The 71457-nt window shown below is 44.0% G+C and overlaps 5 protein-coding genes and 1 long non-coding RNA gene across 9 annotated transcripts; 2 read left to right on the top strand and 4 right to left on the bottom strand.

The window, feature by feature from the left end:
• Positions 1-3983: 3983 nt before the first annotated feature.
• Positions 3984-8878, top strand: LOC125538178 (transcription factor E2FA-like). Its single transcript, XM_048701460.1, has 14 exons — positions 3984-4433; positions 5705-5894; positions 6024-6077; positions 6298-6383; positions 6468-6556; positions 6630-6681; positions 6806-6858; positions 6954-7004; positions 7099-7147; positions 7298-7363; positions 7467-7543; positions 7622-7841; positions 8185-8254; positions 8341-8878. The coding sequence occupies exons 1-14, from the start codon at positions 4227-4229 to the stop codon at positions 8451-8453; spliced, it is 1377 nt and encodes a 458-aa protein (XP_048557417.1). The 5' UTR covers positions 3984-4226; the 3' UTR covers positions 8454-8878.
• A 58-nt stretch (positions 8879-8936) lies between these two features.
• Positions 8937-10064, bottom strand: LOC125538179. The gene is made up of 3 exons (XM_048701461.1): positions 9730-10064; positions 9418-9621; positions 8937-9331 (listed from the first exon to the last, which is right to left on the bottom strand). The coding sequence occupies exons 1-3, from the start codon at positions 9967-9969 to the stop codon at positions 9173-9175; spliced, it is 603 nt and encodes a 200-aa protein (XP_048557418.1). The 5' UTR covers positions 9970-10064; the 3' UTR covers positions 8937-9172.
• A 112-nt stretch (positions 10065-10176) lies between these two features.
• LOC125538180 (probable non-specific lipid-transfer protein 2) lies at positions 10177-11201 on the bottom strand. The gene is made up of 2 exons (XM_048701462.1): positions 10812-11201; positions 10177-10689 (listed from the first exon to the last, which is right to left on the bottom strand). The coding sequence occupies exons 1-2, from the start codon at positions 11152-11154 to the stop codon at positions 10655-10657; spliced, it is 378 nt and encodes a 125-aa protein (XP_048557419.1). The 5' UTR covers positions 11155-11201; the 3' UTR covers positions 10177-10654.
• A 30902-nt stretch (positions 11202-42103) lies between these two features.
• Positions 42104-42872, bottom strand: LOC125538181 (non-specific lipid-transfer protein 4-like). Its single transcript, XM_048701463.1, has 2 exons — positions 42434-42872; positions 42104-42349 (listed from the first exon to the last, which is right to left on the bottom strand). Exons 1-2 carry the CDS (start codon positions 42774-42776, stop codon positions 42333-42335), a joined length of 360 nt encoding a protein of 119 aa, XP_048557420.1. The 5' UTR covers positions 42777-42872; the 3' UTR covers positions 42104-42332.
• A 1791-nt stretch (positions 42873-44663) lies between these two features.
• LOC125538177 lies at positions 44664-51572 on the top strand. Of its 4 annotated transcripts, none has more exons than XR_007296268.1 (5): positions 44664-45106; positions 45234-45360; positions 46448-46491; positions 46619-48529; positions 48623-51572. It is a non-coding gene; the product is annotated as an uncharacterized LOC125538177 (long non-coding RNA). The 4 variants fall into 4 exon arrangements; XR_007296269.1 differs by having other exon boundaries at positions 44667-45106; positions 46619-48094; positions 48361-51572; XR_007296270.1 differs by having other exon boundaries at positions 44685-45106; positions 46619-46762; positions 46839-51572.
• Positions 51573-57256: 5684 nt separating this feature from the next.
• On the bottom strand, positions 57257-58409 carry LOC125541720 (copper transporter 6-like). The gene has a single exon (XM_048705065.1). The coding sequence runs from the start codon at positions 57982-57984 to the stop codon at positions 57454-57456; it is 531 nt and encodes a 176-aa protein (XP_048561022.1). The 5' UTR covers positions 57985-58409; the 3' UTR covers positions 57257-57453.
• Between the last annotated feature and the right edge of the window lie 13048 nt (positions 58410-71457).

The raw sequence follows: 71457 nt of genomic DNA, 5'->3' as shown, positions 1-71457 counted from the left end.
CAGTTCCTTGTAATATGAGGTTGCGTGTTCTAGTAGGTTTTTCGTGCCCTCAATGTTCACCTCCCCCGCGGAGAACGAGTGAATAGTATTTTTTTTCTCTTTCTACCATTAGCAATCTTGTGATAGAAAGCTGTGTTACTATCTCCTTTGAGCAGCCAACGCTCATTGGAATGTTGCAACCAAAACAGTTCTTCCATAACAAGGAGGTCATTTAGTTCTGCATACAAGGAGGTCCTCTCTTCATAGATTTCTGGATCGAGGGGGCCATTTTCTTCCAACCTCTCAATCTTCTCTAATTCTTCTTTGATGCATTTTTTTCTTTTTCTGGCATGCCCAAAAGAGTGAGCCCCCATCCTTTGAAGTATTTCTTGATCCGTTTGAGTTTGATATTCAAGATATCAATGGGATCCTCGGAATTCACAGGTTGCTCCCAAATACTCTTAGCCTTGGCATAAAACTCTTCCTTCTTAAGCCAGCTTAGCTCAAATCTAAATTCCCGATTATGGGAAGGGCTAGTTTTCATAGGTTCTGTGACCAAAAGTAGTGGATTGTGATCCGAGGTATCTCTCACCAACTTACGAACAGATACCAAAGGGAATAGATCCTCCCATTTAGAGTTCATAAGAATTCTGTCTAGTTTCTCCAAGGTAGGGTGTTTCTGCTTATTGGACCAAGTGTACTTTCCCCCTCCCATATAAATCTCTCTTAAATTTAAGGATTGAATAACAGAATTAAATTTGTCTGTGTAATGGGAATGGGTCATTTTTTTGTTTTTCTCCTCACTGTATCGTAAGATATTGAAATCACCGCCCACTATATAGGGGACATGGATCTGGGAACAAGTAGTATCTAGCTCATTTAAGAATTCATTTTTCCTATCATCCTGAGCTTCCCCATAGACTACTACGAGAGCCCAGACGCACTTTTTTTAATATCATATATGTTAGCTTGAATAAGGAAGCTTCCAAGTACCCAGGATATAATGTCAATATTTTCTTTCTTGATACCACATAGGAGACCACCTGATTTGCCAATAGAAGGGGTCCAGTTCCAGATGTATCTATCCAAGGGGTCTACCTTTCTTAGGAATTTAGGAGAGAATTTTTTCTTCATAGTTTCTTGCAGACCTATAAAGTCCAGGGAATGATCTCTTATTAAATCAGAGAAGCAGGTAGTCATTCCTTTTTTTCCTGCTCCTCTGCAATTCCAAAACATTCCATTCATTTAATCACATTGTTTTTCCCCCTTCTGGTAATCCTACTAGGAGGCAGAGTAGGATCACCCTCTTTTTTCATTAAGGAAACACCATTTTTCTGACTCCTGGTCACAGGTTTGGATATCACCACATTAACTTTTCTATCCCTCTTCTTCCTGGATTTAACCATAATAAAATTCTCTTCCTCTACATCAGTTTCGTCACCCCACCTCAAATTCAAGCGGGTTTTGTGCCCTTTTGCATTAGTTAAGATCATAGGGATCTCCTCATTGTTATTATCTTCTTTTTTCTCCTCCTGAGGTTCATTGTTCCGACATTTTTCAAGTTCTCTCAGAACATCAATGCAGGTAAAGTTAGTATCAGGAATGTCAACACCCATTTTAACCGCCCTAAGAATCAACTCAGGGTTAGAGAGCGTTAAAAAAGAGTTTGGACTGTTATGCGTACCTTCCATATTCCTCTTCTTCACCGCTGCCACGGCCTTTTCCTCCACCCTCTCCAGCTTGTTCTGCACATTACGCGAACTGAAGCGAAGGTTCTCTTTGGTGACTAGAGGGGTGGTAGGAATCACCTCATCTTCCACACCATCATCAGGCAATTCTACTCTGTAGTTGCTGCTTCCACCCAGCTTGTCTTGTTTGTATTCAGTCATCTCATTCACCTGTGTAGATGATCTCACGACATCAGAATAGGATTTTTGCCCATTGCTAGGCCAAAGAGCATCCATTTTTCTTTCATTGTTAAGGATACTTACATTCTCCTCTCTCAGTTTCTGTTCTTTAGCCATAGTGTCGATTAACAGAGAAGTGTGCAAGGAGTCATCGGATTCCACACTCTCCTGCGACTCCCGAATGACGTCCTGCTTCTCTCCCTTGGACCTGGAAAGGGCCTGCCCAGGCCCGGGAGAGAAACTGTTCATCATAGCTCCAGGAGCCGCCTGCTTATATCCCTCCTTTTCCACATTCTTATCAGGGCCCTGAGATATCTCAACTGTTTTTTCTCTCTGTTGGGATCTCTAGTCAGAACTTGCTCCACTTCATAGAAAAAATCATAAAAGTGCCCTCCTAAAACTGCCTCAGCCACAACAGGGATTTCATCAGTGTTTCTGCACCCCATTTTAACACGAACAGAGCTAGGACGGTGCAGAGTTGCACCATCAATCTCAAGAGGAACACCTACCAATGATGTAACATAAGCCATATTTCTTTCGCTTCTCTTATCCAGAGGGACATTACTGACTCTAACCCAGGCTACCTCCATGACTCCTTTGGCCCTCACAGCAGATGACCATTGTGTGGCATGAATCACAGCCCCACTTTTCTTAAGAGTGACTTTCCCCACATAACAGATTTGCGCTACTGCTCTGGGGTTAGGAAATCTCACAACAAAAACTCCAGGGCCAATAGCATGCGCCGAACAGCGCCAACCCGTAGCCAAGTAATCGCTAAGATCAAGCTCCATTTGACGAGTCGATGTTTCCCCTTCAATGATAGTAACTACAATATTATTGGCCCTCTCCTTCACCTGATTAGCAGTACAAGAATCATGTATGTAGTAGAAGCCCTGCCCTTTTGACTGGAAAGCACACATAGGGGCAATGCATTCCCACGGAAGGAATTCGACACAAACAGAAGCAAGGTGACCTAATTTGTTGCAGCGTTCACAGAAAGCTTGCGGGCATCGCGTAGGAGGATGCTCAGGGGACTTGCAAATGGGACAGAGATCAGGATTCTTGGTAGGGTGCACCTGGTTTTGCTTTCCATGAGGACGCTGCTGCGGAGGGGGGGGGGCGTGTTGATCTGCACTGACGCCGCCTGAGCCCGACGCCGCCTGCGCCTTCTGAACCCAGATCCCGCCGTCGTGGATCTCGCGGCGCCTCCCCGCAGCCTCCTCCCACCTGGATGTGTCATCCGACGCTGACGCGGCCTTGGACGAGTTGGAGTGGGAGTTGGTGTGCCTCCCGTCGTCATCGCGCCGCCACGAGAACTTGCTCCTGTCGCCCCCGCGGCCGTTGCCGCGCCCGGGGATCCGACCCATTCCACGACCAGCTCTTCCTCCTCCCGTCGCCTCGTGCCGGTCTCCATGATAGCCGCGCCCCCCCTCCGTCGCCATGGGAGGGGAGGCGGCCACCGCAGCGAAGGATCTCGAGTCTCCCCCAACCTTGCCTCTCCACCACCCAAATGACTCTGCTGTCCTGGATCTAGGGTTTCTCTCTGCCGCCCAGAAATGGGAGAATGAGATATCTAGGTCAAGCACGGGTCGGGGCGTGGGATTTATACCTCCATTGCGCGGCTGCGGGGGGGGGGGAGCGGAGGGTTGGATGTCTCCCCACGTGTCGCCCATCCGCCATTGACGGGCGGTTAGGAAAGCTCGGACCCGTCTCGGACCGAACCGCTCCCTTGGTCTGGTTTTTTTGGGCTGAACCGCGTCAGGTGCCGCGGTGGATCTCAACGGCCGGTTCGCCGCCGGCAGCCGGTCGCGTACCCTAGCGAAGTGGCACGGGAAGGCCACGATATCACATAAAGCTCCCAATTACCACATGATTTATGTGGTAAGCAACCTCAAACCAAACAAAAATAAAGCTCCCAATTTTGTGATGTTTAAAAGAAAATTACGGAATAGTGTTACACGGACGGCACAAAGGCACAAACTAAAACCAAGCGCCGCGGGGCTCTAGCCCCGCGCTAGATTTACATCCAGACCCTCGAAGAAATAAAATAACCGCGTCGCAGAACAACCCTCTCCGTCGGCTTCCCTCCACATAACCTATCCGAAGTCGCAACTCGCAAACGCTACCAATTTCCCTCCCTTCCCTCGTTTTCTTCTCTCCTCGCGCTTTTCCCCCTTAACCCCTCGCACCGCCCCGCTCCCCGCCGCCGACCTCGCCGGAACCCTACCCAAGGAGCCCGCATCGGGGCGATCGCCGGAGATCCGACCAGGACCAGCCTCTCCACGCGCCGGGCTGGTGATCGCCGGACTCGGTGGTGCTGCGGCCCTCCTGTCGGAGACCATGTCGGGAGGTGGCCGGCCGCAGGCCGGGCAGCAGATCGTGCAATCGGTGCAGAAGTGCGTTCCGCTGGCACCGGAGCGTCCGCCCTTCGCCGTCCCCGCCGAATACCACCGGTTCCCCTTGCCGCCGTCCTCCTCCGCCCCGGCAGCAGCGTCCCGGGGCAGCGCTGGCGGCGATGTCGAGGAGGGGATCGTCATCAGGATGCCCGTGAGTTGCCTCTTTGAGCCTACCCATGAACTTTACTGTACCATGTGCTTGTTTCTTGGAGGGATCTTCGTACGGATTTGGTGAGGTTTTGTGCACTTCGAGCTGTCATTTAGCGGAATATCGAACATGTTATACAGTTTATTGGCATGTTGATTTCGGTAGAATCGTCGGCAGCTTATTTCCATTCTCTGAATAATCTGGGGAAACATTGATGTTAAGCTTCCATCGCATTGGATAGTCTATCGATTTATCTGGTATCAATTGCAAATTGGAGCAATATTTTTCTAGAATACAAAGTGGAGTAATCTGTGTATGTAGTTCGCCGGTCCGCGGCGAGATTTGGGGTTTGGGGGCGATAGGTAATGTTTGGATGGCAAATGCCACATTCAGGTTGTTTTCCTTAATCCTTCCCAGCTGCTTGAGAGTTGCTTCTTGTCGGCTTGGGAGGGTACTAGAGTAGCATTTTTTTAGGAATACTAATAAAGTAGCATTTGATACTTTGTAGAATCGGTTTAGATGTAAATTCGCTGTCGCCTCACTTTGTTGCAACTATGATTGGCAGTTCTCAGTTCTGGTGCTTCTGTCATGTTTCTTTTTCTGTGAATAGTCATGTTATTGCTAATTTAGTTATTATTACTGCAGTTCTCATGCCTGACGTGTATGTATCTGCAACACAGAAATTGCTGCTCATGTAGTAATTTGCATTGCACTTTGTTAGAGATATCTGTTTTCTTTGGATCACTGTGCTTGTTCCAGGTTAACGAGACAATGTTGCAGAAAAAACATGTTTGCGTATTTATGATGGTTACTTCCCCATAGTATAAAAAGATTTCATGATCTTTGTTATCTTGGACAGTGTACACGACTTTTCACATTGAAGCTCCACAAATATAGTTGTGTTCTTTAGAGAGATTCTGAGTGTTTTGGTGAAGGAAATTGTCATTTGGGATTATTGGTAGCCATGATAGGATCACTGTTTGTGTAGTCATAGGTTCAATGCAGCTATAGCTTATACCTGACACTGGTGCTATCTGCTCTAGGTTTTCTTATATCTTTGTGTTGTGATCATGCGGATTGCTGTCCATTTTCATTGTTAGATTATACAGCATATAAACAAAATATTATCTGCCTACTAGACCCAGGAGGCATGTTGACTTACTCATGATACACTTACTGCATACATGAGAATTTGAGATCTGTTATTTGCATATGCCACTTAAGGCAATTTCTGATGTAAGATCACTGAATGATGCATTTTCTCCTTTTTGCAGCTAAAAAGAAAAGCTCCATGTGGAGAAAGTGATGCCATTGAGTCAACTGAATGGATGATAACCAGCCCTGGGTTTACTGAAGGAGTTAGCAGTCCACATATGACCCCTGTCTCTGGAAAAGCTGCTAGGACATACAAATCAAAGGCTAAAGGCAGCAAAGATGGACTGCAGACCCCTATATCAAATGCTGGCACGTAGAAACCTCTTGTTCTATACTACTGATTACATCAACATAGTTTTTTTTCACAACTTATACTTTTATATCTGGATGTGTTTTTTCGCACTAATATTTGAATGCATGCACCTTTGTGTTTTGCAGGTTCACCTGGTACTCCACTCACTCCTGGTTCTTCCCGCGCTGAACATTCATTAGGTTTGTCTTGTCTCATACGATCTCTAGTTTTTCTCACCTTACTGTTGGGATTCAGCTTATGGTGCATTTATATCTGGTTATATCGTCATGCTTGATATTAGCTTTTACTTTTTTTTTTCTGGGAATACCCAGCAGGAGTGCTGCCTATTCATTAAGTAGAAGAGAATTGCCTGGTTAGATATTAGGTTTTCTGACAGCTCTCTGTGTAATGTTTGTTCAGGGGAATTGACTAAAAAGTTCATCAGTTTGCTCAAGCAGGCTGAAGATGGCATTTTAGATTTGAATCATGTTGCAGAGATATTAGTGGTATAGATTTCTTCTCTTCTCATTAAAGCTAACATATATATTGGTCCCTATTGATACAAGATTACCAATGGTTTCTAACAACAGGTTAAAAAAAGACGCATATACGACATTACAAATGTCCTTGAAGGAATTGGGCTGTTAGAAAAGAAGCTTAAGAACAGAATCCGTTGGAGGTAATCATTGTCTTCCTTCTAACTATTTATGCCTGTATTTATGGTGCGAAATGCTAAGCTCGCAACGCTGCAGGGGTTTGGATGACTCAGGAGCTAACTTAGACAATGAATTTTCAGTTTTGGAGGTACGTATTGCTGTAATTTTCTAGTTCTCGCAACCTTGAAATTGTCACAGTTTTGATAATTTCTTCTGAAGATAGAAACAGAAAACATTTTAATCTAAGCAGCTTTTGTGTAACCTTGTCGCAGACAGAACTTGAAAATCTTAAACTCCAAGAAAAAGCATTGGATAATCGTATAAGGTTGGTAGCTACTGGAGGTTGCAAAATTATTGACTGTAATTTGTCTGGTACCTAAAGTAAATAGCTACATGATCTGAAAATAATTATACTTGCAGTGAAATGCATGAAAAGGTGAGGGAGTTAACTGAAGAAGAGAACAATCAGAGGTAAACTATATTCCTTCCATGTTTGGCTTTTGTACTTAATAGCATGCCACTTTCTAATCATGTACTAATTTTTTTCTGGTATTCCTGCCTTTAGGTGGCTATACCTTACCGAGGATGACATCAAGGGATTGCCCTGCTTTCAGGTCCGTCTGTTTTACTGAGAAATGCAATATTGTTCATTTCCAAAGGTCACTTTATTGCTAATTGTTCAGACTTAGCTTAACAGACCAGCTATAATAATCTGTATGGAGATAATTTTGTTGCGATCTCATATGGTCTTTGTCGTTCTGCAGAATGAAACACTAATCGCGATAAAAGCACCTCATGGCACTACACTGGAAGTACCAGATCCTGATGAGGTAATGAAACAGTCAAAGTGATGAGTTATCCATCTACTTCATCTATTGTTTAATAATTATTACTAACTATTTTGCGACCTCTGTGAATCTGTTCCTTAATCAGGCTGGTGATTATGTCCAAAGGAGATACACAATCGTAATAAGGAGTACAATGGGTTCCATCGATCTTTACCTGGTTAGGTAATGTGTCAGTCTTCTCTTTGAGGCTTATGCATTAAACGGTAGATTGTCTTATTAACATTCTCATTATATTTTTAGTAAATTTGAGGAAAACATGGAAGAGCTGGTTGGTGTCACAACGCCTCCAAGGCATGCAAATGTGGCCGAACCTGCCTCCACAGACGGATTCATAGCTACAGAAGCTGGACAAAGCAGCAGATCAAAGGACAAGTTGCCGAATATTCAGCATATCCACAAAACTCCAGATCTAAATGCTCAAAACTTTGGCGGGATGGCAAAGATAACTCCAGAATTTGATGTAAGTTCCTTCTAAAAAAATGTTGATGCAAGTCGATATGAACTTTACGTTCTGTATAAATAAACTATTATGGAAGGTAAAAAAAATAATCATATCATTGAACTGAAAAGTACACCGGACTCTTATTTTTTCCCTTCATAACTTCTTTGTCCATGACATCTGTGAACGTCAACTCACATTAGTTGCATATATATTCTTGGACTCTTGATCTTTGTACTATCCAGTCACCTTTCTGGTAGCAATAACAATCTATTTTTAGCTTTCTATTGTTTTTCATCTTGTATTGATATGATATCCAGACTCTCAAAGACCCAGTGGCTCATGCTTGTACACACTTTTGCAGGTTGATGCTGACTACTACCTTCTCACTGACGGTGATGCCAGCAGCATTACAGATATGTGGAGAACAGCACGTATCCTTTAAGAAATGAATTCACCGTGATGTTGTTTAAAAAGGCACAACCCGACCTCAACTTTGAAGTACTTGACTAATGAACAGCAGAAGTGCAGTGGGATCAGTTCTTAGCTGAAGAGGCAACCGCCCCTCGCACACCCCAGCAACAGCCAGCAGTTGTCAGCAAATCTACAGCTGTAGGCCCAACCTGTGGATAGAGAACAAGATGATGATTAGGACATTCTGGAACAAGAGAGTTCGTTTCTTGGGGATGGTAAATGTTCTTCCTGGGACTCTTTGGAAGCTGGTGATTTCTACCAAATTTTGCGTCCTTTCTGGCAGTGGCCTGGCGATGTGTGTTCAGTAACTTATTGCTTTGCCGTGCCTCAATGGTTTCACCTCCTCCTTCCAGTCAGCGTATGTACATTGAGTCGCTAGTATTTTGTGTCTTCAGTCTGCCGCTTGAGCTTATCAGGTGATTTTCTCCAACTGGATTCCCCTGATAAGGTCAGTCTGGGCGCCTGCTTCTTCCTCTGCAAAAACCTGTAAATATTCTGGCAGGCGTGTACAAAGTACAATGGATAACTTATACCATTATACTAGGGCATATGTCGAGCAAACTGTGCAAATTCCATGCAGAAGAGTTTATAGGTCATTTCCCAAGCATTGACGGTTTCTGGACTCACCATTCATTGTTATCATTACTAGCTAAAATTCGATATATTCCCAGTTACTAATACTAGTTTGTCTCTGATACATTGGGATTACTATCCTGTTTTACAAGAGCAGCAGCAAACATACAAAACAAGTAGGCAAAATCGTACTTTAGCCAGATTTCATTTACACTACTAGAACATCTAAGCTGGGCGTGATGCATAGACTACCAGCAAGCGCACATCGATCGAAGTGCCTATGCTTCACTGTTGCATCAGTGGAGTCAGTCGCCTCCCTTGGTGATCTTCCCTATCCAGTTGGCCACCACCGGCGTGAGCGCCACAGTCGGCGGGAACCTTATCGGCGACGCCGCCTTATGCGCGGCGTAGGCCAGCGCGAATGTCCCCACCTTCCCTCCGGTCTCGTCCGTGGCGATCCCAATCTGCAGCATTTATGTTAGAACAAAGCACAAACCCCGTCTGTGATTAAGAAGTTTGTGACCAGCTCGAGTCGAAAAGTAGCTCTGACCTTGCCGAGCAGCTGCTGGACGTCGACGCCGGCGTTGATGAGGAGGTAGCAGGCGGTGAAGGAGATGAGCGAGAGCGTGATCGAGGTGGCCAGGTACGCTCCGCCGTACTTGCCCAGGAGCTCCTTGGCCTGCTCCGTTCTCGACTTCCTCGGCTTCCCCTCCAACCCTTCCTCGCCTCCTTCCTCCTCCTTGGAGCTAAATATCTGAAGCAAGCAAACACGTCAGACGTCACACGATTCAGTTCACGTGTGCTTGCAAATTTCACTTCATGTATACGTATACTAGTAGGCTGCAGTGGCGTGCGTGCTTACCTTCCAGAGGCCGACCTCGAGGCCGTACTTCTCGGTGATCTCCTCGGCCGTCTTGGCGTCCTCCTCCTTGGTTTCCGGCACGGCGGAGAGCGGCCGGCGCGGCTGCCGGAGAGGCCGAGCGGCGAGGAAGCCGGGCGGGAGCTGCCTCTTGGGCTGCAGCAACTGGTGGTTGCGGTGGAGGTACCTGGCCGTGGCCGTGGGCGCGGCGTGGTTGGCAAGGGGGAGAGCTGGTGCGGCCATGGATGGAGCACGGACGATTGGATGGAGTGGAAACAGCAGAGGCTGCAGAGCGAAGACCGCCGAAGGAGCGGGTGGGGACGCGGGGGCAGGAAGAGATAGGAATCGGGGCCGCCAGGTGGTACAATGTTACTGGGTGTTGTGCACGATGGACGGCTGGGATCGATGCGGGCTTGGGCTGCTGTGCTGATGCAAACGTGAGGTGGAGGCAGGTGACAAGTAGCCATCGCTGTGCCATTGAGTACGTACGGACTGCGTGTAGCACAGTGTGTTGACACGTCGCCAAAGCGTTCAGGCGCAGGGCCAATATCTCATTGCTTTTACACTTTTGTTGCTAGTAGTATGTAGTATTTCTCTTTAGTGATCTATAAACGTTCTTATATTTTTTTTACAGATGTAGTATAATATATTTCCTTATTCAAATTTGTCGAATGATTTCATACACAGGAGTAAGCCTTGATCAGCGTGACAGTGTTTCAGCTTCTACCTTTGCTAGCGGATACCCGCACGTTACCATTGGGATTATAGGAATTTGTATACACACAGAATCATCAGCCTTATTTAATCCCACAAAAAGAAAAGAATATATGGTCTTTTTTGAACACTCCATACAATGTACTGGTGTCTGCATACGGAGACACGAACTTACTAGCTTTATTTAACCGCTTTGGTGCTGGTAAACCGTCGATCAGTCCTTCAGCTGCAGGCTGGGCATGGTGTAGTCTGCAAAACAAAGAAAAATGACACGTGATTACTCGCCCAACGCGTCGTCGACCGTTTCATAATCCAACGAATTCCTAGGCGAAGAACCACGCGAGCGATGAATCAAACAGCGCGTAACGTACCGCCGCACTTGTAGCCGATGGGGCGGTCGGCCAGGTCGCAGCGCTTGGGGATGGTGATGGCCACCTCCGGCTTGACCCCGACCCGGCGCACGATCTTGGAGAGCAGCACCGCGCAGAGGCACGCGGGGCTGCTCTCCCCGATCTCCTGCACCGCCGCGCAGCAGCGGTCCGAGGGCTGGGAGTCCGGGTCCTTCCCCGCCGCTATGCACGGCATCAGCTTCAGGGCCTCCTGCTCCGGGGGGGTGGCGCCGCACTCGTCCGTGCCCCCCGCGAGCCGCGGCGCGGCGGCGAGGACGGCGGCCAGGACCAGCGCGGCCGCGGACACCGAGACCAGGGATCTCATTCTTGTGCTCGTGGTGGTTTACGCTCCCTTTGCTCGGCTCTTGTGTGCGCGCGATGTCGTGGCTAAATGGCGGCATAGCTTCTGCTTATACATACAGTGTCCATGTTTTTTTTTTTTGCTATGTACAGTGTCCATGGATTGCCGACCATGTAAGGAGCACGAACCTCGTGATGGGCGCAGCAGTCCCACTGTCAGATTCACCATCCGTCAGGATTGTCCTCTACGTAAGAAGCACATGCATGGCACACCGGAGGGAACAAGATACGTGTGTGGCGCCGTCCTTTTTTTCTTCTCATGATAAATGTGTGCACAACTTCCTTCGTAGCGTGCGGCAATCTATCGTACATGGCAATCTATCGTACATGCACGACATTTTTGATGGCATGAAGGGTTGATACTACGGCTTGTGAACGCAGAACCATTAGTGATGGCAACCAATTAGAGTTCCCTTTTAGAAACGCCAACTACTCAAGTTGGTCCAGTTAAACGAGGGAAACCGCCCAAAAACCATACAAATACAACAGACGGTACAAAAAGAATAAATGATTGATAAGTGCCACACGTCACGTGCGTGACACTTCGGTCCTGAAGTTTTCGTAATAATTTCAATCATGCAAGGATGGCAAATTTCAGTGACACACAACAAGTTTCTATCAAAAATAAACTGAACCGCGAAAGTTGCCATGCTTCACAACTAAAGTTGTCATCCACGCGTTATTAGGGTCCCAAAAAAAATTCCACAAAAAGCACAAACAAAACCATTAATTATTAATTAACGCAAGCCGTCTCAGCCAGACCCAAAGCCCACAAGAAATAGAGGGGGCTATGCAACAATTCGACCATTGCTACAGTACTGTATATCTCAGGTTTATCCTAAAGAACTTATAGCTTCGCTTCTCTTCTTCCTGGTGATGGATATTGTCTCGATGGCTTTGCCCAAGTATAGCATAATAGTCAAATAAGATATCCTTCAAAGGGAATTTCATGTGCGAGCACCTTGCCTCTTTTAGGGAAGGCTATTTACCAAGTGAGGATATTACTCAGATTATTGAAGAGGATATTACTTAGAATACCAAGTGACAAGAAAACTATGAGCAGAGCTAAGAGGAGGCATAACAAAAAACAAATACCGACATGAAGACACTAATCTTGAATGTGCTCACTATCGTTTTGGCTGTACTTCTATTTTTTTGTTGTTACGAAAAAGGGAGGTGGAAAGTCGGTGCCAAATTCATTGCAATCCTTGCTCGAGCTTATTTACGATTTTGTGCTGAACCTGGTAAACAAACAAATAGGTGGTCTTTTCGGAAATGTCAAATATGAAATATGAAGCAAGTTTTTAATAAACTGCTCGAGTTTTAGCAGAAGTTGCCCTACGAGGTCGCATTGATTGGTTGAAAGGCTTCAAAGAAAACGTAGTTCGGGAGGTCGGGGGTTATACCTGTTGGTATTGGATTCCAAAATTTGTGAATGGTTCCCCACAAGACAAGAACCTTTATTTCGGAATAAAAGAAATCTATTCACGTCGGAAGTGAGAGATTTATAAATGAAGGAAATATACAAAGTACCTTTCTCCTCTGCAAAGACCATAAGATCAAATGGAGTTGGATTGATTTCTCACATTTACTAGATCAGAGATCAGAGTCAGGGGAGCTCTCACAAGTGAGCCTAAGCAAGTAGTGTGGTTCGAGGGGATACAAACTTGACCTTTACCGACTCAATTAAGGTATTACTGTTTGTTATATTAGACAAAAAATATCGCCTAAACCCTTTTGGATTGCTTTCATTGTACCTAAGTTACGGAAAATTCATAATTCAATTTAGATAATACTAAAAAAAGATAGAGTGAGATACAGAAGTGTAAAAGAAAGTGGATTTCAGATGATAGATGAGTCCCTAATTCTAAATCAAGAGATTTGTTGTGGAATTTGTCAATTGAGTAAAGTTTGGTTAACTTAGTTTTTTTGTACTGTATCAGCACCTAGTTCATTACTCTCGATAAAGTGGGTGGATCCGCCTTCTTAGATTTCTTTTACTATTTATTTTTCCATCTAGGATTCATTTCCCCGTCGTCTCCTTCTCTCTCTCTCTCTCTCTCTCTCTGCGGTTGCGGAGCTGGTGCGTCATGGTGAACAGCGTTGGAGGTGATGGAAGACCCCCGCCCTCGACTGCCGGGCAATCGGCACCATCGTATAGTGAGTCACGCCCTCCCTCGTGCTCTGCCTCTGTTAGGGTTAACCGGAGACATGATCATGCACTCAAGTCTTTGTTTTCGTTGCTGAGCAAAATATTTCTATGGAGTAATCCACCATGGTCTACAAGCAGTAGCAAGTTCTTGTGCTCTATTATTGCATCTATCATTTTCAACGTGTTTGTATCACATACCAACAATTTTCTCATATGTGACATGATATGACAGGACAACTCTGTCATATCCCAGTTGTTTAAGAAAGTCATTGTTGCATATAATTGACCAAGTGTTACTCTGACAATGTTCAAATTCATCCATTCCATAATCCATGTATGCCATGTTGCTACCACTTTCACAAAAGAAATCCTTGCTATGGATCTGAAGTAAACAAACCATCAGATGATCCTACATGAACAAAAGCACAAATTCAGGTCATAAATTCACATAACTGATAACACTGGTGCACAAAAAATCAGTTAAATGTACTATTGTTAGTGTCACAATAATTCAAAATTTTAGTTAACTAGCCCAATATACAGTAGTTAAGAAAATTCAGGAATTCACTTAACTAACTATTACAATTATATCTAGTGCTTACAATGTCACAAATATTCAGTTAACTAACTGTAGAAAAATTCAGTGCACACAATTTTAAGTTAACTTCAATGCATATGTCACATAAATTTAAGAAACAAACTATACAAAAATTCGGTTAACCAACATCACAAGATTTTCACTTGCAGCACATTAATATTTTTTGAAAAATACTTGACCCACAAAATTACTGAAAAAATTTGAGCACAAATTTACCAAATCTGCTGCCATTATGTTATTGATCAACGAATTTGCTCCGCAAATTTGGCTCATTCAAAAACACCAAATAAACCCTGGCCCAATTTAGGATGCAGAGGGCAATGCCGTCAAGAATTAATCCATACAAATATCGCTCAATACATGGATTAAACAAGTAAAACACAGATTTGAATCTCTTGTTAACCCTAACCGAAAATAGGGCGAGAGAGGGCTGAGAAAACTAGGAGGGATCAAGTGAGGGCATGACTTGCCATACAATGGTGTTGTTTCGCCCGACAGTCGACGATGAGGGTCGTCCATCGCCTTCGACATACCCTCATGCAGCACCCTCCACCGCCGCCTTCTAATGGTCGCGCGTGGGGGGGGGGAGGGCGAGTCAAGATGTTGTGCAGTTGGGGGACCAATGCACACAAATTAAAGGATTGTCTCTTACCAACTTTGGATGGTTCTTTACGCAATTTAAAAGAACATGAGAGTTTTTTCTACAAAAAAATATCATGCATGCTGGATAGCTAATGCCTCTCCTTATCCACCCACTAACAGTGGGCCATGGCCTCACTGGGGTGCCTCGCAAGTGCCACATAGGGTCGCATACGTGAGGAGGCGCCATATTTGCATGCTATGATAAATTCGGTCACTGAAAACATGTATTTGTGAGTTTTAGCACTAAATTGTCCATCCACCAAGTTCTATCTCTCTTTCATAAATCCTATAAGTAAATATTGCAAAATCCTAGGATTTTCAGATCCTATAGGAGTACATGGTATGTGGCATCTTAATCATATGTTTCTTCTATCCCTAATCCCTAAGTTTTAAAATTCCCACAATCCAAGGTATGATCCAAAAGTACATGCTGCAGAATTCCAACTTTTTCAAATCCTATAGAAGTACTATGTGGCATCTTAATCCTTTGTTTGTTTTCTATGTACCATCCAAAAGCACATATTGCAGAATCCCATGTTTTCCTTCTTCCTGCTGCATGCATCAGTAGCGTGATGTGAGCAAAGCTTGTAGTCGCATCTGGGACCCCGTCTTAGCGGAGCAAACTTGTTTAAGCCCATGAGCTTGTAGAAGCACTGGGAAGTCGTTGATGTAGACCAGAAGATGCCGACGGCCTCGACCTCGGCAGCAAGCTGCCGCCCTAGAGAAGAAAATGACAGAGAGGGCCTGTAAAATGGCCCAGTTTTGCCAGACAGAGTCGGGGAACACAAAGCTCACACGCTTTCTTGTGAGACTGAGATTGCCGAACCTTCATCGGTCGGAACTGGATCTGAAGGACCAAGACATACAACCATGTTGTCCGTTCCACATGAGAATATGACCTAGACAAACCCGTAGAAAAAAAGCCAGACTCGAAGAACCAGATCTGATAACACACCATCTTTCACATGTCCCCCAACAACACAAGCAAGCATCACCGGAAGGAGGGGGAGAATTTACAGTAATGTCGACAGCGACACTGCCGTCTCGTCACCGTGGAACAGAGACATACCTAATGCCCCAAGAGGAAAAAGATTTACAAACCTCGTAAATAGGCCGGCCCCTCCCGACATACCCCAACAGTGAAGCTGGCGGCGGAGGAGGAGGCCGGTGATGTACCGACAAAGGAGGATGACAACATTTGTTCAATTTTATATTGGGTTTGTCTAGGTCTCATTCGACTGAGACTTGACGAAGTCTCAGTCGGCCGACGTCAGCACGTGTAAATATTGGATGTTATGACTGATGCTCACGTACGTCTACTCCATCGTTTGGTTTTCTGTTTTGTGTGCGTGGCTGGTTTGCTGTTTGGGCTGGATCTGTTCTCGTTGGGCTGGCTCCCTTATTTGGGCTTTGTTTTTTTTCTAGAACAGCAAAATATACAAGTAAAAGATATATAAAAGGTACTGTGTTGCGCATGCGTTTCTTACAGTCAGCAAAACAGATGCCTTACATAGGCTGTTCTGCCAGCTCATGTCCTGTTTCAACTTATTTTTTTTCATAGATCCAAAAGAAAACTATGAAAATTAATTTTAAAAAATAAAAAAATATTATGTAAAATTAAAATTCTTCGTGTTTTCGTGTGTATAAATGGTTGTCCTATATTTGTATCATCTCGTATTTATAAAAAAAAATTGATCGTGTATTCACAAACAAAAATTCATTGTATATCCTGACATGTTCATCGCACATTTGTCGAATTTTCACCGCATAATATAAAAAAGTCCATCACGTATTTGAATAAATATTTATCATGTATTTAACATAAATGTTCACCGTGTATTTACAAAAAAAATTAATGTATTAAAAGTAAATCATGAAAAAAATGAAGAAACATAAATAAAATAATGATACGATGGTTGACCCCCTCCTAGTGGTAGATATGCAACTGCCGCACCCCCATAAAATACCACAGAGTTGCAGTACGGATGACCCATGCAGTTGTGGCCAGACATGTAGTTGCAGTCGAGGTCTATGATTACAGTTGCATGCCTAGTGTCACACATGCAACCGTCCCCTTCTCTCACCGCCCTGTGATAAAACAAAGGTCACTTGCAGTCGGATGGGTAGACATGCAATTGCAGTCGGGGGTCACACTTGCAGTTGCATGCCTAGTATCAGACATGCAATTGCCCTCCCTTCCTGCGACAAAACAAAGGTTAGTTGCAGTCGGGTGGGTAGACATGCAGTTGCAGCTAGATATGACAATTGCGGTCACATGTTCACACAATTGCAACTGCCCCATCTCCCGCCTCCATTTGACAAAACAAACTCTAGTTACATCTGTGTTAGGAGACATATAGTTGCAATTGATGGGCTACACTTGCAGTTGCATGTCTAGTGTTAAACATGCAATTGAAGGAAATATGCCCTAGAGGCAATAATAAAGTTATTATTTATTTCCTTATATCATGATAAATGTTTATTATTCATGCTAGAATTGTATTAACCGGAAACATAATACATGTGTGAATACATAGACAAACAGAATGTCACTAGTATGCCTCTACTTGACTAGCTCGTTGATCAAAGATGGTTATGTTTCCTAACCATAGACATGAGTTGTCATTTGATTAACGGGATCATATCATTAGGAGAATGATATGTTTGACATGACCCATTCCGTTAGCTTAGCACACGATCGTTTAGTATATTGCTATTGCTTTCTTCATGACTTACACATGTTCCTATGACTATGAGATTATGCAACTCTCGTTTACCAGAGGAACACTTTGTGTGCTACCAAACGTCACAACGTAACTGGGTGATTATAAAGGTGCTCTACAGGTGTCTCCCAAGGTACTTGTTGGGTTGGCGTATTTCGAGATTAGGATTTGTCACTCCGATTGTCGGAGAGGTATCTCTGGGCCCTCTCGGTAATGCACATCACTTAAGCCTTGCAAGCATTGCAACTAATGAGTTAGTTGCGGGATGATGTATTACGGAACGAGTAAAGAGACTTGCCGGTAACGAGATTGAACTAGGTATTGAGATACCGACGATCGAATCTCGGGCAAGTAACATACCGATGACAAAGGGAACAACGTATGTTGTTATGCGATTTGACCGATAAAGATCTTTGTAGAATATGTAGGAGCCAATATGAGCATCCAGGTTCCGCTATTGGTTATTGACCGGAGACGTGTCTCGGTCATGTCTACATAGTTCTCGAACCCGTACGGTCCGCACGCTTAACGTTACGATGACAGTTTTATTATGAGTTTATGTGTTTTGATGTACCGAAGGTTGTTCGGAGTCCCAGATGTGATCACAGACATGACGAGGAGTCTCGAAATGGTCGAGACATGAAGATTGATATATTGGAAGCCTATGTTTGGATATTGAAAGTGTTCCGGGTGAAATAGTGATTTTACCGGAGTACCGGAGAGGTTACCGGAACCCCCCGGAGGCTATTGGGCCTTATGGGCCCAAGTGGAGGAAGAGGGGAGGTGGCCAAGGGGCAGCCGCACGCCCCTCCCCCCCAAGTCCGAATTGGACAAGGAGGGGGGGCGCCCCCCTTTCCTTTCCCCTCTCTCCTCCTTCCCCCCAAGTCCTAATCCAACTAGGAAAAAGGAGGGGAGTCCTACTCCCGGTGGGAGTAGGACTCCTCCGGCGCGCCTCCTCCTATGGCCGGCCACACCCCCCCTTGCTCCTTTATATGGGGGCAGGGGGCACCCGATAGACACAACAATTGATCGTTTGATCTCTTAGCCGTGTACGGTGCCCCCCTCCACCATAGTACACCTCGATAATACTGTAGCGGTGCTTAGGCGAAGCCCTGCATCGGTAGAACATCAACATCGTCACCATGCCGTCGTGCTGACGAAACTCTCCCTCAACACTCGGCTGGATTGGAGTTCGAGGGACGTCATCGGACTAAATGTGTGCAGAACTCGGAGGTGTCGTGCGTTCGGTACTTGATCGGTCGGATCGTGAAGACGTACGACTACATCAACCGCGTTGTGCTAACGCTTCCGCTTTCGATCTATGAGGGTATGTGGACTACACTTTCCCTCTCGTTGCTATGCATCACCATGATCTTGCGTGTGCGTAGGAAATTTTTTGAAATTACTACGTTCCCCAACAGTGGCATCCGAGCCAGGTTTTATGCGTTGATGTTATATGCACTAGTAGAAAACAAGTGAGTTGTGGGCGATATAAGTCATACTGCTTACCAACATGTCATACTTTGGTTCGGCGGTATTGTTGGATGAAGCGGCCCGGACCGACATTACGCGTACGCTTACGTGAGACTGGTTCTACCGACGTGCTTTGCACACAGGTGGCTGGCGGGTGTCAGTTTCTCCAACTTTAGTTGAACTGAGTGTGGCTACGCCCGGTCCTTGCGAAGGTTAAAACATCACCAACTTGACAAACTATCATCCTGGTTTTTATGCGTAGGTAAGAACGGTTCTTGCTAAGCCCGTAGCAGCCACGTAAAACTTGCAACGACAAAGTAGAGGACGTCTAACTTGTTTTTGCAGGGCATGTTGTGATGTGATATGGTGAAGACATGATGCTAAATTTTATTGTATGAGATGATCATGTTTTGTAACCGAGTTATCGGCAACCGGCAGGAGCCATATGGTTGTCGCTTTATTGTATGCAATGCAATCGCCCTGTAATGCTTTACTTTATCACTAAGCGGTAGCGATAGTCGTAGAAGCATAAGATTGGCGAGACGACAACGATGCTACGATGGAGATCAAGGTGTCGCGCCGGTGACGATGGTGATCATGACGGTGCTTCGGAGATGGAGATCACAAGCACAAGATGATGATGGCCATATCATATCACTTATATTTGATTGCATGTGATGTTTATCTTTTATGCATCTTATTTTTCTTAGTTCGACGGTAGCTTTATAAGATGATCTCTCACTAAATTTCAAGATAAAAAGTGTTCTCCCTGAGTATGCACCGTTGCCAAAGTTCGTCGTGCCCAGACACCACATGATGATCGAGTGTGATAAGCTCTACGTCCATCTACAACGGGTGCAAGCCAGTTTTGCACACGCAGAATACTCAGGTTAAACTTGACGAGCCTAGCATATGTAGATATGGCCTCAGAACACTGAGCCCGAAAGGTCGAGCGTGAATCATATAGTAGATATGATCAACATAGTGATGTTCACCATTGAAAACTACTCCATTTCATGTGATGATCGGTTATGGTTTAGTTGATTTGGATCACGTGATCACTTAGATGACTAGAGGGATGTCTATCTAAGTGGGAGTTCTTAACTAATATGATTAATTGAACTTTAATTTATCATGAACTTAGTCCTGGTAGTATTAGCATATCTATGTTGTAGCTCAATTGCTCGCGTTTAGCTCCCCTGTTTTATTTTTGATATGTTCCTAGAGAAAACTAAGTTGAAAGATGTTAGTAGCAATGATACGGATTGGATCCGTGATCTGAGAATTATCCTCATTGCTGCACAGAAGAATTATGTCCTTGATGCACCGCTAGGTGATAGACCTATTGCAGGAACAGATGCAGACGTTATGAACGTTTGGCTAGCTCAATATGATGACTACTTGATAGTTTAGTGCACAATGCTTAACGGCTTAGAATCGGGACTTCAAAGACGTTTTGAACGTCATGGATCATATGAGATGTTCCAGGAGTTGAAGTTAATATTTCAAGCAAATACCCGAGTTGAGAGATATGAAATCTCCAACAAGTTCTATAGCTAAAAGATGGAGGAGAATAGCTCAAGCAGTGAGCATGTGCTCAGATTGTCTGGGTACTACAATCCCTTGAATCAAGTGGGAGTTAATCTTCCAGATAAAATAGTGATTGATAGAATTCTCTAGTCACCATCACCAAGTTAGTAGAACTTCGTGATGAACTATAATATGCAAGGGATAACGGAAACGATTCCCAAGCTCTTTGTGATGCTAAAATCGACGGAGGTAGAAATCAAGAAAGAGCATCAAGTGTTGATGGTTAACAAGATCACTAGTTTCAAAAAAAGGCAAAGGGATAGAAGGGGAACTTCAAGAAGAACATCAAGTAAGTTGTTGCTCAAGTGAAGAAGCCCAAGTCTGGACCTAATCCTGAGACTAAGTGCTTCTACTGCAAAGGGACTGGTCACTAGAAGCGGAAACACCCCAAGTATTTGGCGTATAAGAAGGATGGCAAAGTGAACTAGCTATATTTGATATACATGTTATTGATGTGTACTTTACTAGTGTTTATAGCAACCCCTCGGTATTTGATACTAGTTCAGTTGCTAAGAGTAGTAACTTGAAACGGGAGTTGCAGAATGAACAGAGACTAGTTAAGGATGAAGTGATGATGTGTGATGGAAGTAGTTCCAAGATTGATGTGGTCATCATCGCACACTCCCTATACTTTCGGGATTAGTGTTAAACCTAAAATAAATGTTATTTAGTGTTTGCATTGAGCATAAATATGATTGGATCATGTTTATTGCAATACGATTATTCATGTAAGTTAGAGAATAATTGTATTTCTGTTTACATGAATAAAACCTTCTATGGTCATACACCCAATGAAAATGGTTTGTTGGATCTCGATCGTGGTGATACACATTTTCATAATATTGAAGACAAAAGATGCAAAGTTAATAATTATAGTGCAACTTATTTGTGGCACTGCCATTTAGGTCATATTGGTGTAAAGCGCATGAAGAAAATCCATGCTGATGGGCTTTTGGAATCACTTGATTATGAATCGATGCTTGCGAACCATGCCTCATGGGCAAGATGACTAAGACTCCGTTCTCCGGAACAGTGGAGCGAGCAACAGATTTGTTGGAAATCATACATACTGATGTATGTGGTCCGATGAATATTGAGGCTCGCGGCAGGTATCATTATTTTCTCATCTTCACGGATGATTTTAGCAGATATGAGTATATCTATTTGATGAAACACAAGTCTGAAACATTTGAAAAGTTCAAAGAATTTCAGAGTGAAGTGGAGAATCATCATAACAAAAATAAAAGTTTCTATGATATGATCGCAGAAGTAAAATATTTGAGTTACGAGTTTGGCCTTCAGTTAAAACAATGTGAAATAGTTTCACTACTCACGCCACCTGGAACACCACGGTGTAATGGTGTGTCTGAACGTCGTAACCGTACTTTATTAGATATGGTGCGATCTATGATGTCTCTTACCAATTTACCACTATCGTTTTGGGGTTATGCATTAGAGACAGCTACATTCACGTTAAATAGGGCACCATCTAAATCCGTTGAGACGACACCGTATGAACTATGGTTTGGCAAGAAACCAAAGTTGTCGTTTCTTAAAGTTTGGGGTTGCGATGCTTATGTGAAAAAGTTTCATCTTGATAAGCTCAAACCCAAGTCGGAGAAGTGCATCTTCATAGGATACCCAAAAGTAACTGTTGAGTACACCTTCCATCACAGATCCGAAGGCAAGATATTTGTTGCTGAGAATGGATCCTTTCTAGAGAAGGAGTTTTTCTCGAAAGAAGTGAGTGGGAGGAAAGTAGAACTTGATGAGGTAAATGTACCTGCTCCCTTATTGGAAAGTAGTTCATCACAGAAATCTGTTCCTGTGACTACTACACCAATTAGTGAAGAAGCTAATGATGATGATCATGTAACTTCAGATCAAGTTACTACCGAACCTCGTTGGTAAATCAGAGTAAGATCCACACCAGAGTGGTATGGCAATCCTGTTCTGGAGGTCATGTTACTTGACCATGACGAGCCTACAAACTGTGAGGAAGCGATGATGAGCCCAGATTCTGCGAAATGGCTTGAGGCCATGAAATCTGAGATGAGATCCATGTATAAGAACAAAGTATGGACTTTGATTGACTTGACCAAAGATCGGCGAGCCATTGAGATTAAATGGATCTTCAAGAGGAAGACGGACGCTGATAGTAGTGTTGCTATCTACAAAGCTAGAACTATCGCAAAAAGGTTTTCGACAAGTTCAAGGTGTTGACCACGATGAGAATTTCTCACTCGTATCTATGCTTAAGTCTGTCCGAATCATGTTAGCTATTCCCGCATTTTATGAAATCTGGCAAATGGATAAAAAAAACTGCATTCCTTAATAGGATTTATTAAAGAAGAGTTGTATATGATGCAACCAGAAGGTTTTGTCGATCCTAAAGGTACTAACAAAATATGCAAGCTCCAGCGATCCATCTATGGACTGGTGCAAGCATCTCGAAGTTGGAATATACGCTTTGATAAGTTGATCAAAGCATATAGTTTTATACAGACTTGCGGTGAAGCCTGTATTTACAAGAAAGTGAGTGGGAGCACTACAACATTTCTGATAAGTATATGTATGACATATTGTTGATCGGAGATGATGTAGAATTATTCTGCAAAGCATAAAGGAATGTTTGAAAGGAGTTTTTTCAAAGAAAAACCTCGGTGAAGCTGCTTACATATTGAGCATCAAGATCTATAGAGATAGATCAAGATGCTTGATAAGTTTTTCAATGAGTACATACCTTGACAAGATTTTGAAGTAGTTCAAAATGGAACAGTCAAAGGAGTTCTTGCCTGTGTTACAAGGTGTGAAGTTGAGTAAGACTCAAAAACCCGACCACGGCAGAAGATAGAGAGAGAATGAAAGTCATTCCCTATGCCTCAGCCATAGGTTCTATAAAGTATGCCATGCTGTGTACGAGACCTATTGTATACCCTGCCCTGAGTTTGGCAAAGGAGTACAATAGTGATCTAGGAGTAGATCACTGGACATTGGTCAAAATTATCCTTACTGGAATAAGGATATGTTTCTCGATTATGGAAGTGACAAAAGGTTCGTCGTAAAGGGTTACGTCAATGCAAATTTTGACACTGATCCAGATGACTCTAAATCTGAATTTGGATACATATTGAAAGTGGGAGCAATTAGCTAGAGTAGCTTCGTGCAGAACATTGTTGACATAGAAATTTGCAAAATACTTACGGATCTGAATGTGGCAGACCCATTGACTAAACTTCTCTCACAAGCAAAACATGATCACACCTTAGTACTCTTTGGGTGTTAATCACATAGCGATGTGAACTAGATTATTGACTCTAGTAAACCCTTTGGGTCTTGGTCACATGTCAATGTGAATTATGGGTGTTAATCACATGGTGATGTGAACTATTGGTATTAAATCACATGGCTATGTGAACTAGATTATTGACCCTAGTGGATGTCGCATAGAGGGGGGTGAATAGGCGCTTTTAAAATAATTACGGTTTAGGCTTGAACAAATGCGGAATAAACCTAGTGGTTAATTTGTCAAACAAAAAACCTACAACAACTAGGGTCACCTATGTGCACCAACAACTTATACTAAGCAAGATAAACAACTATGTGATAGCAAGATATATGACAAGAAACAATATGGCTATCACAAAGTAAAGTGCATAAGTAAAGGGCTCAGGTAAGAGATAACCGAGGCACGCGGAGACGACGATGTATCCCAAAGTTCACACCCTTGCGGATGCTAATCTCCGTTTGGAGCGGTGTGGAGGCACAATGCTCCCCAAGAAGCCACTAGGGCCACCGTAATCTCCTCACGCCCTCGCACAATGCAAGATGTCCTGATTCCACTAAGGGACCCCTGAGGGCAGTCACCGAACCCATACAAATGGCAACCCTTGGGGGCAGTCACCGAACCCGTACACTTTGGCAACCCTTGGGGGCGGTCACCGGTACCCGTCAAATTGCTCGGGGCGATCTCCACAACCTAATTGGAGACCCCGACGCTTGCCCGGAGCTTTACACCACAATGATTGAGCTCTGAACACCACCAACCGTCTAGGGTGCCCAAGCACCCAAGAGGAACAAGCTCAAGGGTACCAAGCACCCAAGAGTAATAAGCTTCTCAACTTGTAACTTCCACGTATCACGTGGATAACTCAAACAGATGCACCAAATGCAATGGCAAGGGCACACGGAGTGCCCAAGTCCTTCTCTCTCAAATCCCATCGAAGCAACTAATGCTAGGGAGGAAAATGAGAGGAAGAACAAGAAGGAGAACACCAAGAACTCCAAGATCTAGATCCAAGGGGTTCCCCTCACCTAGAGGAGAAAGTGATTGGTGGAAACATGGATCTAGATCTCCTCTCTCTTTTCCCTCAAAAACTAGCAAGAATCCATGGAGGGATTGAGAGTTAGCAAGCTCGAAAAAGGTCAACAATGGGGGAAGAACACGAGCTCAAAGGATAAGGTTCATTGGGGAAGACCCCCTTTTATAGGTGGAGAAAAATCCAACCGTTATGCTCACAGCCCACACCGAGCGGTACTACCGCTCCAAGGAGCGGTACTACCGCTAGGGTGGTAGTAGCCCTTTGAAACACAACAGCGAGAAGGCAAAAAAGCCAGAAGAACCGTCGGAGCGGTACTACTGCTAAGGGTAGCGGTACTGCTGCTTGCGAGCGGTACTAAAAAATTACATCCGTGCCTACCACCGCTGGACTTGTGACGAGTTTTTGGTCCCGAGCGGAAGTAGCCACGGAAGTAGCCGCGGTAGTACTGCTCCAAGCGGTAGTACCTCTCCCAAGAGTGGTAGTAAAAAATTACATCCGCTCCTGTCCACGGTAGTACCCCTGCAGCCTTTTCAGAACACCAAAACTTACACAACTTCTGCAAACGGACTCCGAATTCGACGAAACCAAGTTTGTTGGAAAGCTAGCGACAAGGGCTAACACAATCTTGATAGAAATACCAATAAGAAGGAAATGATAAAAGGCCCAAAATAAAATGGTGAGAACCCTTCCTCGGATAAGACTGGTAAAAGCTCCAACACCGAAAACATCATAGAAGAGGCATGCAAACTCCGTTTTCGATGAACTCAAGCTTGTCATCAAGATGAACATAAGCTCTAAGAATCACAAAGAGAACCAAACAAGAACCAGGAAACATGATGCAAGGATGAAATGGTTTGAGCTCTCGACGAACGATACGATCAAGCTACTCACTTGAGAGCCCCCCTTGATTGTACGGCTATCGATCCTATAACCCGGTCTCCCAACTACCACCATGAGACCGGTAAAATAGAAAACCTATCAAGGGCAAACCTTTGCCTTGCACAAAGTCCACTTGAGCTAGATGTAGATGATCTTGACTTCCTCAAGTAGGACCACCTTTCTTGATTGCGTTGGCTCAGTGAAGACTATTAGATTGCTCCCCCATACTCCATTATGGGTGAGCCACTTTTCGACGCATCTTCACAAGTCCATTGTCACCACAATGGACGACAATATTCAAGCACTTGATCTCTTCGTGATGCATCACTTGAACATGAACACCGCAACCTAACCCCACAAAGAACTCTCACGAAGACTATGGGTTAGTACACAAAGCGTAATGGTCAATGCTTACCATACCATGGGATCACTTGATCCCTCTCGGTACATCTTCTATGCTTTGTGATTTGATCAACTTGATTCACTCTTGACTTAGTCTTGATCAACCTTGAACCTTTCCAACTCTCTTCATTTGGATGATGCCTTGAAGGTAAGCATGAATGACCACACAATCTTCTTCTTCAAGACATGCTTGCAATAAGCTCAACTCTCACATGACCAATCTTTAGGTAATTCCTTGAATAGCACCATGGTCGACACAAATTCTCCTTGAAACCAACACATGTACTCCAAGAAAAGCCTATGGACAAAACCTTCAAATATAACTCAAGGCAACCATTAGTCCATAGAGATTGTCATCAATTACCAAAACCAAACATGGGGGCACCACATGTTCTTTCAATCTCCCTCATTTTGGTAATTGATGACAATCACTTTTAAGAGAGTTTATACAAGGAAATATGCATCACCATGCAATGCAACAACCAATAATGCATGCGTATGAGATGCAAATGCTTAGGAACAAAACCAAAGCAAGGGGAAAACTCTGAAGACTTCTCCAAAAAACTCTCTGAAACATCTCCCCCATTGGCATCGATTGCCAAAATGGAAGAAAAGCTTAGAAGGCCAATAAATTGTGTTCCTCCATAAATTGTGTATTTCTCAACAAGAGAGTGGAATGCACTACACCTATCCAACTGTCAATACTTGGAGGAAGACAAACTATATTGAGGCCCAAAGATTGCAACAAAAAGATATGCCACAAAGACATAACAAAGAGAGACATAAGCAATCAGAGGATACCAATTGAAGCAACTAATCAACGAATATCAATTGAACCAACTAGACCAATGATCCTACGTGCCACAAGAAAAAAGGATATTATGATATGAGCATAGGAGTGTTCTAAAGAAACTAGAGAAGCTCCCCATGATTTGTGCACACATAAGAATATTTGTATTTGGATACAAAGTGCACAAAATAGGATCATAGCTCCCCCAAAATCAATAAAAACTTACAACAAGTGCAAGTGAGCATATAGGAAACCAAGCCTAGTACTTGCAACAAACACATGGTTGAGCAACAAGTAAAAGAGGCAACTTAAGAATGGGCTCAACCAAAATTATGTGTGTGAGTCAAGGCAATGCACTTGAGAACACTAATGTACGGATGAGCATTAAGCATCAAAAAAGTCTTGAAAGAAAGAGGCACACGGTGCAAGGCCTATCATTCCCACACACCACTAGCAAATGGGTTCACAAGCTTACTAATAAGCATATAAAGAACCTATGCTTGTGACAACCCGTGGTGAAGATAGAGGATGAAAGCCTCATCAAGACGAGGGATACCAATTAAGATGGCAAAAGCCTCGTAAAGATAAGCATGAGGAAAATAATCTTCACCACACAAGAGTGCATCAAGATGCAACGATATAAGACACGCACTCAAGGCAAAAGCTTTCACGGAGCCACCAAAGAAATAACATAAGAAAGATAAGATGGACGTGAAAGAAAAGATATCAACTAGATATGCAACTTCTCTCAAGTGTATAAGATTCTAGGTAGACGAAATCATGATGATATATATCTACAAAGAAGGATGTACACCCGAAATAGTTACAACACGAGGAACAAGATATCCAAAGGGAGATCATACATATACCAATAAGATATTTGCTTGGAAGCATAGCACATGGCTAGATATGGTCTTATTGTATATTAATGAAGTCCACACACGAACAACAAAGACATCACAACTAGCAACAAGAGATCATTGTTGGGATGCTTTGAGAAAGGAAACAAGTATCACAAGAATGAATGAATACCATGCCATGGTACAACCTACACAAGGTTGATGCAAGAAATGTGTGCATGAAGAATATGAAGATACTTGTTACTGAGTTAACATTGGAAGGATGTAGTAGATACCAATTGAAGGTAGATAGTAGTTCATTGATCATCCTAGCTTGACTCCAATAAGAACATGATGACAACACCTTCCTTGTGAGTGAGTCGAGCATCCAATGTATCTCCAATTGTTCCTAGAACAACAACACAAACAAAATGGTACCCAAACTCATTGGGACCAAAGATTTAGAGAACCAATAATACATAGGAAAAACTCCACATAAAAATGTGCATATAGATACGAAAATGAATTTCATGCACATCTCATCCAATTTGAGACTTGGCGGAGTTTCCCCTATATATTGGGTTAAAGAAAGAAAGCATGCCAAAGATACTACACGAAGTTAATATGCATGCTCAAGACTTTCAAGAACCGATACCAAATGACAAAGAAATACCAAGTGAAGAAAAGATACCAAATGAATATCAAGGAATGAGATATCCATTGATACCCACTAAAAAGATATCAAACCCCCAAAAGAGAGGATGGTTCCAAACAAACCAAGCTCTCTACAAAGTTTCATGATGGCACAAAGTACCAAAAAGAAACGACTTGCCTTCCACCAACACACACTTGATAAGGATCACAAGATGAGTGTTTTTATAGAAAATAGGATAGCTCCCCCAAGACTAGTGCATTATAGAGAGTTTGCATTTGAATACAAAATGCACAAGGTGGGATCACCACTTTCACTATATCTCAAAAACACTAGACAAGGTCAAGAAATTGGCACAATCCACAAGTGGTATGGAAGACAAAGGGAGTTGATACATTCCTTGGCAAGAGAAAAGGCAAATAAAAGCAAAAGTCAATGTAAAGATGATCAATAAATTCTACCACACAAGTGAGTACCAATTGTCAAAAGACAAGAAGTAAATGGAAATAATTCCCGATGGTAGATAGCAAGGATATCCGACATCATCTTCACACCAAAAAAAAAGCAAATTGCAACTTGTAGAGCTAACATGCCACCTAGGAACAAGATAATTTACAATATCAACTCTAGGTGACAATATCTCAAATGTACACATTTTCTAGGCTAGTAATATACACATAGCATATTACTCCCCCATAATGTGATACCAATTAAGGATAAACAAGAGGAAAATAAAAGGATCCAACAAGAGATAGTTAATGGACTATTTAGAATTTGAATTTCTCATGAGAAGACATACCACATAGCGACTAGATAATCTTGAATATCAATACTAGATGGTATTACTCAAGTACACACATTTATAGGATTGTGAGGTGCACAAAGCACATCACTCCCCCATAATGGGATATTCCATTAATCTCTCACAAGAGCCAACTAAGAAATAAACAAGATGCAAAAGGCTCAACGCATGACACACACGTACATGATGTGCAAACCAAAACGCACATACTTGATTGCTCAAGATAATCAAGTTGGAAGCACAACATATACAAACACATGCAAGGAATGAAACCAAACATGCAAAGGGGCAAGTAACTATCAATGTAAACACTTTAAGCACGAGTTACTGCAAGGAGGAACATTGGATATAAGATAGAAACTTGATAATCCGAATGACTTGGCTTGAGACAATAAGAATGATGAAGTCCCCTTAATTCTTCATAATGTAGGCAAGTCTCCAATGACCTACATCAACACCTATTGATCAAGTTTGAGCTAGTTGGTCTTCAACCAAGTTGGGTCCTAAGAGGTTAGTCACAATAGGCTTGGCTACCCAAATGGTTCTTTGCTTCAAACCACTTTGAGTACCAACAAACTTGGCAACCACATTGCCAACCTTATCCTTCCCAAGAGAATAGACATAATCAATAATAATTGGGTTGGATAAGTTACCACTTGTGCATGAAGAAGCAAGGTGAACTTTCTCGCGACATAGGTAGCAACGTCTACTCTTCACTTTATTCTCACTTGATTTCTCAACTTTAGAAGCATAAGCTTGAGTCTTCTTGGGAAGAGGCTTTTCTTCAACTTGAGGTTGAGCATGAGAATGAACTTGTGGCCGCTTCCCTAGTTGCTTGTCACTAATGGGTTTCTTGTTCAATGGGCAAGATCTAACATGATGCCCTTCAATTTTGCACTTGAAGCAAATAATCTTGGCCGAATTCTTAACTTGTTCTTAGCCCTTCTTCTTGATCATCTTGGACTTCTTCTTCTTATTGGAGTTGAATCCAAGTCCACCTTTGTCATTGGGGGATTTTTGCACACTCAAGATATTATTGAGTGTGGATTTCCCTTCATGACTCTTTTCCAAGTCTTTCTTCAAAGAAGTGACTTGGGCCTTGAGCTCTTTGATTTCCTCTACATGGTTAGTCTCAACACAAGTACTAGAGGAAGTATAAGCTTCATCATTAGAGCAACAAGGCAAGGAAAGCAATTCATCACAAGATGTACCAACATTGTGAGTAGATGAATTACAAGGACTAGCACATGGCAATGTAGCATTTTGACTAGAAGTAGTGCTAGTATCCACATGAGGCTCACTAGATGTTACCTTAGAAATCATGGCCTCATGAGCTATCTTTAGCTCATTATGGGATACTAGAAGATCATCATGAGAGCTTGAGAGCTTTTCATGGTTTTCTTCCAATTTCCCATAATTGCTAGATAGCAACTCAAGTTGAGCCCTAAGCTCAACATTCTCCTTCAAAATGGATGCTTCACAAGTAATAGAGTTAGTATCCCAAGCATCATCACTAACAGCAAAAGGAGAGAACAACTTGGCAAGCTCTTTTAAGTAAGAAGCTTCAAGTTGAGCATGAGACTCGGTGAGTTTGATGATCTCACCCTTGATGACCCTTGAGCCATTTTCGAGGTGCTCAAAATCCTCAAGGAGTCTAGCATGAGCAACTTCAAGCTTAGCATTTTTAGTTTAGAAATCATTGGCCACCTCGAGTTCTCTATCCTGAGATTCCTTTATTCTAGATAATTCTAGAGAAATGGTCTCCTCAAGAGATTCGGATGTGGTTTGTTCATGTTGAAGAGCTTGAGATAGCTTCGCGATCTCATTTGCGTAATCACGCTCATGAGCTTCCATTTTCTCAATGGTGACCTCATGCTCCTCTAGATGAGATTCCAACTCCTCAATGTATTTCTTGCCTTCAATGGCAATAGACATGATTTCCATGAAGTTGGAACGAGCAAGTTTATTTTTGTGAAGAGCTTTAAAAATCATTTCCCCCTTAGTTTTTAAGGAGGCAACATTATCATTCTCTTCATCATAATCAACATCATCATCACTCTTGCCATCATCACAAGATATATTGGGATTCAAAGTGGGAGATACCTTTGAAGCCTTGGACATAAGGAAAAATGCAATATATGATGATGTAGGATCCGTTGAAGCACCATTCAAGACCACATCTTGTTCCATGGGGTGTTGGGTTTCCTCTACATTGTTAGCACAACAATTCGAGGACATATATGCATTTTTATCATGGCAACAAGACATAGTAAACATATCATCATGAGATTTAGTCAAGCAATTTCTACATGATATGCAAGGACTATCAACACAAGCATGTGAAACATTTGGAGTGCTTGAAGTGTTAAAGCCCAAAGAAGGAGCATTGCAATAAGATAGTGATGAAGGATCATCCACAATAAACATACTATCATCATTGCAATGACCAACACTACTCACCATATCATTACCTTGTGGCAAACCACATGTAGGTGAAGTAGAAGAAGTTGAGAAGACTATACGGCCGAATATGGAGGGAGAACAATCATCCCCACAAAACTTGGACACGCCATATTTATCTTGAAGCTTTGTCCACAACTCATGAGCATCCCGAAACGGCATGAGTTGAAATATAACTACATTGCTCAAAGCATCGAAAAGCACATTAGAAGCTTGAGCATTGAGATAAGAGTTTTTCTCATCCTCTAAAGATAATCTTAGGGGATCCTTTGGAGGAGAAAACCCCATATCTACAATTCGCTCTAAATTTGGGTCCATGACCCTAAAGAGATTAAGCATGCAAATTACCCAAACATCAAAATTTGTGCCATCAAAACTAAGAGTGTCAGAGAATCCTAATCCCCTAGTCGACATCTTTACTCTCTAGGCGGTAAAGCCTAATAAAGAGAGACGAGGCTCTGATACCAATTGAAAGATCATGGATGTCGCCTAAAGGGGGGTGAATAGGCGCTTTTAAAATAATTATGGTTTAGGCTTGAACAAATGCGGAATAAACCTAGCGGTTAATTTGTCAAACACAAAACCTACAACAACTAGGCTCACCTATGTGCACCAACAACTTATACTAAGCAAGCTAAACAACTATGTGATAGCAAGATATATGACAAGAAATAATATGGCTATCACAAAGTAAAGTGCATAAGTAAAGGGCTCGGGTAAGAGATAACCGAGGCATGCGGAGACGACGATGTATCCCGAAGTTCACACCCTTGCAGATGCTAATCTCCGTTTGGAGCGGTGTGGAGGCACAATGCTCCCCAAGAAGCCACTAGGGCCACCATAATCTCCTCACGCCCTCGCACAATGCAAGATGCCGTGATTCCACTAAGGGACCCTTTGTTGTAACTCCCCGAGACCGAAGTGCCATGTGTCTTCTAGTTATTCGCTGTTGTTGCCTTGTCATTGCTTGTGTGTCATGCATCTCATATCATGTCATCATGTGCATCGCATTTGCATACGTGTTCGTCTCATGCATCCGAGCATTTTCCCCATTGTCTGTTTTGCAATCCGGCGCTCCTATGTCCTCCGGTGTCCCTTTCTACCTCTTTTCATGTGCGGGTGTTAAACGTTATCGGATTGGACCGAGACTTGTCATGCGGACTTGGTTTACTACCGGTAGACCGCTTGTCAAGTTTCGTGTCATTTGGACTTCGTTTGATACTCCAACGGTTAACTGAGGGACCGAAAAGGCCTCGTGTGTATTGCAGCCCAACACCCCTCCAAAGTTTCCCAAAACCCACCTAAACCTCCTCCATCATCTAGATTGTTCGATCACGATCGCGTGGCCGAAAACCGCACCTCATTTGGACTCTCCTAGCTCCCTCTACCTATATATATGTGGCTCTCCCCGAAAATCCGCGCAGATGAAACCCTAAAAATTCCCCCACACGCCGCCGAACATGTCCGTCCCTAGCGGACGAAATCGTCGCCGCCGCCTCATCCAATCCGCCGCCGACACCTGTCCCGCCGGACCGCTTCCCCGCCGCCGGCTCGCGAGCCCGGATCAGGCCCGCGGGACCCGAACCGTCGCCACCGCCGCCAACCGCGCCCGCGCCTCCTCCTTCGCCGCGCCTCCTCGCCGGCGTGACAGCGACCGCCGCACTTCAGCCGACGCGCCGCTGCCGGAGGCCCTCGCCGACCCCGCCGCCTCGCTCCTCCACGTCGTGCACCGCTCCACCGCGTCGGCGCCGCCCCGTCGCCGGCGTCGTCGACCCCGGCCAGATCCCGCTCCGACCAGCCTCTCCTCTCCTCCGGCAAGACTCTGGCCAGCTACAGTGTTTTTCGGCGACCTCGGTTTCCGCGTCCGATCTGGATCCAGATCCACCCCGGTTGACTTTTCCCTCCAAACCCTAATTTTTTATGCAATCTTCGTCAGTGCATAACTTCCTCACCATTGCTCCAATTCGTGCGTGTAGCATATCAAAATGTTCGTCTCGACGAGTACATCATTTCATCTCATTGCATCATTTTCTTTTGAGCTCATCTTGATGCCCGAAATGTCGTTGGAAGAGGGCTATGTGATGATAGTTTCAGATCTGTTTCAGCAAATGCACTTTTGTCATTTTGCCATGTTTAATGTGTGCATGCATGCTATGATCCTGAGCTCTACATGTGTTTTGAAGAATGCCATGCCATGTTTACAGGGGTGTATGCCATGTATTTTTTTGATCTTTGTGGTGACTAGCACAAGCATGCAAAGTAGCTTACTCAATGATGCTGATTTCAGGGACTTAGAATTTCACTAAGTCCTTGTCCTGTTTTTGTCTTTATGCCATATGTTCATGTTGTTTCCTAGTGATCCGTGCCTCTTTTGAGGATGATCAGTAATGATGTTTTGTTAATATTGTGATGCTATATCCATCCATGTCTTTGTTTGCAATTATGGAGCACCCTAGCTTGAGCCAATCGAGCTCTACTTTTGCTATAAAATGTTCCTGGCAGATTGTTAACATGTCTAGCAATTTTGCCGAGCTTGTTGTTGTTGATCCGTGCATGCTATGATGTTGTTCTTGCCATGTCTAGCTTCTATGCCATGTCTACTTGCTGGGTGTATGCTTAGTTTATCATGCCATGCTTTGTAGTGAGTGCATCGAGCTCGTAAACATGCTTACTCGTTATCTGTTTTGTCATGCTCCAGTTTTTCACTAAGTCTGAATCTGTTTATGTTTTTGCTATGTTCACATGCTTGCAATTGTAGTTTCTGATCCCTTTTGGCTCATGGTTACTAAAGGACTTTTATTATATGCTTTGAGTAGCTTCATGCCATGCCTTGATTTACCATGATATGTTCATGTAGCATGTAGTTTTCATGCTCTAAAGATTGCTTTCTGATGATAAATTCCTGACATGCTGTTAATTTCACTAAGTCTGAAACCTGTTATCTTTTGCACTTTTGCCATGCTTGTTTGAACCTGTTATTGAGTGAATTAGCCGTAGCTCAGTGTTCATCTTTTGTCAAGCATCATGAGTGGATCCCTTCCATGTATTTTGTTGCCATGTTGGAGTGCTGTAGCATATTGTTCTTGATGTATTTAGAAGGCTACTTGCTGTTAATCGCAGACCGGTGCCATATTTGTTTTGCTTGCCATTTCCAAACCGTGCATCCGATTCTGGTGATCTTTATATCGATTTCAACCAAAATCAACTCCTCTTTCCAGTGGCACTCTTGGATTTCCAAGTTGAGGCTAGGTTCAATCATTCCTTTCCAAATCATGCATATGCATCACATACCGCATCCCGCATATCATGCCATGTTCATGTGTTGGTTGTTTACTATGTTGTGTGCTTCTTTCCGGTGTTGCTTCTTCGGGTTGGTTCCGATAACGTCGCGTTTGTGAGGAACCGTTCGACTACATCCGTTTGTCTTCTTCATGGACTCGTTCTTCTTCCTTGCAGGATTTCAGGCAAGATGACCATACCCTCGAAATCACTTCTATCTTTGCTTGCTAGTTGCTCGCTCTTTTGCTATGCCTATGCTGCGATACCTACCACTTGCTTATCATGCCTCCCATATTGTTAAGCCAAGCCTCTAACCCACCTTGTCCTAGCAAACCGTTGTTTGGCTATGTTACCGCTTTGCTCAGCCCCTCTTATAGCGTTGTTAGTTGCAGGTGAAGATTGGAGTTTGTTCCTTGTTGGAACATGGATATTTGTTGGGATATCACAATATCTCTTATTTAATTAATGCATCTATATACTTGGTAAAGGGTGGAAGGCTCGGCCTTATGCCTGGTGTTTTGTTCCACTCTTGCCGCCCTAGTTTCCGTCATATCGGTGTTATGTTCCCGAATTTTGCGTTCCTTGCACGGTTGGGTTATAATGGGAACCCCTTGACAGTTCGCCTTGAATAAAACTCCTCCAGCAATGCCCAACCTTGGTTTTACCATTCGCCACCTAGCCTTTTTTTCCCTTGGGAGTCGCGCTCCCGAGGGTCATCATTATTTTAACCCCCCCCCCCGGGCCAGTGCTCCTCTGAGTGTTGGTCCAAACTAGAGCCCTGTGCAGTGCCCCCTAGGGGAAACTCGAGGTTTGGTTTTAGTTGTACGGAGCGCTCATCTGAGTGTGCCCTGAGAACGAGATATGTGCAGCTCCTATTGGGATTTGTCGGCACATTCGGGCGGTGTTGCTGGACTTGTTTTTACCATTGTCGAGGATGTCTTGTAACCGGGATGCCGATCTTGATCGGATTGTCTTGGGAGATGGAATATCCTTCGTTGACCGTGAGAGATTGTGATGGGCTAAGTTGGGACACCCCTCCAGGGATTGAACTTCCGAAAGCCGTGCCCGTGGTTATGGGCAGATGGGAATTTGTTAATGTCCGGTTGTAGAAAACCCGAAGTGGACCTTAATTAAAATACATCAACCGCGTGTGTAACCGTGATGGTCTCTTTCCGGCGGAGTCCGGGAAGTGAACACAGTGTTGGAGTAATGCTCAACGTAGGTTGTTCTAGGATCACTTCTTGATCATAGTTTCTCGACCGTGCTTTGCCTTCTCTTCTCGCTCTCATTTGCGTATGTTAGCCACCATATATGCTAGTTGCTTGCTGCAGCTCCACCTCATACCTTTTACCCTTCCTATAAGCTTAAATAGTCTTGATCACGAGGGTGTGAGATTGCTGAGTCCCCGTGACTCACAAATTCTTCCTAAACCAGTTTGCAGGTGCCGATGATACCGTACAGGTGACGCAACCAAGCTCAAGGAGGAGCTCTATAAAGATCTTGTCCTTTGTGTTGTTTCATTCTAGTCGATCAGTAGTGGAGCCCAGTTAGGGTCGATCGGGGATCTGTGTAGCATTTGGGGTAGTCTTCTTTTTATTTTGGTTCCGTAGTCGGACCTTGAGTGTTTTTTTGGATGAATGTAATGTTATTCTCATGTATTGTGTGAAGTGGCGATTGTAAGCCAACTATGTATCTTTTCCCTTATTGTATTACATGGGTTGTTTGCGAAGATTACCTCACTTGCGACATTGCTTTCAATGCGGTTATGCCTCTAAGTCGTGCTTCGACACGTGGGAGATATAGCCGCATCGAGGGCGTTACACCCTTGAGGGCGGTCACCGAACCCATACAAATGGCAACCCTTGGGGGCGGTCACCGAACCCGTACACTTTGGCAACCCTTGGGGACGGTCACCGGTATCCGTCAAATTGCTCGGGGCGATCTCCACAACCTAATTGGAGACCCCGACGTTTGCCCGGAGCTTTACACCATAATGATTGAGCTCCGAACACCACCAACCATCTAGGGCGCCCAAGCACCCAAGAGGAACAAGCTCAAGGGTACCAAGCACCCAAGAGAATAAGCTTCTCAACTTGTAACTTCCACGTATCACGTGGATAACTTAAACCGATGCACCAAATGCAATGGCAAGGGCACACGGAGTGCCCAAGTCCTTCTCTCTCAAATCCCACCGAAGCAACTAATGCTAGGCAGGAAAATGAGAGGAAGAACAAGAAGGAGAACACCAAGAACTCCAAGATCTAGATCCAAGGGGTTCTCCTCACCTAGAGGAGAAGTGATTGGTGGAAACATGGATCTAGATCTCCTCTCTCTTTTCCCTCAGAAACTAGCAAGAATCCATGGAGGGATTGAGAGTTAGCAAGCTCTAAGAAGGTCAACAATGGGGAAAGAACACGAGCTCAAAGGATAAGGTTCATTGGGGAAGAAGACCCCCTTTTATAGGTGGTGAAAAATCCAACCGTTATGCTCATAGCCCACACCGAGCGGTACTATCGCTCCAAGGAGCGGTACTACCGCTAGGGCGGTAGTAGCCCTTTGAAACACAACAGCGAGAAGGCAAAAAAGCCAGAAGAACCGTTGGAGCGGTAGTACCGCTTGACCTCACGGTACTACCGCTAGGGGTAGCGGTACTACTACTTGCGAGCGGTACTAAAAAATTACATCTGTGCCTACCACCGCTGGACTTGTGACGAGTTTTTGGTCCCGAGCGGAAGTAGCCACGGGAGTAGCCATGGTAGTACTGCTCCAAGTGGTAGTACCTCTCCCAAGAGCGGTAGTAAAAAATTACATCCGCTCCTGTCCGCGGTAGTACCGCTGCAGCCTTTTCAAAAGACCAAAACTGACACAACTTCTGCAAACGGACTCCGAATTCGACGAAACCAAGTTTGTTGGAAAGCTAGCGACAAGGGCTAACACAATCTTGATAGAAATACCAATAAGAAGCAAATGAGAAAAGGCCCAAAAGAAAATGGTGAGAACCCTTCCTCGGATAAGACCGGTAAAACCTCCAACACCGAAAACATCATAGAAGAGGCATGCAAACTCCGTTTTCGATGAACTCAAGCTTGTCATCAAGATGAACATAAGCTCTAAGACTCACAAAGAGAACCAAACAAGAACCAAGAAACATGTTGCAAGGATGCAATGGTTTGAGCTCTCGACGAACGATACGATCAAGCTACTCACTTGAGAGCCCCCCTTGATAGTACGGCTATCGATCCTATAACCCGGTCTCCCAACTACCACCATGAGACCGGTAAAATAGAAAACCTATCAAGGGCAAACCTTTGCCTTGCACAAAGTCCACTTGAGCTAGATGTAGATGATCTTGACTTCCTCAAGTAGGACCACCTTTCTTGATTGCGTTGGCTCAGTGAAGACGAGTAGATTGCTACCCCATACTCCATTATGGGTGAGCCACTTTTCAACGCATCTTCACAAGTCCATTGTCACCACAATGGACGACAATATTCAAGCACTTGATCTCTTCGTGATGCATCACTTGAACATGCACACCGCAACCTAACCCCACAAAGAACTCTCACGAAGACTATGGGTTAGTACACAAAGCGTAATGGTCAATACTTACCATACCATGGGATCACTTGATCCCTCTCGGTACATCTTCTATGCTTTGTGATTTGATCAACTTGATTCACTCTTGACTTAGTCTTGATCAACCTTGGACCTTTCCAACTCTCTTCATTTAGATGATGCCTTGAAGGTAAGCATGAATGATCACACAATCTTCTTCTTCAAGACATGCTTGCAATAAGCTCAACTCTCACATGACCGATCTTTAGGTAATTCCTTGAATAACACCATGGTTGACACAAACTCTCCTTGAAACCAACACATGTACCCCAAGAAAAGCCTATGGACAAAACCTTCAAATATAACTCAAGGCAACCATTAGTCCATAGAGACTGTCATCAATTGCCAAAACCAAACATGGGGGCACCGCATGTTCTTTCAACGGGGGCAGGGGGACCCCATAGACACAACAATTGATCGTTTGATCTCTTAGCCATGTGCGGTGCCCCCCTCCACCATAGTACACCTCGATAATACTGTAGCGGTGCTTAGGCGAAGCCCTGCGTCGGTAGAACATCAACATCGTCACCACGCCGTCGTGCTGACGAAACTCTCCCTCAACACTCGGTTGGATCGGAGTTCGAGGGACGTCATCGGGCTGAACGTGTGCAGAACTCGAAGGTGCCGTGTGTTCGGTACTTGATCGGTCGGATCATGAAGACGTACGACTACATCAACCGCGTTGTGCTAACGCTTCCGCTTTCGGTCTACGAGGGTACGTGGACTACACTCTCCCCTCTCGTTGCTATGCATCACCATGATCTTGCGTGTTCGTAGGAACTTTTTTGAAATTACTACGTTCCCCAACAGCAATTGCCCCCCTGTCCTGCCCTCATCAGATAAAACAAGGTCTAATTGTGTTTGTGTTAGGGAGACATGTAGTTGTAGTCGAGGGCTACACTTGCAGTTGCATGCCTAGTGTCAGACATGCTACTACCCCCTCTCATATCCTCATCCGACAAAACAAAGGTTAGTTGCGGGCAAGATGGAAGACATGCAATTGCAGTCAACGGCGGCACTTGCAGTTGCATGCCAAGTGTATGCATGCAACTGCCGCCGCCCCTCTCCCACTGTCCTCCGACAAAACAAAGTTTAGTTGCGGTCGTGATGAAAGATTTGCAATTGTAGTTGGGACGCGACACTTGCAGTTGCTTGCATAATGTACACATGCAATTGCCCCCCTCTACCACCGTCCTCCAACAAAACAAAGTTTAGTTGCAGTCGTGATGGAAGATATGCAATTGCAATCGGGGCGCGACACTTGCAGTTGCATGCATAATGTACACATGCAATTGCCCCCCTCTCCCACCGCCCTCCAATAAAACAAAGTTCAGTTGCAGTCGTGCTGGAAGACATGCGGTTACAGCCGGGGCTGACACTTGCAGTTGCATGCCTAGTGTACATATCCAACTACAGTTGTGGTCAGGGCGCTACACTTGCAGTTGCATACCTAGTGTACACATGCAACTGCTCCCCCTTTACCGCCGCCCACGGACAAAACAAAGTCCAGTTCCAGTCGGAGGTGACACATGCAGTTGAATGCCTATGGGAAGACATGCAACTACCTCTCCCCCACAAAAAAACCACTAAGTTGAAGTCGCCTTGAAGACATGCAGTTGCATTCAAGCGCAACATTTGCAGTTTGTGCCTAGTGGTAGACATGCAACCCCCCCCCCCCACACACACACAAAATAGTAAGACATACAGTTGCAGTTGGTGATGACACTTGCAGTTGCACACCTAGTAGCAAACATGCAACTCCCCACTCCCAATCACCCAACAAAACAATAGAAGTTATAGTCAAAGCGGATACTCGCAGTTCCGCACCTAGTGATAGACATGCAACTCCCCCCTTGACAAAAACACCACTAGGAACTAGGTTGCAGTCACACGGGGTAGATATCACATTCTCCACCCACCCACCCCGGCTTGACCCTTTGACTTTGAGACAAACCACGTCCGGAGGAAGAGAGGAAAAAGGTGGAGGAATACCATAATCCACTACTTCCACACTTACAACTTGATTAGCAATGCTTTAGTCAACAAGAACAATTACAATTATAACTTTAAAATAAATAAAAATAGGAAGAATAAAATGATGCAACAGACAGACAAAAATGAAAACACATTATTATTGAAATAAAAGGGTAATGCATAATAAATCAAAGTAAAAATATATTATTAATTTCCTAAAAAGAGAGGGAAAATAAAACAAATGGCAGAAACTAAAAACCAGGAAAACAGCATTAAAATAAAATAGAAATGTAAGACACAAGAGAAACAAAAAAGAATAAAAAAATAATACCAATTTAGATGCTTCAGTAAAAACTGGCCGCTCATATAAGAGAAAAAGGCTTGTGTGCATCCCTATCAACTACAAGGCCGCAATAGAAAAGGGCAAAAAGAGCATAGGCCAGGTCTGGCGTATTGATCACTCGCCCATAGAAAAAAGGCTATCATCCATTGTGTATGGCACGTCTGCGCGCCAACATCAACAAACAAGAAAAATGATACATTGTATGAATCTTTGTGTCAAGATCTTATGACTACCGAACGACTGAGACTTGACTAATCCTCATTTGATTGACAATTAGCAAATCCCAAAAAAAGAAAGCTAGCAAGAATCACACTGTTAGAAAGGAAAAAAGTTTTAAAAGATAAAAGACAAACAAAAACATAGAAAAGAAACAAGAAAAATGTGAAAATAAAATTAAACTTTTTTAGCAATAAAAAAACAGCTCATGCCATATGGAACAGAAAATGGAAAGAAAAAAAAGGAAAAATAAAAGCCCACAAGCTAAACACAGGTTTAAAAAGTGAGATTCACTAGACAAGAAAAAAAGAAGAAGCAGAGACCAACACGTACCTAAGGCCCAGAGTGAAGAAAAAGAAAGAGAGAACAAGGCCCAGGTAGAAACGGCGATACGGGTGCCAGCGACCTGTGCGAGCTGACTTGAATATATACGTACAAAAGACAAAAGTTCCAGCGGGAATCTTAGCACAAAATCTGACGATGAAAGACTCGACCGAGACTTTGTTAAAAATAAGTCGACTGAGTTTTAGCGCATCCGTTTTATATTTGCTTCCACGGAGTGACAATAGCTATTTTGACCTGAAATAATTAGGTGTAGTCATCCGATTAAGATCTTCACATTTTTCTTTGTACTTGCACGAATCTCATGGATGGTACATTATATGGGGGTAGGTTCGTAGGTCGGTAGGTGTATCGCAAACCAACCCGTGTTTGATGGTTAGGAGGACAACGGTAGCTCAAGCCCACCAAAGTTTAAGTCCTAAACTTGACACCCGTGTTCGTATTTTTTTGAATTTATTTCAGACCTTCCAACAATATGTGTTCAGTGGGAGGAGATATTCTTGTCGACTATGAAGACATTTGTGGCGTTTCGTTAATCTCAATATAATATGCCGACTCATTCTCTTGAAGGTACTAATAGGAATAAGATGTGCGTGTGTATATTCATATGTGTGAGTGTATGCGTACGCATGAGCGTCTGCACCTGTACTATGTTAAGAAAAGCCGGTCCCTTTTATCCTCTTTCAAATTTTGTAATAACCAACCTTCGTATGAATATATGCATTTTTGGTGCAGATACCGAGAGAGTGGTAACTTTTTTGTTCGATTTTTTTTGCAGTGGGTCCATCACTTGTGTGAATACATTCGTTTCAAAGGATCAATTTGCTGACGAACATAACTCTTTTATTATTCTGGGGCATAGCTCGGATAGCTGCAACACCCTCGAGAAACAAAGGTACTCATACTCAAGAACATAACACAGAGGCAGTACATACACCTCTGAAACAGGGCGTTCCACATCATGGAACTAACATTATTCGTGCTTGATAAACAACACTCAGCAGCATCCATTCATCGCCAGCGCATCAAGTGGCCTCAGGGCTCAGTGGCTCAGGGCAGAGTGTAAGCTGCAAAAAGAGCAAGGATTTTCAGACAGGGAGCAACAGCACATAATTAAGCCATGGCACTGCCAGGTGACCCGTTTTGCGTACCTCCGCACTTGTAGCCGACCGGGCGGTCGACGAGGTTGCAGCGCTTGGGGATGGACATGGCGGCCTCCGGCTTGATGCCGGCGCTCTTGGCGGTGTCGGAGAGCATGACGGCGCAGAGGCACTTGGGGCTCTGCTTGCCGATGGTGTGCACCGCCGCGCAGCACCCGCTGGACGGCGCCGACTTGGGGTCCTGCCCCGCCGACGCGCACGGCGCCAGCTTGAGCGCCATCTTGTCCGCCGGCGTCTTCCCGCACTCGCCGGCCCCGTGCGCGCCGCGCGGCGCCGCGAGGCACGCCGCGGCCGCGACCACCAGAGCGAGCACCAGCAGACTCCTCATCGACATCGTCGCCTCGCCGCGATCGCTAATATGTCAGTGTGGCTCTGTATTGCTCACTACGTCTGCGTGCTGCTCGTAAGCTAGCTGCTGCCTGCTTCATGGCCTCGGAGCTGATGCTTATATAGTGGTAGCGTCGAGTGTGGCTGTGGCGACCGACCCGAGCTCATGATGGCCGCGGGAGTCGGTGGAGCGAGCACTGACGCACACCGGCGCGGGCTGCGTCGGCACGCGGCGCCTGGGCCAACGGCGTGGCGCCAAGCTCGACCAGGCCGCAGCTAGTGGGTTGTTGTGCCCTACGCGAAGTTTCGCATACGTGCTTCCACACGGCGCGCCGCGCCGGCCGGCAGCTTAATCGTTAGTTAAAGGGCTGTTTGGGGCATGCGTGAAGCAGCCAAAGCACTGTGAACAACGTGCCTTGGGACGTTTGCTTTGGGGGCATGCGTGAAGCAGCCAAAGCACTGTGAACTAATAAGTGGCTGGTTTGGTTATGGGGTTGTTTCGGTGGATGCGGCACTTGGATTTGATATTGTCAAAATTAACTTGATTTGGGTCGGGAAGAAATTAAAGAAGTGGTCGTCCCTGGTGCGGTGTTGCCGCGTCGCCGTGTCGCCGGCGTCGGTGGTGGTGCCATCATTTTGTTAACCCGCCTATTTTCTGTACACCTCGGAGAGTTGTACTACTTCTTTTTTGGTTTTTCTTGAAAAAAAGTTTTTTTTACGGCTGGAGACTTATTGTTCAAGTATAGACAGCCGTACGTTTTTTTTACATCAAAGTACTCGTTATTGCAAAGTGATCATCATAGTATTTTTTACAAGAATATATCAATAATCTCTACAAGTGGATCTTCCGTCCACCCCACCCACATCTTACTTTTAACTAGTTTGGCTAAATCATGAGCAACACAAATGGGTCTCTCTAGAAGCATGCTCAAAACACAACATGCGGGAAATCATACGCAAAGGTTATATATAGACAATCAAACTTGTTTATAAAGCTAGGAACCGTTTATGCGAATGCTGTATCTCGCTTGTAGCTCTATCTCGCCCGCGTATGGCCCGGCCTAGTTAGTAACGTGTGTGCTCGGATCGGGTCTGATCGCTGCTGCGTTAGTTCGTTTCTTTTTTCTATTTTCTTTTTTTCTTCGGTTTTTTGTTGTTTTTTATATATTTATATTTTGATTTTCTTTGCTTCTTCAATGATTTTTTGGGTTTCTTTCTTCCAACTTTATACTTTGTTTTTTCTTGGGTTTCCTTTTTATTCTTTCTCAGGTTTTATTGGTTTTTTAACACATGTCTAACTTTTCTCACTACACAGCATATATTTTTACTGCACACATGAAACATTTTTATGATACACGTTGGATGTCTTTTAAATACATGCCGCAATTTTTTTTAAAATACATGTTTTGAACACTTTTTTGAATAATGGTATCATTTTCCAAATATGCATTGGTACCCTTTTTTAATGACAAAAATACAATTTTAAACTACATGATTAATTTTTTACATTGTGTAAAAATATTTTTAAATATCATCAACATTTTGTGAAACGTGAGAATATTTTCTAAAAATGTCACGTACATTTAAGCGGTAATGATTGTATTTTCAAATTACACTAACATTTTTTTACATTGTACAAACATTTTTTTTAATTTGATGAACATTTCTTTGAAACACAAGAATATTTATTTCAAATGCCAGGTACATTTTTTAAATGGCAATAAACAACTTTTAACCTACACGAGCATGTTTCTATTTGTATAAACATTTTTATAAATGTGCATGAACAATGTTTCGAAACACGAAATTTTTTCTTTGAAATGTTATGTACATTTTTTTAATGGTACGAAACATTTTGTTTATATCATGCAAGCGTTTTTTACATTGTATACACATTTGAAAATAACACACAGTACTAGAACAATATCCCCTTTTGGTTTTCTGTGGTGCTGATCTTCCAAGCCGGGCGTGGCCACGGGGTGGGCAAAGGGAACGAGTAATGGCCCGCGGCTAGCTGCCGTGGCGGCGGCGCCGGGTTCGCAGCGTGATGGAGGCTTTGCGGATTTTCCGGAAGAACTCGTGCGTGTTGGTCTCCAAATCAGTGGGCTGCTCGTGCATGAGGAAAGCTTGTAAGGGTGTTCTCTCCGAGTCCATGTCTGGCCGAGTCGGGGACCTTTGGGGCTGCGGTTCTGGCGCCGGCCACCAGCGAGGCCGCATCTCGCCGTTGCTGATCTGGAAAGACATAGGCGGCCGCCGGGAGGCCACAGGCGCCGAGGCAGAGAGTTTCGGCGTTGCGCTGAAGGGCCAGTTGTGTGTCAGGCGGAGGAAGAGCAATAGGTATGAATCTCTTTATAAGTAATTTAAGATCTGGTGATACTTATAAAATTATATGCAGTTAAAATTTCTACTTAGCAGATAACCTCTACATACATACTGTTGATATTCATGTATGGACTATTTGTAGGATGCGCCGTCGCTCGCTCCTCCCAGTGGCGTACCGCCACCAACCATACCTTATGCAGAGGGAAGATGTACATCGCAGCATCACCCCCAACCTCTTTGGCCGAATGGATTTGGCGGAGCCTGAACAGGTATTAAAATCCCTAATTTTTTCTCCATGTCACATCAGCTAAATTTCATTCCAGATTATAAATCGATGGGTAGAATCGTCATGCCGCAATCACTCTCAAGATTAAGTAAATTAGATATTTAGATCTCCAGGCTGCAGCCACTTTTTCATGGAGCTGGTAGAATAGAGATTGAGATTTGGGGACTATTCATTAGAGGGAATCTTAGAGTTGGGGATCATGTCTTCTGGACGTCTTAATATGAGAGAGATGATGGTAGATTCAATAAATTTGATATCCATTCTAAAAAAATGGTACGATCTGTATTATTCGCTTTCAATTTATTCCTCAAGTTTATAGAAATATTAATGTACAAAAAAACTTATTTGTGGAAACACTAAAGATTTAGATACAGAATTGATGAATGGGAAATTGTATATTTTGTTGAAAGATTAAAGTACATATGTACACATACATTTATTTGGTTGAGGAGGCTTCGTTGATGCCTATTTTTTTAGAGAAACAAACCGTAAGAGAGATGAGAATGTTAGTGCAAGAGAGATTAGTAATCGCTAATTAGGTGGAATTCATTGGTGAACTTTCTCCAGAACGATCAAATATAGTACTGCATGTAGCTACCTAAAGATTTTTATCCTTCAGTTTCTTTTAAAGACGATAGAAGAGAGATAGAAATTATTCAGGGATAAGTAACTAATAAACAAAAAAAGTAATATTGTGTGGAGAGATCAAACATATATATGCTGATTAGCTACGTAAAATGAACACACCCACCAAGTACATATTTTGTTGATAACATGTGGTTAGGTTGTCTTATTTTTTGCGGGAAGATTGTCTTGATCAACTGCACTGTAAATTAGAATATCTCTTTATAAACAATATTTTTTGCGACATCTTCAGTTGGACACTCTTTGTCATTGATCAGCACCTTCAATCCTTCCTTGTTTGTCACTCTTGATAATGCCACATACAGTTGTCCGTGGCAGAACACTTGCTTAGGCAAATATATTCCTACCTTGTTTAAGGACTGACCTTGGCTCTTGTTTATCGTCATTGCGAAGCACACTGATAATGGATATTGCCTTCTTTTCAGCACGAATGGCCATTTTGAGTCGCTGGGTGACATGATTATTCGAGGTACGTATACCTTGTCACCGATGTGTGTTCCTGTGATTATTTGTGTCTCGATGTATTTGTTTCCAAGTTGTGTTATTGTCATTCTTGTACCGTTGCATAAACCCGCTGCTTGGTTGATGTTGCGCAGGAGCATGACCGGCAAACCCACTTTGAGTTTTAGCTCATGGTCTGGGATTCCTGGGGATGTCAAGGTGTTTAGGAATTCAGTAGGCTGCATGTTCATCATGATATTGGTGTTTGTCGTTGCCTTGCACACGGTGTCCAGGCTTAGGTATGTCACCTCATCACCTTGTATTTGGCTCATGATGTGGTCGTTTATCTCCTTGACTGTATCATTTCTTGGACAGAGTATTGCTCTTTCTTCTAGGTAATCCCGCTCACGGTATTTTTGCAGCAAGTTTGGATATATGCTTTCGACGATTAGTTCTTTATGATTTTCTCCTTTCTGTAGCAGTAGGTCCTTTGGTATTTTTATCCAATCCTCTCCTTCATCTGATGCTGTTTTCCCATCGCCAATTTGTAGTATCCACTCTGCAAATTCGGCGACCTTTTGCTTTTGTATTGGATCATCTGACAAACACTTCAGCCGCATGTTTTGTGTTAACTCAAATATTTCAAAGTGTTTCCACAGATATGACCTTTTGATTGTAGCATTAACTATTTGTTCTCTCCTTCCTTTGGTTATAACCGGTAGGATTTGTCTGAAGTCGCCTCCTAGTATAATTGTCATTCCACCAAATGGCTTTTCGTCGCTGTTTTCGTTAGTGAACCTGAGAATATCTCTAAGGCTTTTGTCTAGTGCCTCGAAGCAGTGTTTGTTTGCCATAGGAGCTTCGTCCCACAATATAAGTGAGGTCTTCTTTAGTAGTTCAGCCAAATGTGAGCCTTGTTTTATTTCACACGTTGATTCTTCAGTTATACTAAGTGGAATGCGGAACCTTGAGTGTGCTGTTCTTCCACCTTGGAGAAGCAACGCTGCAATGCCACATGATGCCACCGCAAGCACTATCTTCCCCTCTGATCTTAGCTTCGTCGTTAGTGCTTTCCATAGATAGGTTTTTCCTGTGCCACTGTAGCCTTCGACAAATATCTGCTTTCCTAGCCCTTTGTTGACGGATTCCATTATTTTATCAAAGGCTTTCTTCTGGTCTTGGTTAAGATTGTTTAGTATGGTTTTGTGCTCATCCTTGAGTTTCTCCATGTCGTAGTTGACCTCTTCGTTTATTAGTCTGTTCCCAAGTTCATCTAGCTCTGCAGCATTTGGTAGCTCTATCTCTGTATATTCCTTTAATGACTTTCCTACTTGCCTCATCAGTTTTTCTATCTCAATCAGACCATACGCTTGTTTCTGTGTGTTGGTGAGCTGAAGCGTTGGAATGTTTAGAATAATCCTTCTTTTGTATTGCATATCTTCACACAATGCCTCCCATGTTGAACCCCACAATATCTTTGGGTTTGTGACCTCGCAATGGGACAATATGGTGGTGAATAACTGACGCAGTTGTGCTCCTGATGCCCAACTTGATGCTTCATTGATACAGTCAATCCACTCAGTGTCATCATCCAGAAATCCAAGGGCTTGGCATGCTGATTTGTACGTTGGGTGAGTGACTCCATCAATGGTCCTAATGTCCTCAAATGATGTGCATCCTTTCTTGGTGTTTAGAAGCATCCTCAGATAATGTCGCTCACCACTTGCGGGATGTGCATAGTAGATTCTTCCAATTGCATAGTCCCTTTTTCGCTTCTGCCAACATTTTGTTTCACGTTTCCATACAAATTTTGTAGGGAATTCTGCATACGTTAATTCTTTCCCTAGCTCATATATTTTATTTGCCTCCATCCATTGAATGAACTTGGTACTTTTAGATCCTTCCCTTGTAACTATCTTGTCAAGATCAGTCGAGTCAGGAAAAATCACTTGCTGCTCATTTTCAAGATGGAAAGGTAGCCTCTCAACGGCTGGATCACGATAGTGAAGATCAAACTGGAATATCCTCCAGCATGCTTCTGATGTTGATATGTATCTCATCTCTAGGTATTTCTTGATCTCGTCAGTTTCGTTTGCTGTGAGCCTTTCCTTGAGCAAGGTTGTAACTTGATCGTCGTCTTTGTCGATATACTTATATAGGTACTTGATTGATCTAGACCTATTGCACCATTCGACATTTATGTGAGCTTGAAATTTGACCAGAAGATCTCGGTTGTATGGCACGACAAATCTGTTGTCGAGCATGACCACTCCCTTTTTTATTTGCCTTCCGTCGTCCTTCCTTTTATATACTGGAAACCCGTCCTCGTCGATGGTAGTACTAACATTGTATCTTTTTGGGAAATGCTTGCTGCATCTATGGCTCACCATGCATGGTGAGTTTTGCTTAGCCTCTCCACATGGGCCATGCATCATGAAGTTCTCGACAGCTCCAAATGCCTCAGGATCCTCGTCCTTGTTTGGGATCTCAGCGCTTATTATTTTATCGATTTGCGATGGTTCTGGGTACTTGTCTTTGTCCTTCAGAAATATTAGTATGTGGGCATGCGGGAGTCCTCTCCTCTGGAATTCTATTGTGTAGATAACTGCAGTTGGTTAATAATAGTTTGTTAAATTTAGGTAAAATTGAAATGCATCTTACTAAAGGGTAAGAATTGTCTGACTATAAGATGACGCATGAAAGAGTAAATATTGATAGTTGATGGGACTTACTTGCAAGTGTTTCTCCAAAGTATTTCTTTTCTTTTATGTCTCTCATTAGCTCCTTTAGTTTTATCATAAATACTCTGTCCAAAATATCTGGCCGATCGGCTGGCTTTTGGCCACCTCCCGCTTCATCTAGCATGTATTGGATCTCAGGCCACTTTGCATTGCATGTGAATGTTATAAACAGGTCTGGGTATCCAGCCCAACGACATATCGCGAATGCATCTTGCAAGTATTGTGCCTTGTTTCTTCTACCACCTGTAAAAGATGAAGGCACAATTATCCTCTTTCCAACCTGCTCTGTTCTTGTGTCCCCTCGCTTAATTGCATCCTGCAATCCACTGTAAAGTTCAGTTCTTAGCTTTCCTTGATTGTGTCGGATCCAGTTTAGTCTATTTTGCTCGATACATGTGTATACATCCACCCAAAATTGCAGTGACAGATGCCCAGACTTGAGCAATAACATTCCTTGGTCTGGACGTTGCTGTAGGTAGAATGCATAGTAGTCCAACAACGTTACGTATTTCCTGCTGTTTTTAGCTCCTTTTGTTTTCTTGTACGGTATCTCAAGTTTAAAACCATCTTCTCCATATGGGAACAACAAAGGATATTGCATGGACATGAATTTCGGGTGGATCTCTGATATCCTTTGTGGCACCATATTTTTGTACTCAACAACAATGTCACGTCCTTCACTCTCTCCAGTTGGATCTCTTACTACCAATGCTGCAACTTCAGATGCGGATGGAAGGTTGTGTGTTCCGTTCCTTTTTCCTAGTATCCGAAGTGTGTAATCATGGTAGTCTCCTTCTTGGAATCTATCTCTTGCCATTCTGAATGTTTTTGCGAGGATGTTGTTGTCGTCAAGCATTATTTGCAATTCTTTGACAATGTTGGGGTCCACTGTTGATTTATTATCATTGCATCTTGACGCACTTATCCTGTTTGCCACCTCATTTTCAGTATTATAGATGTACAGCTGTGCAAACCGAGGTTTGTCTGTACCTTCAGGTAAAAGAGTTCCGATGTGGTGGTAGTTCTGTCCATGCAAACGAAAAACATAAGGTCCTTTGTGAGTGTTTATTTCCTTGTCCACAACTCCTCCCATGGATGTGAATGAAAACATTGAGTTGTATGACCTTATATTTTCTTTGAAGTTTACTGAATCCTGTCCTTCACTTCTTAAGAGGTTTCTGAGGTATGGTGGAGGCTCTCTTAGTGGTGGCAGATCGATTTTTCCCTGTTTGCAGCATATTCCAAAAGAGGGTGTCTTTGTTCCTTTGTTTGAATTTAATCTTTCTTCACACCATAGCAATGCTTTGCAATACTGGCATTTGTATGTTGGCCTTCCGAAGTTCCATGCCTTTCTATTAGCACTTGTCGAGGTTGTGGTTCTGTTGTTGTCTCCAACATTGATTCTAATGTTGTTTTTGTTGCTTCCGCTTCTTGCACACTTCAATTCCTTATCTTCTTCAGCACTATCCTTTCTCAATCGTTTAGGAGCCTCTGTGTTCGTATTTCTTCTTCCCTCTCCAGTCCTTGTCTGCTTTGTGCTCCTTGAGTTTAGAGGTTGTTCTTCCTTTCTTTTTGTATGATGAGCTGCTGGGGCTGACGTATGCTGGACTGTCATCTCTGCAAATGTGATTTTGTCAGTGACGTTTAGAGTTTTCTTAATATAGTATCATGTACTATGATTTATGTTGTACTCCCTCAATAACTTAATGAGACGTTTTTTTGACACTATCAAAAAATGTCTTATATTAAGTTACAGAGGGAGTACTTAATAATGTTTTGCCATTGCAGACATGAAAGTGCATTTGGAGATATGATGAAGAGACTAATAAGGTGTCACATAAAGTACATTTATCTGGTATGACGGCACTATAAATCAACAATTGTTCAATAGGTGTCATGGTAGTGTCAGGATGCATTAAAAACATGCTTTACAGTTTAGTATCAGAAGAGTTTTGACATAGAATATTAGAAGGAAGGTTGAGCTGAGATCAAAATGCTGACACACATGTGAGGAATTGCATGTGGATATTACCTGGTGTTGATGTTGTGTCTTCAATTTGGTGGACGTTTCTTTGCGCCTTCGATTGTTTGGGCGTCGCGGGCGTATATTGGATGCAAGTTGCTGGATTTGTTGACATGCCTTCGATTTGTCGGCCATCTCGTGTGTTCGATTGTCTCGGCATCTTGAAAAAGGAGCTATTGTGAGAAAATGCAGCATGGGTCAGACCCAAGAGTTTAATCATAAATATCATCTTATAAAATCATGGTTGAATGATGATTATGTGATGTAAGTAGTGACCATACGTCTTGTTTGTTCTCCGAGACTATGATCTGACTGTTTGACTAATGTATCTTGAAGAAGGGACTAGTATTGTGTGATTATCTCAGGATAAAAGTAATTTTCTAGAAATATGTTCAATGTTAAGGAAGTTAAAATAATGCGCAGATTATAAAAAGAGGAAATATGTAATACCCTGATGCCTTTGCCTGTTTAGTCATCAAAGAACTGTTGAATCGGTGAGTTGCTTTGAATTCGAGAAAATGCATCAATCGGCGATGAGTTTATTCTTTTTGAAAGATCCAGCATGTTGCTGGCTCACATTGATCATAAGCAGGAAGCAATGGAAAAGAAATACATGGTGAGGATCCTAAGATCAAAAGAGAATAAAATGGTGAGAAAACACAAAAAAGAGGGCAGGTGGTTCTGCAAAGGGCAGCTCTAGGCATTGGGCTCCTGCCTGTCTCCACAGTTGTACTTGTGCACAAATGGCGGCCACCACATCCTTTCTCTTTGCTAGCTTCCCTCTGAAAGTGCAATGGTTTCGTTCCATCCATAATTCCCATAATACCATAATGATCAGTGCCTTGATCCCCTTCCTGTCCAGTCCTTTGGTGCCCATGACCATTCTTTCTGCTATATCCAAAGACTTGCGCAGACCATCCCAGCTAGAGGGGTGAAGTGCCTGACAGCCCGACCATGTTGCAACTTTGGGCCAGATTTGTTTGGCAAAATCACAATGCCAGAACAGATGTACCGAGGATTCTATTTGCCTAATGCACACTTGACAAAAGTAGTTGTTCTGCCAGCCACGTCATTGCATCACAATCTGTCGAGGTGGAGTAGCCAGGTGAAAATTTTCAGCTGCCCAGGTGTCCCAGAACAAACTTTTGAAGGTCGTCTTGCAGGAACCATTGAACTGAGCCCTATAAGCCGATGTTGTTGTGTATTGCCCGCTGGCCTCAAGATTCCATCTGATCTCATCTTGCACCCCCTGCCTAAGGTTGCCCACTGCCCCTCTAATTTTTCTAGCCATCATCAGGAAGTCATTTTGATCAAAAAGAAAAAAAACATCAGGAATTCATGAAGAAATTATGATGTGTTTCCATGGGCAAGATCATTAATCCAAGTATCATTTGCAATTGCTGCACTGACTATTCCTGCGCCCAAAGGAAACGCCTTCTTGATCTGTCAACTCCTTTGAGAAATTTCTTGGGTACTCTCAATGTCGTTAGGGCAAAGGTAGGGAGCGAGCTCAAGACTGAGCGAACAAGGACCCGACGGCCAGCAATGGACATCAGCTTGCCCTTCCACCTTGCCAGGCAAGCACAGATGCGATCAAGGATGAACTGAAGGTGCACCATCCGAAGCCTTGTGAGCAGTGGCGGAGCCAGGATTGGCTGACGCCCCAGACGAGAAACTAAGTGTAAAAAAAATCCAGTTTCAAGCATAGTTTTAAATAGCCGGCTATAGCCCCGCTATAGCTCTGCTATAGCTATTTGAGCATGTTGTCGCTAAATGATTTCATGTACAATTTGCCGCTATAGTCTCGCTATAGCCCAGCTATAGCTGTTTTTAAGGGTCGCCGCTATATGCCATAGCCCGCTATTTAAAACATTGGTTTCAAGGCATATAAAGTCAAGTTATAACTAATAAAAATCCAAACACAATGTTCAATGGCGGTATTTGTTCATTCACAGTTTAACTAATAAAGTAAGACATATTAAAAGACAATATCTAGCATATAAATGATACAAAAGATGGTACCAAATCAAAGGATTGATTCATATGAGCCTCCTATGACTGCATGTTCAATAAAGAAAGACATATGATGTCTCTCCTCCAAGGGTGACTAGGGTTCCTGCCGCCCGGCAGCGGCGGCGGCGCCATTCTGCCTCGTCCCCTGTGGCTTTAGGTCCATGGGGCGTGGTGGATCCCGGCCCTTGCCGGCGGGAGGACTCTGTTCTTAGACATTTATTTGAGTTTTTTTGGGCTTATGTCCTACTCAGGAAGGCAAGATGGTGGCGTCTCCCTCAAGATGGAATCAGGTTCTCCCTGCCTAGCCCCCATCCTGATGGTGCGTCTAGCATTGTCGGATAGGGTGTGGAGGTGTTTCTTCAGCGGATCTCACACAATTCAGTCGGTGGTTGTATTTGATGCGCTTGTCTTATAAGGCCTTAGTACGACGACTTCCGACTATCTACTACATGCCAGCTCTGGCGAGGGAGGGCGATGACGACGGCACGATTTTGGCTCGCTTCAGTGCTTGTAGTCGTCGTTAGGTGGTTTACGAACTTGAATGTAAGTTTTATTATTTTTAGTGTTCATTGTACTGCTATATTTGAAGATGAATAGACTAAAAGTTTTTCGGCAAAAAAATTATAAATTTTGAAATACAAATCAGTGCATTCAAGTAATTTTTTTTAAAAAAACTTAGCAGGTTTAATAACAAATGCAAAATGTGAATTACTAAATCGGATTCCACATTTATCTTCTCTGCAGAACAACAAAAGTAAGTAAAACAATATAAAAAGGGAAAGAATTAAAGATCATGTTTGAATCAAGCCTCAAATAGTGACAACTAGCAAGAGAAATTCCCTGCAAAAGTTCTTTTGCACGTGAAAATGGGATTTGAAAACAGTGGCAACTAGCAAGAGAAATCTCTTCATCAACTAGCCTAAGATGGGTCATCTTCCTTTTCTAGACAAAAAGACTCCCGTACGCAACGCACTAGCAGCTCAGGCTTTTGCGGAAAGTCCTTTCTCAGCCCGAGCTCAAATGAGCTCGGGTGAACAATAAAATCAAAAAATATTTTTAAAATGTTTAAAAAATTCTGAATTTTTTTTGTGGTAAAAATTGACAAATATTTTAACTGCTTGCAAAATTTCATCTTCATATCACATTTGTACAAGGCGTGGCCAAAAAAAAAACAAAATCAATGCTCCAAAATGCTTTGAAAGTAGCATTTTCAGAGCATCCATTTTGTTTTTTTGTCACGCCTTCCACGAATGTGATCTGAAGATGAAATTTTGCAAGCAGTTAGAACATTTGTCAAAGTTTATCACAAAAAAATTTCAGAATTTTTTGAACACTTTTAAAATGTTTTTTGATTTTACTGTTCATTTGAGCTCGGGTGTAGATAGCGGAAAGTCCTTTCTCAGCCCGAGCTCAAATGAGCTCGGGCTTTTGTGTCTTTCTTGTTTTCATTCACTTTTTTATTAATTGAAGTGGGCTGCGCCCCAGGCCAGTGTTTTGTTCAATGGCCCGGCAAGAGGGGTAGGAAGTGGGCTGCGCCCCAGGCCAGTTTTTTTCTCTCTAGATATATAGGCTGAGAAATTTCTCATGCCCCAGGCCATTGCCTGGGCTGCCTGGGGGCCAGATCTGCCCATGCTTGTGAGGGTGATGGGCAACCCAGGATGGGTCATTGGAAAACTGGTGATCTAACCTTCAAAGCTCTGAAGAACTTGCTGCATATTGATCTCCTCAGGTCTGATGAGTGTAGTTGTTGATTTCTGAAAGTTTATTTTGAGGCCCGTCGCCATACCAAAATTTTGGATGATCTCCATCAGGACCTCAATCTCCTGTTGCATGGGGTTTGCTAAAATGACCGGCGCCATCTGCATATAGACTGATCCGTAGCTTGATATCCCTGCCAGGCAGTGGCTGAATCATCTCTTGCTCTGTTGCGGTTTGTAGTAGGCGGTGGAGGGGGGCAATGGCAATGATAAAGAGCAGGGGGGCAAGGAATGATAAAGAGCAGGTGAATCATCTCTTGCTCTGTTGCGGCTTGTAGTAGGCGGTGGAGGGGGTCAATAGCAATGATAAAGAGCAGGGGGGCAAGGAATGATAAAGAGCAGGGGGCAAGGGGTACCATCCGCTACTGCTATTCTCACCATGCCCGACAACTGTTCGATGGATCGCCGGAGTTGAAAATAGTTGTCCCGTCTTCTTTCTAGCAATGGATTCCGATTTGAAGTACATATACAAGAAGTATGTTGAGTCGTCCGACGGCTCGTCGAATGAGAAGGAGTACTCTGCTGAGACGGTGATGATGCAGGCGGCCCTTGAAGACGCGGAGCATGCTCTCAATTTCAAGGGCTCAATCAAGGGTCATCGAGTGCTCAACCGCAACAGGGCGCACATGCATTTGACATTGATGGCCGACTACTTTGCCCCCGATGCACTATTTGCTAACCATTTTCGCCGCCGTTTTCAGATGCGCAAGACTGTCTTTGATCGTTCGTACCATGGCGCCCGCTTCTACGATGACTACTTCATCCTGAAGAAGGACGCCGCGAGAATGGTTGGCTTCTATGGTTACTAGAAGTGCATGACCGTACTCCGGATGCTTGCATATGGCACGGCCGCTGATTCGTGGGACGAGTACCTACGGATATCTGAGAGCACATGCGGAGATGCCATGGTCAAGTTTACAACTGCCGTGGTCAAGGTGTTCGGACCTCAGTACCAGAGAGAACCAACTGTGGCAGACATTGAGAGGCTCTTAGCAATCTCAGAAGCAAGAGAAAATGGAAGAACTGCCCGAAGGCTTTACAAGGGCAACATCAAGGTCATTTTAAGAAGCCCGTCATCATTCTTGAAGCAGTTGCATCACAAGATCTTTGGATTTGCCATGCTTTCTTCGGTATGTCCGGGTCTCACAATGACATCAATGTGCTGCAACAATCACCGTTGTTTGCGAGGCTGACTGAAGGAAAAGCTCCTCCTTGCCACCATACTATCAATGGACATGAGTACAACATTGGCTACTATCTAGTTGACGGTAGCTAACCTCCATGGGCTACCTTTGTCAGCACCATCTCAAGCCCAGTTGGCCAGAAAAAGGCTCACTTTGCCGAAAGACAAAAGGTGGCTAGAAAGAATGTCGAGAGGTCATTTGGAGTTCCGCAAGCCCGTTTTGCAGTTGTTTGTGGACCTACTAAACAATGGGATCCGAAAACCTTGTGGGAGGTGATGACATGTTGTTTGATCATGCACAACATGATCGTCGAGGATGAGAGTGACGATGTCGCGGCAACTCTAGAATTTGAGAACATGGGTGATCCTATCAACTTTCGAGTCAGAATCCAACCACATTTGAGGAGTTTATTTAAATGCATCAACAAATTCAGCATCGACCAACTCATGAGCAGCTGAAGGAAAATCTGATTAAGTATCAGTGGGCGGCGAAAGGGGAGAACAATGTTGGGATGTAATATTTGAACTTCTTTTAAATTTAAACTAGTGCTGCATGCGCCTATTTGATCGTGCAGACTTGATTTTTTATTTAAGAAAGACTGGATGTATACGGCTACGGTTGGATGACGTCCTCTCGCGTCCGTGTCCATGGACGAATGCGGAGGAAATTTGCGGGTCACCATTGGAGATGCCCTAACCTTGCCCAATATAAAATACACACAGTTGTTAGTTACGTTGCCTGAGTTTTTTTTTTTTTTGCGTGCATTACTTGCCTTTTTTTTTGACTTCATTACTTTCACATCTACTAAAATATTAGCCGTTGATAAACCTTAGTTTTAGTGTACAATTATATAATAGATAGATATCCCCGGAAAAAAAATAGATAGATTCAACCTTTTAGTAAAAAAATAACGTATGTGAGCATCGGAAGCTCTTCCTCCTACATCGTGGACATAATAAAAACTGCACGCATAATTTGATGGAGGAGTTTAGTTTGAAGAGTTTATCAGTTTGGGAATTCGAGGATGGAGTCTAAACATGGACAATAGTTGAGAGAAACAAAATAGACACCTTCGTAAAACGAAATCACTAGTGGTTGCTGGTTAGTCGCTGTATAAGACAGATGCAAACACATGTTTCAGCAAGTATCTGGACTTGTGGAGTAGGAGTAGGAATGTAGGATTTAGGGGTACCAGTACACATTGGATCCGACATAGTGATAGGGCCGGGCTAGTACAAGAAGATCACAGAAGCAACTTTCACCGGAATCTGACTAAGGCTTGGACGGGTGCGACGGCGGGACGCCACAGAGCTCAGGGGATGTGACATTCCCGCGCGCCGCGCCTGTGCGCACTCTGCTCCGCGCGAAGAGGAACCCGACGGCGTGGCCGGCGACTGCCGCGAGGAGGATGCCGACGTTGAACGACATGACGGCCAGCATCACCAGGTAGGCCATCCCCATCCTGGCGGCGTGCACCGCCGTCAGCAGCGCCGCAGATGCCGCCGTGGCCGGGGCGCCGTCCTCGCCGCGGCGGGCGAGGCGGCGCGAGAGCAGGGCGAGGGCCTCGGTGAGCGCGGCGAGGGCGAGCACGAAGAGGAGGCAGAGGAGGTACATCCCGGCGCCGCGCTCCCCCGGCCAGCCCGGGAAGAGGACCACCGCGCGGTCGCCCCAGAAGAAGGTCATGTGCATCATCCCCATCATTGTGTGCGGCGGTGCTGCCCCCTTCGTTGCCGCGTGGTCGGCCGGCGGTGGCGGCATCGGCATCACCCCCATGCCGCCGGCGTCGCCATTCATGTCCCTCATTGCTGGATGTTTCTTGGGTTCCTAGTGAAGCGAAGGGGAGGCTCTGGGGCAGCGGGATGCAGCGCAGATATAACGTGACCGGTGGCGCGGAGGAAACTTACTAAAATCAGGAGAAGCGCAGGGCAGCGCGGTGGGAGCAGCGGAGCACGGAGCTCTGAGCGTCCGTCTCGTGACCGCACTGAGCAACCGAGGAGGGGACCGGCCGGCGTCGCGGTTGCTTGTCGCCTGCTCAGCCGCGCGCGCTCGATCGAGACGTTTTGTAGTACGTACGCCGTAGCGGCCACAGATTGGCTCGGCCCAGCATTATTTTCTCAGCATCTCATCCGAGGCGGCGAGGATAGTTTGGTAGAGCTAAGGTTCTGCTACTGTATTGTCAACTCCTACCGGTGGTATTGGTTTCCGTCTGCCAAAATTCCGACTCCGACTACTGGTGTCCGGTGGTTTTGCTGGGGTGCGCATTAGGTTGGCGTGAGAAAAGCATGCCCAACCTGCCAGTCACGCGCGCAGGTGGCGTCGCTAGTGACACCGATCCAACTCTGGAAGCTCTCTCATTTGATGGAATCTCAATCTACTCACCAGGGAGTATTTAATGGGTTTTCCTGTGCAATCAAACAAACACTGCAGTCTGCAGAGCTATAGTGCATACCCTAGGTTTCAGGTCCATTTCGAATATTTTGAATGCCACACCACCGCATTATTGTTCCTTGTTGTGTGTGCCACTGTCACGACATGTTCATACTCCATGTTCATACTAGTATTGACCTAATTTTAAAGAATTATTAGCATCAGAGCATCTATAACCGGACCTCCTAAACTCGTCTCAAATATCCGGATAAACCATCCGGTCACATTTTTTAATTCAGACGGACCTCTCAAACGGCCCTCAAACGTCTGGGCTAACCGGCACCCCCCATATTCAGCCCAAATATGGGGCGGATACGAGGGCGTCCGGGCACGTCCGTTACGTCGAACTGACGGCGTGGCCCCACACGGACTCGCCAGGAAACCCAACGGTCCGACGGGTGCCTCGACCGTCGCTGCGGTGGGAACGTCGCGTCGCGCCGCTCTGGCTAGCCGGCTATTTAAGCCAGCTGGCGCCCCACAACCCTAACCCACCCCCCCTCTCCGTGCCGCCGGTCCGAGCCCATCCACCTCCCCCTCTCCCGCTCCGGCGCTCTGTCCACGCTCCAGCACTCCGCCATGGTCCGTAGCAAGATCACGTACTATGCCATGCTGACGCCGGAGCGCCGCTACGAGATCCAACAGCAGATCCGGGCAAGGGAAGCTGCGCGCGCCGCCCTGATCACTGTCGGGCTTCCTTCGGACTCGCCGGAGCGGGAGGAGGAGGAGCAGCCGGGGGAAGGGGAGTAGAAGGAGATGGCTCCGATGCAGGCGGAGGAGCCGGACCAGTAGATGACGGCCTTCAACATGGAGCAGGTGAAGGCGGAGTTTGCCGTCGCCTAGTCTGACGAGATGGCCGAGCAGCAGGCTATCCTAGAGTCTATCCAGGATGAGGCCTATGTGGAGGCCAACCGGGTGTTCCTCCGGTGGCAGCAGGCGGAGACCGACGCGCTCTTCGACGAGCTCGACGCGGAGATAGAGGCGGAGGAGGCCGGAGCGGAGCAGCCGGAGCTGCACCTGACGCCCATGCTGCCGGAGCCGGGCACGAAGATCGTCAACATTTCCGACGACGAGTAGCTAGGTGATCGACGTAGTACGTAGGTTTATTTTAGTTTGCATGTCTTTGTATGGATTTAAGAATCTAGTATAAGATGTCCGGTTACAACTATGAAAATTTTAAGCATGTCGGTCACTGCCCGGGCGCGTCTGCGGGCGTTTGAAGGTCCAGATTTCCCATATGTGGCTATAGATGCTCTTAGGAGATATCAAGGGCATCTCTAACCGATCTCTTATGATGTGTTGCTACCTCCGTCCCTACATAATATAAGTCTTTTAAAGATTTTAATGCAAACTTACCTAGCAAAATAAGTGATCTACACTTTAAAATACGTCTATATATCTTAAATGTACTCCGTAATAGAATCTCTAAAAAAGCATATATTTAAAGCGGAGGGAGTGTAATAGTAAAATTACTGTTTTTCTTCTCTAAATCATACCTAACCGATCACTCAAAACTTTAACCGATCCCTCAAAACTTTAGAGAAGCATAATTTTTACTCCAGCCTCCTCTCGATCCGTAAATATACTCGGTTGTAGCCGGCTAGAGTACAAATTGTGTTTGCTTTGAAGGGGCGCTAGGAGGCTGGGCAGCGGCCGGGGCGGACTTGCCACGCCACACCATGCCCGTGATTGTTGCCTTGGTCGCCGGGTTGCCATGAAGGCCATCGATGCGGCGGCCATGGAGCTTCAATGATGGCGTCTACAGATTGATTCTTTTAGAATGAAAACCTAGATTCTACCATTTGTGCTTGGATCTATTGACAGTGGCTTTTGACCGCTGCTCCTTTTCTAAAAGCATTGCTGTTGAAGAACCTCGTCGTTCGTGGTGTCATGAAATGGTTGGTGTTGATATGGTATTTTCTGTAGTTTGCAGATTGTGGATTAGATTGCTTTGCGCCTTTTTTCCTCACTGACACACATAGCTTCGGTCTTATATGACTTTACTAGATGTCGGCATGTTTGTGTGTGTTGGTGTTGTTTGTGTGCATTCTAGCTATGCATAGGTCGGTTATGTGCTCATTGTGTTTGTATCCTTACGATGCTCCATTTTGAGTCAATAAAATTCACCCTTTATCGAAAAAAAGAAAGTAGTCAAAAGAGACTGGACGTGGAAATGCCGGAGGTGTTTGTGTTTGCATTTCGGTAACACCTCGAGGTGGAGGCTATCTTAGCCTTATATTCTTTATGCGTATTCGAGAAAAAAGAGTGGAAATGACATCCCAATCCTCTACCTTTCATATGCCTATGATTTGAGAATCATGTAAAACAAATGAGCCTTTAATAGAAACAACGAGATAAATGAAGCACAAAACAAAAATAAAGTGATAGGACATCTTAATGGAATTTCACATAACATTGCTTACCCTAAATTTTCCTAAGTGGATGATCTGACTAATAATATCTATCAATCCGCAGGAGGTGTAAGATGAATGTATTATCCTCTCAAGCAACCCTGCAATAAGGTACAAGCAGTTTCTTGTATTCCCAACACACCTAATACAGTTGTTAATTGTATAGGTGCACTAGTTTGTCGAAGAGATTGATAGAATGGATGGTAGATAGATAATTTGGCTAATCCAAAATTTTATATTTTTGTGATAATAAAAACACCAAGGTAACAAGAGGTGAAGTTACTGAAAACGAGGTTGCAATGGTTGGAAACAAGGCTAAGGGTGCACAGGTTCACTAGTGTCAACTCTCAACATGATAACTTCATTAAATACATGATGTAACCTCACAGAGCTCCTTTTTATTGGATCGGTTCCGAATGAGATAACATAGGTGCACAAATTGTCAACCACCTCAAATTTGTCTTTTTAATCTTATTTTTAGCCACACCCAATGTCACGACAGGAAACCCAAAAGACTATACTATGATAATAGCAAATGATCTTTCATTCTAGACTTAATTTATTGAGTCACCACAATGTGCCACGGGTGTCTCAAGAAGTTATACTAGATATACATCATGTAATCTCATTAACCCCTAAAGTTCGAGAACATAGCATGAACAAGGCCAAGTCCATAAAGATACTCACCACAAGATGTACACCATACAATTCAACTAATCATCAATGCTCTAGATCATAAGCATGGTGGCAGTTCATATGATCAAGAAAGAGAGGTACATGACACATAACTAATACCACGTATATTCAGCCTTGAAGGGGGACCACTCCCGCATCACCATGGAGTGGCAATGGTTGATGTAGAGGTCAAAGACATAGATTACTCCCTCCAGTAGAGTGCCGGATCAAGGCTAAAGAAGATCGCCTTGGGACAGGAAGTTGCGGCGGTATAAAAATCCGTGGGTGTTTTTGGGGTATATATAAGCCATCAAACACTAGAGGTCACCAACGGGAGCCCTAGGATGCCTAGGTGCACTCAGGCCCGGGGCGCCTACATAGGGTGCCTAAGTGCCCTTGGGCCCATTTGGCTGGCTGGTTATGTTGGGGAACGTAGTAATTTCAGAAAAATTCCTACGCACACGCAAGATCATGGTGATGCCTAGCAACGAGAGGGGAGAGTGTCGTCCACGTACCCTCGTAGACCGTAAGCGGAAGCGTTATGAGAACACGGTTGATGTAGTCGTACGTCTTCATGATCCGACCAATCCAAGTACCGAACATACGGCACCTCCGAGTTCAGCACACGTTCAGCTCGGTGACGTCCCACGAATTTCGATCCAGCAGAGCTTCGAGGGAGAGTTCCGTCAGCACGACGGTGATGATGATGCTACCGACACAGGGCTTCGCCTAAGCACCACTACGATATGACCGAGGTGGATTATGGTGGAGGGGGGCACCGCACACGGCTAAAAGATCAACTGATCAACTTGTGTGTCTTGGGGTGCCCCCTGCCCCCGTATATAAAGGAGCAAGGGGGGAGGCCGGCCGGCCCTAGCAGGACGCGCCAGGAGGAGTGGGAGTAGGATTCCCCCCTTTCCTAGTTAGACTAGGAGAGAAGGAAGGGGGAGACAGGGAGGAAGGAAAGGGGGCGCCGCCCCCCTCCTAGACCAATTCAGACCAGAGGGAGAGGGTGCGCGTGGCCTGTCCTGGTCTCCTCTCTCTCTCCACTATGGCCCAATAAGGCCCATACATTTACCGGGGGGTTTCGGTAACCTCTCGGTACTCCGGTAAAATCCCGATTTCACCCGGAATTATTCTGATGTCCAAATATAGGCTTCCAATATATCGATCTTTATGTCTCGACCATTTCGAGACTCCTCGTCATGTCCGTGATCATATCTGGGACTCCGAACTACCTTCGGTACATCAAAACATATAAACTCATATTACCGATCGTCACCGAACTTTAAGCGTGCGGACCCTACGGGTTCGAGAACTATGTAGACATGACCGAGACTTGTCTCCGGTCAATAACCAATAGCGGAACCTGGATGCTCATATTGGTTCCTACATATTCTACGAAGATCTTTATCGGTCAAACCGCATAACAACATACGTTGTTCTCTTTGTCACCAGTATGTTACTTGCCCGAGATTCGATCGTCGGTATCCTCATACCTAGTTCAATCTCATTATCGGCAAGTCTCTTTACTCGTTTCGTAATGCATCATCCCTCAACTAACTCATTAGTTACAATGCTTGCAAGGCTTATAGTGATGTGCATTACCGAGAGGTCCCAGAGATACCTCTCCGACAATCGGAGTGACAAATCCTAATCTCGATCTATGCCAGCTCAACAAGCACCATCTGAGACACTTGTAGAGCACCTTTATAACCACCCAGTTACATTGTGACGTTTGGTAGCACACAAAGTGTTCCTCCGGTACTCGGGAGTTGCATAATCTCATAGTAATAGGAACATGTATAAGTCATGAAGAAAGCAATAGCAACAAACTAAACGATCATCGTGCTAAGCTAACGGAATGGGTCAAGTCAATCACATCATTCTATAATGATGTGATCCCGTTAATCAAATGACAACTCATGTCTATGGTTAGGAAACATAACCATCATTGATTCAACAAGCTAGTCAAGTAGAGGCAAACTAGTGACACTCTGTTTGTCTATGTATTCACACATGTACTAAGTTTCCGGTTAATACAATTCTAGCATGAATAATAAACATTTATCATGATATAAGGAAATATAAATAACAACTTTATTATTGCCTCTAGGGCATATTTCCTTCAGTCTCCCACTTGCACTAGAGTCAATAATCTAGATTACACAGTAATGATTCTAACACCCATGGAGTCTTGGGGCTGATCATGTTTTGCTCGTGAGAGAGGCTTAGTCAATGGGTCTGCAACATTCAGATCCGTATGTATCTTGCAAATCTCTATGTCTCCCTCCTTGACTTGATCGCGGATGGAACTGAAGCGTCTCTTGATGTGCTTGGTTCTTTTGTGAAATCTAGATTCCTTTGCCAAGGCAATTGCACCAGTATTGTCACAAAAGATTTTCATTGGACCCGATGCACTAGGTATGACACCTAGATCAGATATGAACTCCTTCATCCAGACTCCTTCATTTGCTGCTTCCGAAGCAGCTATGTACTCCGCTTCACACGTAGATCCCGCCACGACGCTTTGCTTAGAACTGCACCAACTGACAGCTCCACCGTTCAATAAAAACACGTATTCGGTTTGTGACTTAGAGTCATCCGGATCAGTGTCAAAGCTTGCATCGACGTAACCATTTACGACGAGCTCTTTGTCACCCCCATAAACGAGAAACGTATCCTTAGTCATTTTCAGGTATTTTAGGATGTTCTTGACCGATGTCCAGTGATCCACTCCTGGATTACTTTGGTACCTCCCTGCTAAATTAATAGCAAGGCACACATCAGGTCTGGTACACAACATTGCATACATGATAGAGCCTATGGCTGAAGCATAGGGAACATCTTTCATTTTCTCTCTATCTTCTGCAGTGGTCGGGCATTGAGGCTGACTCAACTTCACACCTTGTAACACAGGCAAGAACCCTTTCTTTGCTTGATCCATTTTGAACTTCTTCAAAACTTTATCAAGGTATGTGCTTTGTGAAAGTCCAATTAAGCGTCTTGATCTATCTCTATAGATCTTGATGCCCAATATATAAGCAGCTTCACCGAGGTCTTTCATTGAAAAACTCTTATTCGAGTATCCTTTTATGCTATCCAGAAATTCTATATCATTTCCAATCAATAATATGTCATCCACATATAATATTAGAAATGCTACAGAGCTCCCACCCACTTTCTTGTAAATACAGGCTTCTCCAAAAGTCTGTATAAAACCATATGCTTTGATCACACTATCAAAATGTTTATTCCAACTCCAAGATGCTTGCACCGGTCCATAGATGGATCGCTGGAGTTTGCACACTTTGTTAGCACCCTTTGGATCGACAAAACCTTCAGGTTGCATCATATACAACTCTTCTTCCAGAAATCCATTCAGGAATGCAGTCTTTACATCCATTTGCCAAATCTCATTATCATAAAATGCGGCAATTGCTAACATGATTCAGACGGACTTAAGCATCGCTATGGGTGAGAAGGTCTCATCATAGTCAACTCCTTGAACTTGTCGAAAACCTTTCGCAACAAGTCGAGCTTTGTAGACAGTAACATTACCATCAGCGTCAGTCTTCTTCTTGAAGATCCATTTATTCTCTATGGCTTGCCGATCATCGGGCAAGTCAACCAAAGTCCATACTTTGTTCTCATACATGGATCCCATCTCAGATTTCATGGCCTCAAGCCATTTTGCGGAATATGGGCTCATCATCGCTTCCTCATAGTTCGTAGGTTCATCATGGTCAAGTAACATGACTTCCAGAACAGGATTATCGAACCACTCTGGTGCGGATCTTACTCTGGTTGACCTACGAGGTTCGGTACTAACTTGATCTGAAGTTACATGATCTTCATCATTAGCTTCCTCACTAATTGGTGTAGGGGTCACATGAACAGATTTCTGCGATGAACTATTTTCCAATAAGGGAGCAGGTACAGTTACCTCATCAAGTTCTACTTTCGTCCCACTCACTTCTTTCGATTGAAACTCCTTCTCTAGAAAGGATCCATTCTTAGCAACGAATGTCTTGCCTTCAGATCTGTGATAGAAGGTGTACCCAACAGTCTCCTTTGGGTATCCTATGAAGACACATTTCTCCGATTTGGGTTCGAGCTTATCAGGTTGAAGCTTTTTCACATAAGTATCGTAGCCCCAAACTTTAAGAAACGACGACTTTGGTTTCTTGCCAAACCACAGTTCATAAGGCGTCATCTCAACGGATTTAGATGGTGCCCTATTTAATGTGAATGCAGCCGTCTCTAAAGCATAACCCCAAAACGATAGCGGTAAATCAGTAAGAGACATCATAGATCGCACCATATCTAGTAAAGTACGATTACGACGTTCGAACACACCATTACGCCGTGGTGTTCCGGGTGGCGTGAGTTGCGAAATTATTCCGCATTTTTTTAAATGAAGACCAAACTTGTAACTCAAATATTCTCCTCCATGATCAGATCGTAGAAACTTTATTTTCTTGTTACGATGATTTTCCACTTCACTCTGAAATTCTTTGAACTTTTCAAATGTTTCAGACTTATGTTTCATCAAGTAGATATACCCATATCTGCTCAAATCATCTGTGAAGGTGAAAAAATAATGATACCCGCCGCGAGCCTCAACGTTCATCGGACCACATACATCAGTATGTATGATTTCCAACAAATCTGTTGCTCGCTCCATAGTTTCGGAGAACGGTGTTTTAGTCATCTTTCCCATGAGGCATGGTTCGCAAGTACCAAGTGATTCATAATCAAGTGATTCCAAAAGTCCATAAGAATGGAGTTTCTTCATGCGCTTTACACCAATATGATCTAAACGGCTGTGCCACAAATAAGTTGCACTATCATTATCAACTCTGCATCTTTTGGCTTCAATTATGAATATGTGTATCACTACTATCGAGATTCATCAAAAATAGACCAATCTTCAAGGGTGCATGACCATAAAAGATATTACTCATATAAATAGAACAACCATTATTCTCAGATTTAAATGAATAACCGTCTCGCATCAAACAAGATCCATATATAATGTTCACGCTCAACGCTGGCACCAAATAACAATTATTCAGGTCTAAAATTAATCCCGAAGGTAGATGTAGAGCTAGCGTGCCGACCGCGATCACATCGACTTTGGAACCATTTCCCACGTGCATCGTCACCTCGTCCTTAGCCAATATTCGCTTAATCCGTAGCCCTTGTTTCGAGTTGCAAATATTAGCAACAGAACCAGTATCAAATACCCAGGTGCTACTGCGAGCATTAGTAAGGTACACATCAATAACATGTATATCACATATACCTTTGTTCACCTTGCCATCCTTCTTATCCGCCAAATACTTGGGGCAGTTCCGCTTCCAGTGACCAGTCCCTTTGCAGTAGAAGCACTCAGTCTCAGGCTTAGGTCCAGACTTGGGCTTCTTCACTTGAGCAGCAACTTGCTTGCCGTTCTTCTTGAAGTTACCCTTCTTTCCTTTACCCTTTTTCTTGAAACTGGTGGTCTTGTTGACCATCAACACTTGATGCTCCTTCTTGATTTCTATCTCCGCAACCTTTAGCATTGCGAAGAGCTCAGGAATTGTTTTATCCATCCCTTGCATATTATAGTTCATCACGAAGCTCTTGTAGCTTGGTGGCAGTGATTGAAGAATTCTGTCATTGAAACTATCATCCGGAAGATTAACTCCTAGTTGAATCAAGTGATTGTTATACCATACATTTTGAGTATATGCTCACTGACAGAACTATTCTCCAACATCTTGCAGCTATAGAACTTATTGGAGACTTCATATCTCTCAATCCGTGCATTTGCTTGAAATATTAACTTCAACTCCTGGAACATCTCATATGCTCCATGACGTTCAAAACGTCATTGAAGTCCCGGTTCTAAGCCGCAAAGCATGGCACACTGAACTATCAAGTAGTCATCAGATTTGCTCTGCCAGACGTTCATAACATCTGGCGTTGCTCATACAGCGGGTTTGGCACCCAGCGGTGCTTCTAGGACGTAATTCTTCTGTGCAGCAATGAGGATAATCCTCAAGTTACGGACCCAGTCCGTGTAATTGCTACCATCATCTTTCAACTTTGTTTTCTCAAGGAACGCATTAAAATTCAACGGAACAACAGCACGGGCCATCTATCTACAACAACATAGACATGCAAAAATACTATCAGGTACTAAGTTCATGACAAATTATAGTTCAATTAATCAAATTACTTAAGAACTCCCACTTAGATAGACATCCCTCTAATCATCTAAGTGATCACGTGAGCCATATCAACTAAACCATGTCCGATCATCACGTGAGATGGAGTAGTTTTCAATGGTGAACATCACTATGTTGATCATATCTACTATATGATTCACGCTCGACCTTTTGGTCTCAGTGTTCCGAGGCCATATCTGCATATGCTAGGCTCGTCAAGTTTAACTCGAGTATTCTGCGTGTGCAAAACTGGCTTGCACCCGTCGTATGTGAACGTAGAGCTTATCACACCCTATCATCACGTGGTGTCTCAGCACGACGAACTGTAGCAACGGTGCATACTCAGGGAGAACACTTATACCTTAAAATTTAGTGAGAGATCATCTTATAATGCTACGATCGATATAAGAAAAATAAGATGCATAAAAGATAAAGATCACATGCAATCAATATAAGTGATATGATATGACCATCAGCATCTTGTGCCTGTGGTCTCCATCTTCAAAGCACCGTCATGATCACCATCGTCACCGGCTTGACACCTTGATCTCCATCGAAGCATCGTTGTCGTCATGCCAACTATTGCCTCCACGACTATCGCTACCGCTCAGTGATAAAGTAAAGCAATTACATGGCGATTGCATTTCATACAATAAAGCGACAACCATATGGCTCCTGCCAGTTACGAACCGTGTTACAAAACATGATCATCTCATACAATAAAATTTAGCATCATGTCTTGATCATATCACATCACAACATGCCCTGCAAAAACAACTTAACATCCTCTACTTTGTTGTTGCAAATTTTACGTGGTTGCTAAGGGTTGAGCAAGAACTGTTCTTACCTACGCATCAAAAACCACAACACGGTATAGTGATTGCTTTTTGATCTTCAGAAAGAACCCTGTTCATTGAATCCGATTCAGCTAAAGCTGGAGAAACAGACACCCACTAGCCACCTGTGTGCGAAGCACGTCGGTAGAACCAATCTCGCGTAAGCGTACGCGTAATGTCGATCGGGCCGCTTCATCCAACAATGCCGCTGAATCAATAATCAACTAGTGACGGCAAGCAATATGTATATACCCACGCCCACAACTCCTTTGTGTTCTACTCGTGCATATAACATCTACGCATAAACCTGGCTCGGATGCCACTGTTGGGGAACGTAGTAATTTCAAAAAAATTCCTACGCACACGCAAGATCATGGTGATGCATAGCAACAAGAGGGGAGAGTGTCGTCCACGTACCCTCGTAGACCGTAAGCGGAAGCATTATGAGAACGCAGTTGATGTAGTCATACGTCTTCACGATCCGACCAATCCAAGTACCGAACGTACGACACCTTCGAGTTCAGCACACGTTCAGCTTGGTGACGTCCCATGAACTCCGATCCATCAGAGCTTCGAGGGAGAGTTCCGTCAGCACGACGGTGATGATGATGCTACCGACACAGGGCTTCGCCTAAGCACCGCTATGATATGAACGAGGTGGATTATAGTGGAGGGGGGCACCGCACACGGCTAAAAGATCAACTGATCAACTTGTGTGTCTTGGGGTGCCCCCTGCCCCCGTATATAAAGGAGCAAGGGGGGAGGCCGGCCGGCCCTAACAGGGCGCGCCAGGAGGAGTCCTACTCCCACCGGGAGTAGGATCCCCCCTTTCCTAGTTGGACTAGGAGAGAAGGAAGGGGGAGAGAGGGAGGAAGGAAAGGGGGCGCCGCCCCCCTCCTAGACCAATTCAGACCAGAGGGAGAGGGTGCGCGTGGCCTGTCCTGGTCTCCTCTCTCTCTCCACTATGGCCCAATAAGGCCCATACATTTACCGGGGGGTTTCGGTAACCTCTCGGTACTCCGGTAAAATCCCGATTTCACCCGGAATTATTCTGATGTCCAAATATAGGCTTCCAATATATCGATCTTTATGTCTCGACCATTTCGAGACTCCTCGTCATGTCCGTGATCATATTCGGGACTCCAAACTACCTTCAGTACATCAAAACATGACCGAACTTTAAGCGTGCGGACCCTACAGGTTCGAGAACTATGTAGACATGACCGAGACTTGTCTCCGGTCAATAACCAATAGCAGAACCTGGATGCTCATATTGGTTCCTACATATTCTACGAAGATTTTATCGGTCAAACCGCATAACAACATACGTTGTTCCCTTTGTCATCAGTATGTTACTTTCCCGAGATTCGATCGTCAGTATCCTCATACCTAGTTCAATCTCGTTACCGGCAAGTCTCTTTACTCGTTCCGTAATGCATCATCCCGCAACTAACTCATTAGTTACAATGCTTGCAAGGCTTATAGTGATGTGCATTACCGAGAGGGCCCAGAGATACCTCTCGGACAATCGGAGTGACAAATCCTAATCTCGATCTATGCCAACTCAACAAGCACCATCCGAGACACCTATAGAGCACCTTTATAATCACCCAGTTACGTTGTGACGTTTGGTAGCACACAAAGTGTTCCTCCGCTACTCGGGAGTTGCATAATCTCATAGTCATAGGAACATGTATAAGTCATGAAGAAAGCAATAGCAACAAACTAAACGATCATCATGCTAAGCTAACGGAATGGATCAAGTCAATCACAACATTCTCTAATGATGTGATCTCGTTAATCAAATGACAACTCATGTCTATGGTTAGGAAACATAACCATCATTCATTCAACGAGCTAGTCAAGTAGAGGCAAACTAGTGACACTCTGTTTGTCTATGTATTCACACATGTACTAAGTTTCCGGTTAATACAATTCTAGAATGAATAATAAACATTTATCATGATATAAGGAAATATAAATAACAATTTTATTATTGCCTCTAGGGCATATTTCCTTCAGGTTATGCCTAGGAAGACCCTCATGACTTGAAACTTCTCATATGTTTTCTGGTTTTCCTGAAAGTTTAAATACCTATTTCCCCTAAAAACACAAACATTGGCAAACAAAGAACAATACTAGACACTTTATTAATATGTTAGTCCAAATAAACTTCAAAACTTCGAAAAAATGATGGATAAAAGGGCATGGAACATACAAAACTTATAAATAAGTTGGCGACACATCACCCGCCACCTGTCCTCGATCAACCAATACATCTCAAACCTTCATTTGGAAGGGTCAATCTTTTCCATGTTCCCGCCTTTGGCGTTATTGATGGCATGTCCGAGATCAAGATGTCCTTCTATGAAGACAAGACTAAGGCTAGCCAATCGCCCAAGCTACCTTCCTCTGTGCTTGATATTTCACCCTCTCTAGAGCAGGGAAATACCAACACAATACGAACATAGTTATTTGTAGATAGTTGAGGAAAAAATTCCTTCAAATGGTTCGCTTAACTTCTGGGCTATAGTTGAAAACCGGGAAGGCAGTCTGACCATTGACCAAAAAACCCAGGAACCGACGCCTTGACCGATTTTAAAGGCGTGTTGGTCTTTTATCAAATAAATCATAAAAAGGCGGATTAAAAAAGAATCGAACACCTAGCCTAGAGACAAGGCATGGTAAAGGCCCAATAACTAACTAGTCTAGTAT

Source organism: Triticum urartu, chromosome 2 (assembly GCF_003073215.2).
Source record: "Triticum urartu cultivar G1812 chromosome 2, Tu2.1, whole genome shotgun sequence".
NCBI classification, from domain to species: Eukaryota; Viridiplantae; Streptophyta; class Magnoliopsida; order Poales; family Poaceae; genus Triticum; species Triticum urartu.
The sequence above is the reverse complement of the archived record's forward strand: the minus strand, read 5'-3'. Positions and strand labels throughout refer to the sequence as shown.

Coding starts and splice junctions, on each gene's coding strand:
- LOC125538178 (XM_048701460.1), top strand. CDS start 4,227: ATGTCGGGAGGTGGCCGGCCGCAGGCCGGGCAGCAGATCGTGCAATCG. Junction 6,384..6,467: donor ATGTTGCAGAGATATTAGTG/GTATAGATTTCT, acceptor TTCTAACAACAG/GTTAAAAAAAGACGCATATA. Junction 8,255..8,340: donor AGATATGTGGAGAACAGCAC/GTATCCTTTAAG, acceptor ACTAATGAACAG/CAGAAGTGCAGTGGGATCAG.
- LOC125538179 (XM_048701461.1), bottom strand. CDS start 9,969: ATGGCCGCACCAGCTCTCCCCCTTGCCAACCACGCCGCGCCCACGGCC. Junction 9,622..9,729: donor TCGAGGTCGGCCTCTGGAAG/GTAAGCACGCAC, acceptor TGCTTGCTTCAG/ATATTTAGCTCCAAGGAGGA. Junction 9,332..9,417: donor TCCAGCAGCTGCTCGGCAAG/GTCAGAGCTACT, acceptor TAAATGCTGCAG/ATTGGGATCGCCACGGACGA.
- LOC125538181 (XM_048701463.1), bottom strand. CDS start 42,776: ATGTCGATGAGGAGTCTGCTGGTGCTCGCTCTGGTGGTCGCGGCCGCG.
- LOC125541720 (XM_048705065.1), bottom strand. CDS start 57,984: ATGAGGGACATGAATGGCGACGCCGGCGGCATGGGGGTGATGCCGATG.
- LOC125538180 (XM_048701462.1), bottom strand. CDS start 11,154: ATGAGATCCCTGGTCTCGGTGTCCGCGGCCGCGCTGGTCCTGGCCGCC. Junction 10,690..10,811: donor CATCGGCTACAAGTGCGGCG/GTACGTTACGCG, acceptor TTTGTTTTGCAG/ACTACACCATGCCCAGCCTG.